The sequence below is a fragment of the Oryctolagus cuniculus genome, chromosome 16 (assembly GCF_051225735.1).
Source record: "Oryctolagus cuniculus isolate XC-2025 breed Fujian yellow rabbit chromosome 16, ASM5122573v1, whole genome shotgun sequence".
NCBI classification, from domain to species: Eukaryota; Metazoa; Chordata; class Mammalia; order Lagomorpha; family Leporidae; genus Oryctolagus; species Oryctolagus cuniculus.
This window is the reverse complement of record NC_142882.1, coordinates 12,926,110-12,998,198: the sequence shown is the minus strand read 5'-3', so window position 1 is coordinate 12,998,198 and position 72,089 is coordinate 12,926,110. Positions and strand designations below refer to the sequence as shown.

At 40.0% G+C, this 72,089-nt stretch overlaps 2 protein-coding genes and 1 pseudogene across 2 annotated transcripts; all 3 read left to right on the top strand.

The window, feature by feature from the left end:
• The first annotated feature begins 15,607 nt into the window (after positions 1–15,607).
• LOC149121495 (vomeronasal type-2 receptor 116-like) lies at positions 15,608–19,551 on the top strand. The gene is made up of 2 exons (XM_089315542.1): positions 15,608–15,716; positions 18,638–19,551. Exons 1-2 carry the CDS (start codon positions 15,641–15,643, stop codon positions 19,549–19,551), a joined length of 990 nt encoding a protein of 329 aa, XP_089171668.1. The 5' UTR covers positions 15,608–15,640.
• A 6,180-nt stretch (positions 19,552–25,731) lies between these two features.
• Positions 25,732–26,317, top strand: LOC149121494 (protein LSM12 pseudogene; annotated as a pseudogene).
• Positions 26,318–46,207: 19,890 nt separating this feature from the next.
• LOC149121493 (vomeronasal type-2 receptor 116-like) lies at positions 46,208–62,668 on the top strand. The gene is made up of 3 exons (XM_089315541.1): positions 46,208–46,264; positions 59,430–59,553; positions 61,755–62,668. The coding sequence occupies exons 1-3, from the start codon at positions 46,208–46,210 to the stop codon at positions 62,666–62,668; spliced, it is 1,095 nt and encodes a 364-aa protein (XP_089171667.1).
• Positions 62,669–72,089: the final 9,421 nt, after the last annotated feature.

Here is a 72,089-nt window from a genome sequence, read left to right as displayed (position 1 = left end):
AATTCACAGTGTGCCTGAGATGTGAGTACTCTCAGTGGGAGAAGCCAAAAACTCAGTAACCTCGGCAACCCGGTGGGAGACATTGCAGGGGAATCTGATTACACAGAGGACTGCACAGATCCTTTGTGAGGTTTTTGGGACAGAGCAGATGAATATTATACCCGTTGGAGCTAGCGCTCAAGTATTGATTGTCATCAAGGAGAAGAGCTAAGCTGAGCAGAATTATTTCCCTTCTGAAAAGAGAGAGAGAGAGAGAGAGAGAGAGAGAGAGAGAGAGAGAGAGAGAGAGAGGTTTTACCATGCCAAACATGGGTGTGTCACATTTGGCACACATTTAACCCTGAAAAACTGAACAGAGCTCTCTGGCCACACCTACCACAAGCCTCTAGAGATTCACCAAAAGCAGACAGTCCACTTAATCTAGAGTCATAGTATAACCAGAAAAGCCACCACGGCGAGGGAAAAAAAGAAGAAACCAAAGAATATTTATACAATGCCAAAAAACAAATGCAGAAACAGAGGAAACAAGAACAAGGAAGACATTATGATGCTCCCAAATGGACATGAAACTCCAATACAAGATTATGAAGACGATGAGATAGAAGAAATGCAAGATACGAATTTCAAAAAATTTATGATAAGAACATATAGAAGTTATCAAAAACAAATGCATGAACTACCGAAATCCATACTGGAAGTACAGAAAAATCTCTCTCCTGAAAATGAAATCTTAAGGACGAATCAAAATGAAATGAGGAATTTAATAGAACATGAAATTGAGATATTGAAGAGACATCAAAATGAAATGAAGAATTCAATAGAACAAATGACAAACACATTGGAGAGCATTAAAACAGAATCAGTGAGATAGAAGACAGAATATCAGACTTAGAAGACAGAGCACAGGAAAGTATATAGCCAAACCAAAGACAAGAAGAGTAATTAGAAATCTAAAAAATATTGTTGGGAATCTACAGGATACTATTAAAAAACCCAACATTCGGATTCTAGGAGTTCCTGAAGCATGGAGAGAGAAACTATTAGAAGGCCATTTTAGTGAAATACTGTACTTACAGTATGGACTTCTGTAGTTCATGCATTTGTTTTTGATAACTTCAAGATGTTCTATTATAAATTTTTTAAAATTCATATCTTGCATTTCTTCTATCTCATCGTCTTCATAATCTTGTTCATTTAGGAATGTCATGATGTTTTCCTTGTTCTTGTTTCCTTGATTTCAGAATTTGTTTTTTGGCATTGTGGAGATATCTTTGGTTTCTTCTTCTTTTTTTCCTCACTCTTGTGGCTTTTGTGGTCATACAATGACTCGATTAAGTGTACTGTCTGTTTTTGGTGAGTCTCTAGAGGCTTGTGTTGGGTGTGGCCAGAGAGCTCTGTTCAGTTCTGCAGGGTTAAGGGTGTATCAAAGGTGACACACCCAGGTTTGGCGTGGTAAATCTTCTCTCCCTTTTTTTACTCAAAAGGGAAATAATTCCACTCAGCTGAGTTCTTCTCCTTGATGGCAATCAGTGCCTGGGCGCTAGCCCCAGTGGGTATAATATTTGTCTGCTCTGTCCCAAGGACCACACACAGGATCTGTGCAGTCCTCAGTGTAAGCTCAGATTCCCCTGCAATGTCTCTCACCACATAGCCAAAGTTGCCCAAGTTTGTGGCATCTCCCAATGAGACTACTCAAGTCTCAGCCACACCATGATTTCTCCCACAAACACTGTTTATTTCTTTCACAGTTGCAATTAATAAGCTCCATATAGTCACTAGGTCTTAGTCTCCTGTTATTACTCCCAACCAGAGTCAAGTTTTTCTATTTGGCTGAGAGGGGCGTGGCCCTGAGCTGTCACAGCTGTTACGTATGTCCAAAATGGCACCTGCTCTATTCTCTCACACGGCTCTGTAAGGTGAGTGGAGAGAAAGAATAGTGTCTGTACCAGTCCCTTTTATTTTTTTCTCTCCTCTAGTTGGGCAGTGCACTTTCTTCCATGGGGCTTCAAGCCTCAGTCCCTCTAGGCTCTCCCTGCCACTTTTCCACCAGTGTCTCAGGCTACTGTGGTTTTGCCTCACCTCCCTTTCCAGTGCTGGTGCATAGATGAGGTGGCTGGGGTCCCAAGCCCTGGGCGCCTGTGCCCTCCATGTAGGTCCACCATGTCCCACTAATTCCAGAAGAGTTTCCTCTCAGTTTATTCCCTAACTCTTCCCTGAGACTACAGTATCTCCACTTTGATTAAACTATCTTTTCCCAAACTGTCTGTGAGCTCCTTCCCTATTCACCATTTGGAGCCTTCCATCTGCAATGCATCATCTACTACTCAAATATACAAAATGCTTAGATATAAATATGTTCAGTGTTGAAATTCTAGGCAAATATAACTTATACAGGTAAAGCCAGTATAGTAGTATTTCACGTGATATGACTTCATGACGACATTTCTTAATGGTTTGCTTTTTAATGAATATTTTCTTAAATATCCATTTCATAATTCATTTATTTTATATTAATTTTTAAAAAAGAAATATTTTTAAGAATAGGTAATTATGTTCTTTAATAATACTGAATGATGATAAAATACTCAAGTGTTCTAAGGGCTTTGCTAATGAGTACACCCATCCCAGATTCTTTCACACATATCACTGCCAAACATAGAACACAGTAGCTTTGGAGGATTCTGGGCTGGAAATTGATTGTATTTCCAAGGTAACTCAGGTTATGCTATGGTAAAATATGAACCCCAAAATTGTGAGAGATCAAAGCAGTAAAGATTTACATTAGTTTCAGAGTGAACATATAACAGTGGTTTCTTAAGAGAGGGGGTTGTGTCCAGCGCCGTGGCTCAATAGGCTAATCCTCTGCCTGTGGCACTGGCACACTGGGTTCTAGTCCTGATTGGGGTGCCGGATTCTGGATTCTGTCCTGGTTGGCCCTCTTCCAGGCCAGCTCTCTGCTGTGGCCAGGGAGTGCAGTGGAGGATGGCCCAAGTCCTTGGGCCCTGCACCTGCATGGGAGACCAGGAGAAGCACCTGGCTCCTGGCTTCAGATCAGCATGATGCACCGGCTGTGGTGGCCATTGGAGGGTGAACCAACAGCAAAGGAAGACCTTTCTCTCTGTCTCTCTCTCTCTCCTTTACTGTCCACTCTTCCTGTCAAAAAAAAATAGGGGGGGTTGTGCTCCCAGAGACATGGAGAAAAGATGAGGGAAAGACCACTGTCCTGATGATGCTATGTGCAAAGTTCATGCCTTCTCAGTTGGAATCGCAAAACTTATACAGCCTGTGGGAATCTTGCATGTTTTCTTCCATGCTCTTAGCAAGGAGTAACTCTCCTTAAAGCAAGGGGCATGTGAAATGTGATCTTATCTGTACTCAGAACAATGGAATGCAGCATGGGGATGGCCTCATCCACAACAATGTTCCATGTTGTTGCCATGATCCACACCGTACCCCTGTGAAGAAGTATTTTTCCACAATCTGTACATTGACAAGACTCTACATCATCATGTAATAAGCGCACATTTGCAGAGGAAACTGATGCTCCTCTTGAAAACAATAACACTAGTTACTGGGGAAGCCTTTTCTTCACACATTATAGATGTATTTGTCTGGATTTTATCCCTTTATTATCTGAATACATCACTAACATGTACAATATATTTAGGACTCGTATATGCATGTACATAGCACAAACTCATTAATTGAGCTAGTTGGAAAAATTAAAGTCTAGGAAAAGGCAAATGACCATATGTAAAAATTAACCTCAGAAATTTATTTCACCCTCTAATTTCTAGTTTTATTTATAGTAATAGGACTTGAAAATGTCTGTGTCCCTACTTATAGACAGTCCTTAGAAAACAAGTGAATTTTTCAAAGGATTCCAAAGATATATTCCTCATATATCCTAAATTAGAAATCATATGACCCAGAAAGCAAGAGTTAGATCAAACTATAAATAATTTAAATATAGTCAGAAGATTTGGAAGTTTTATTTTTGGTCATACCCAGATTCTCATAATATCAAAGAAAATCACACTCTCATTAAATAGTCCAAGGGTAGAAATGTAAAATAATATAAGTAAATATACATACAATTGCATTTATAAACTGTATACATTTTTGTAAGTTTTGACCTACCAGATAACACAAGGTGTCTTTAAACAGAAATTGTGAACTCTGATGATCTGTGGATCGACTTGTATTTGTTGAATCAAAAATTGACCTTGATTTTCATTTATTCAACTTAAAAACAATTTTTAAAAAACCTACACAAAAATCACAGTAACCTATCCATCCATGTTTTGCTTATGTTATTGAAGAACTACAATTAGCTTCCATAAAGATGCATCCAACCATTGCCACTCTTGCAACTACATTTATTGATCGAGTTAAATCAATCACCAATTTGTTGTAAGGGTGCATGGACAAATGTTTTTCATCATTTGAGCTCATGTCACAGTGGCTACCATACTACAAACACAAAAACTCAGCTTCTACCAAAAAGAAACCTTGACGATAGGGAGATTGAGGGAAAATAAGGACTGCTGAGTACACTTGCATCCCCCACATCTCATTGAGTGCTCTCTCTCTTTCCAGTTATGACTGTCCTACAGCTTCAGCACTTCCAAGGAAAATCCAATTTACAAATAGTGTTTGGGATGATATATCCTTCCATGATCAAGACACCTTGTGGCAAACCATGATATCCAGAGTGTGTGGATTTTCCTCTGGGTCTTGGGTAGTTGGCTAAAACTGGAGTTTCTCTGCAAGAGTGCACATGACCAAAGCTTGTTCATCAGTGCAGAGATGATAGAATGGCCTACTGCATTTAAGGGGGTGTCGTTCCGTAAGAAGAACCAGAAATAGAGGGGGGTGAGAAGAGATGAAGTATGAACCTTTACTGTATTTTGATGCACTATGAACACAATTAGTTTACACAAGATGATGTATAATGGTAAGTTCAGGGATGACCTACTGCCCTTCTCTGGGTGTGTTGACTTATTAGCAATTCATGAAGCCCGTTTCTCTGTTAAAGTACTATGGGCTGAGAGATATTAGGCAGAGCCATGAAGAGGCTTTTGGGGTGTACATATGGTCATCAGTGGCAAATGTGACCTTTCACCTTCTTGATGAATGGTCATGTGGAATGATGAAACTGAGTGTGTTTTTTTAATTCCAATGTTAATTCTTTCTACAGTTGCCAAATGCCTCAAAACAGTTGAGTGGCCTAACAACTCTTGGCCCCTGTGCACACAGGTTTGCAGAGCTCTGTTCCAGCAATGCCCTAGGGAGCAATGAGAGTCCAAAGCATGTTTTCCAAAGCTGTTTTTCCCCATAATGGAGAGTGGCAGGTGCATAGCCTCAGGGCAGGGTGATGCCATGAGTTCCTGGATGGGACAGAAATGAAGCAATAAAATATATAAAAGCCAGAGTTCTTCTTATCAAAGGGACATTATGGCAAGGCCTCAGCCCTGAGACTCTTTTGATATTTCTTCCTTGAGATTCTGGTTGTGTCCCTGTGTGACTCAGTAGTTAGCACATATTGTCTACAGCTTGAGGGCATACAGAAATACTAGCATCAGTTGTGCCCTACATAAAAATCTGGTCTCCCTACGGGGGTTGAGGCAACAGACATAATCAAAACAATTTTCTCTTAATATCAGCAAAGACTTCAGCCTTTAACTTTATGTTTGGTTCACTTGACATGTTGTTTTCTGTGATTTTTCTCAACATACTCCTGAATTCCTCATACAGTTCACAGGACATATCTCCCAGGAACTGTTATAATTCCATGAGACCAAGTGTCTACAGAGATGGAGTCCTGGTACTGGGTGGGTTTTTCCCCCTTTACTTCCTGGAACCAGAATCAGACATGGTCCGGTTATCTTTTTTATCCAGGCCAATGGATAAAATGGAGACATACAGGTAAGTCCAACATTGATTTATGTGTCAACTGTGGTTCAGACTGTGAGAGAGTGTTTCCTTCTATCTGTGAGTTGTTGATTGCACTTAAGAATTTAAAAAAAAATCATATACAGAAGCGGCAGGAATGCAAATCAATGAATCAATGAAAGCTGAGTTCCTTCCCTTCTTTTGCTTTTTGCAACCTTCCCTTTCCATTTTCTGCTTGCTCTCCACTACTGCAGAGAGTGAGAAACAGACATTTTGTATTCACTCTATTGATCTCACCTCCTGATCAGCCTCCAAGAGTCTTGAAATTAATGTGCAGGGACTTAAGACCCGGCAGCCTTCTATATGGGGAAAGAAGAAGTAAACTCATCAGCTTGCAGCTGACAGCAAGTGCTATGAGTGAATAAAAATCACCTTATAGGGGAATTAATTGCAATTAAGCAAAATGATAAAAGTAAGAAACACTTCAAAATGTTTCAAAATGTAATGCTCTTATTTTTCATTCAGATAAGTTAAAGTAAGTATGGAACAGTTTTCAGTAGCATATTTTTTGATGGTTATACTTAGTGTATTATAAGTAAACACTGTTTCTGATATAAAAAGCTTTTGAAATCAACCGTTTACTCATTGGAGCAAAATTTGACTATTTTTAGGTAAAAAAGCAAAGTTTCAAATTCTGTAAGAATAATACAAAATTGTGTGAAACTTGAGAAAAATGCACTTGCCCTAAAATCAAACACTGCCATTTGCAAAATATGTAGACATAGTGCATGAATGTAAATCATCTTGAAATGACAATCTAACAACTACAACATTCAAACACATGAATCAATGCACCTAAACAGCAGATAATCGCATAAATTTATTTAATCCCACATAATCTATTGACAAATATGTATTTTATTGACACTCAAATTACATTTAAAATATAGAAGTAAGGAAAAATTTCAAAGAAGAGGCAAAAAGCTATCCACTGTGTGAAAACAAAACATCTAAACTCTTGTTCAGGTAACATTTGTGAGCCATTACTAATACCAACAAATTATAATTCTGCATAAGTCATGCAGAAAATGTTAAAGAATAAAAAAATGAAATGATAAAATAGAATTCAGTGATGTGGAAAACAGTGTATAAAAGTAAGGTGAACATTGTAAATATTCTGAAATTTCACATTCTGAAAAAAATGCTCTTTTTCAAGGCAAATATATTTGAACAAAATTGCTTCTGTGAATGATGATACAGGAAAATTACAGAAAGGGCTCATGAAAATGGCTTTGGTGAATAGATTAGAGATGTTCCCAAATGATAAAATGACTGATAAGTCAGATGGTATTCAACTATTTCAGAAGGTACTGAAAATAGAGATGTTTGCCTCTTGGGTTCCACCCCTAAGTAGAAGTGAAATCCCATGTTGGGACACATCAAGGCTTTTTTTTTTAAGGGATCGAGTAGGTGAATGTGATCATTACAAAATTTTCTTCAGAGGAGTCCAAAGGGGAATCCCACAATTTCCTAGAGCCCTTGGAACCTCACTCACATCTCCTCCAGTTGCCAGAGCTGAGACACCACTCAGTGTGACCATTTCTGCTTCACGGCATGGCTGTGGTGTTGTTCTGAATTCCTTGGTCTCACCCATCTCCCTGATGTTGCTCCTCTCTTTAGGTGGCTGTGGAAGAACTACCAATACGTGCTGGCCTTCTGCTTTGCTATCCAGGAGATCAATAAGGACCCCCAGCTACTCCCCAACCTGACCCTGGGTTTCCAACTCTACAATTCTGTTACCAGTGGCCAGTTCACCCTGAGGAGCACTCTGCACTGGCTGACTGGAAAGCACCATCTCATCCCTAACTACACCTGCCAGACACAAGGCAAGACGGTTGCCATAATTGCTGGAACCACATCAGCATTTTCAGCTGAAATTGGGACAATGTTGGAGCTATACAAAACCCCACAGGTAAACGGGTTGTGAATTCTTGTGAGAAATGCTTCCATCTCCCACCAGACCTGTGACATCTAAGGCAAGGTCCTGTGGAAGCCAAGTGACATAATCCAATATTAGTTGAAACAGACTTTGGGGAATTCCTTGGATTGTGAGAAAGGGAAAGAGCAGTGGAAGGTGAGAGCCTCAGCCCAGATCCACATCTAGGGCCAATGTATGATTGTTGACTTTCAGAGAAAATACACACAGCAAAGAGATATCCTAGGATGACTGCATGTTAGATATGCATATATAAAGACCTAGGACAGTACTGTCCATTTGGAACCCACTTAGGACAATGGCAGTTCCAAAGATCATCAAAGAGTGTTTGGGGCTGAGCTAGATTTAGATATTTCACTCTCTCCCTACGCTCAGTCCTTCCTTCCTCACATTCAGCAGATTCCTTCACAGGGCCTCCAGTTCACTTTCCATGTTCTACTCAGAGATTTCAATCTTAGTGTGTGTTTCATGGACGGAGAAACAAAGACGTAGGTAGACAGTGTACATCCATTCACTAGTTTAAATTTTTTTTTAAATTTTTTTTTTTTTTTTTGACAGGCAGAGTGGACAGTGAGAGAGAGAGACAGAGAGAGAAAGGTCTTCCTTTGCCGCTGGTTCACCCTCCAATGGCCGCCGCTGCAGCCGGCGCACCGCGCTGATCCTGGCAGGAGCCAGGAGCCAGGTGCTTTTCCTGGTCTCCCATGGGGTGCAGGGCCCAAGCACCTGGGCCATCCTCCACTGCACTCCCTGGCCATAGCAGAGAGCTGGCCTGGAAGAGGGGCAACCGGGACAGAATCCGGCGCCCCAACCGGGACTAGAACCCGGTGTGCCGGCGCCGCAAGGTGGAGGATTAGCCTATTGAGCCACGGCGCCGGCAAGACGTAGGTAGACAGTGTACACCCGTTCACTAGTTTAACAACCAAATCCTGACTATGGTGCTGGTGCTGATTGTCCTTCGAAAACCGAGGGGCCTGGGACTCAATTCAAATCTCCCAAGTAGGTGTCAGGAACCCAGTTACATAAGCCAATTAATCATCTGCCAAGGGTCTGCATTCACATTCCCAGGACTTTTAAAGGAGACCCACTTCAAACAAGTAGCAATCTACACACATCACCAGCAAGCTCAGACAGGAACGGTATAGAAAAATTCTTTGTGAAAAGCAATTTTAACAAAACTCTGAGATCAAAGGTGAGTGTATTCTTCAAGGCAATTTAGGTTATGCTAGCAAAATTAACGAAAATTAAAACTATCAAGAATTCAACACAGTAAAAATTGTCTCAGAGGTAACATATAACACCAGTTTCAGGGGGAAATTTTCCACATACGACATAGGGTGAGAAGTGCGAAGGACCAATGTCCTGGTCCAAAATCCATGCACTCTTATTCCCTCAAATGAATATGAAGATTTACAGGTATCTTACACATTTTTGCATGCTGTGAATGAGGATATCCATTCTCATCCTGAAAGCAATAAGCATTGAAGCATGGATTTCTCTGAACCCAGATGATAGAACATGGTCTTCTCTACCCACAAACCTCAGATCATCATGGTTTTCTTTCCATTCAGATCACATACGGTCCTTTTGATCCCATGCTAAGTGAGAGAGACAAGTTTCCATCACTCTATCAGATGGCCACTAGTGACAGCTCTCTGGCCTATGGAATGCTCTCCTTGCTGCTACATGTTGGCTGGATTTGGGTGGCGATCTTTGTATCTAATGACATGAAAGGAGAGCAGTTCCTCCAGGATATTGAAGCTGAGATGGTAAAGAAAGGTGTCTGCTTGGCCTATTCAGTAAAGCTCCCTGACACTAAGTCAAGGTATGAAGAAACTGAAATCTCTTTCCTAGAGGGGATCCGAATTTCATCAGCAAATGTGCATATTCTATATGGTGATGTGATGGGCCTCTATACCATGGAATTTCTAAGCAAATACTGTTTAACCCTGGGGAAGGTGTGGATCATGGATACAAAGTGGGAGATAGTTGTGAAGGAGACAGACCACATGCTGCACTCTTTTCATGGAGGCTTCTCATTTTCACACCACAAGGGGGAAATCCCTGGCCTCAACCACTTTGTCAAGACAGTGGACCCTTCCCACTACCCAGAAGATTTCTTCCTCAGTCAACTATGGCTTCATGCTTTTCACTGCTTACCTCCTGGGCCACTTTGTGGAACAATTGGAGTCTGCCCACCAAATGCTTCCTTTGAGTTTTTCCCAGGACGCATTGACATGCTGACCATATCTGACTCCAGCTATTTCATCTACAATGCTGTGTATGCAGTGGCCCATGCCCTCCATAAGATGCTTTCAGAGCAAATGGAAAAGAGATCTCCAGGAGACGCATCTCAACCTAGGATTCTTCCATGGCAGGTAAACGTCTCTCAAAACAGGATATGCATTGCACTTCTGATGGCATTCTCGGGTATTTCTATTGTAGTACCACATGACCATGTTTTCATGCTGAGATTGGCATGATGATTAGTGGGCTCTTTCACACCACACCAGGCATAGATACACCTTTAATTGTTATCTGTGTGTGGAGGATTTTTTTATCTGCTATCGAACACTTAAAAAACATTTCCTGCTATGGAACTTGTTGAAAATATTTAAAAACAGTATACATACTTAGAAATGCACTTAAGTCTACAGATAAATAGTTTTGGTCATCTGATCACACTGATGACCAACACCCAAATATACAACATAGTATTTCTAGTACCCAAATGAGCTCCGTATCCCCCCCACTCAATTTCTTTTTTCACATGTGAAAGAGGAGCATATTGTCATTAACAAGATATGATCCAGTGAAGCAATATTAAAATTACATAGCCAATGATCTGACACCACAGAATTTTATACTCTATATATTAACTAGGACAAATAAGAGAAACATGATATTTTTGTAGTTCAGGCTTATATAATTTACTGTAATGACCTCCAGTTTTAAATGTCATGATTTCATTCTGAATCATGTCTGAGTAATATGCAAATATATATCACAATTCCTTCACCCAGTCATCAGTTGATGGACATCTAGATGGTTGCACTTCTAAGGTATTGCACATTGAGCTGCTATAGAATTCTGAGTGCAGGTGACTCTTTCATGTGTTGATGTCATTTCCTTTGAATACATTCTCAGGTGTGAGACTACTGGGCCATGTGGTAGAACTAGTATTGGTTTTCTGAAAAATTCCTCTCCTGTCTTCCATTATGGTTGTACCAGCTTACAATCATTCCCATAAAATGTATTGGGGTATTTTTTTCCAGACCCTCAGCAGAATTTATTTTTCAAATTTTGGATAATATTCATTCAAAGTGGGGCAAGTGAAATCTCACTTCAGTTTTTATTGGCACTTCCCTGATGGTTACTGGTCCTGAGCATCTTTTCATGTTTCTCTTGACCATTTGTATTTCATCCTTTGAAAAATGCCTGTTCATATCTTTAGTTCACTTCTTAACTAGATTGTTGGTTATGTCGTTGTTAAGTTTTTTGAACTCCTTATACAATCTGGAGATTAATACTTTATTGGATCCATGTTTTGCAAATATTTTCCCCCATTCTGTAAGTAGTGTCTTCACTTGGATGAGTGTGTCTTTTGCTGAGCAGAAGTTACTTAGCTTAATGTATATTGTTGCCTTTATTGCCTTTATTTCTTGGATTTTATCCAAGAAATTGTTGCCTAGGTAAATATCTTGCAGTGTTTCCCCAATGTTTTCCTCTTGTAGTTTGATGGTTTTGGTTCAAAGCTTAAATCCTTGATAAATTTTAAATTGATATTTGTATAGGGTGTAAGGTAGCAGTCTGATTTCATATCTCTAGATGTGGAAATCCAAATTTCCCAACACCACTTGTTGAAGAACTGTCTTTTTCTTGGGAATCAATTTAGCTCCATGTAAAATTTTCAATTCATACTCAATAATGACAGATTATAGAAGAATAATGTTATTCACTGTAGGATGAAATGCTATAAAATACCTTAATAAAGGTCATTACAAAGACTTGGAAGAAGGAAATGATTAAAACTACTCTTTTGTTTGGAAGGATTGCAAAGCTAGGAAATATGGACTATCATGTATCCCACAGCAGCTAAAAATCTATTTGGTTATAAATATTCCCTATAATCTCAAAAGGTAGCTGTATTCTCAACAAAAAATAGTCAAAGTGCAAAGAGAGAAATAAAAGCCATGGAACAATAAACTCTACTGAGGTAAAAAATGTTATACAAATAAACTACACATACACAGCATACACATTTTTGTAAGTTAAGAGCTACCAGCGGCAGCCAGAGATGTACAAGCAGATTTGGTAAAATGTTTATTTAGAAAAATTATGCTTGGATTTCTAATTCATTGAATTTAATTCAACTGATATTATTTTCAGTTTTCTTAAACTTTTAAAAAATTATTTCAAAATCAGAATTACTATGAGAAAGAGAGAGGCAGAGAAAAGAGGAGACAGATCTAGCATCTGCTGATTCACTCCACAATGGCTGCATGTACCAGGATTAGGCCAGGTCAAGCCAGGATGCAGGAGCATCAGTTGCTCTCCTACATGAGTGCAGGGGCCCAAGCACTTGGAACCTCAAGTGCTGCCTTCCCAGGCACATTAGCAGAAAGCTGAATCAGGAGTAGAGCAGTTGGGGTTTCCATCGGCACTCATAGGGGTGCTGGGAATTGTGGAAAGTGGCTTGACCTGCTGCACCACAAGATCAGCCCAAATGTTGTTAAATTAAAACAAAATTTACTGATATAAAAGAACAGATTTCATGTATTTCATTGATACAATTTTAAGAAGATAACCATCCTTTCTTCCTTTCCCTTCTCAGTCCCCCCTTCTTCCATTCCTTTTTTCCTTTTAATTTTTGCAACAACGTAATTTCAATTTACTTTAAATCACAGAGTTAATGCCTCACTAATCATGATGTTCCTCAAATGAAAAGTAGAAAGATAACTGCTCCAAGGAATTTACACAAGGGCGATAAACACAAATCAAAGGCTGAGATGTCAGTTTCATTTTTATATATTGTGGTTTTTTTTCTTCTATTCTATATTATATAGTACCCATCACCAAAACACACTTATATATTCTATTTAAGGAACTGGTATATTTCACTATGCATAATGGTATCCATGTGAATCTATTTTTTTGCTAAAGAGAGAATTTCACTTTTTGGTGGGGAGACAGGGTCAAAATTTTAAAAGTGCACACAAGTGCACTCACAATAATCAAGATATTTTGCATATAAAGTCATGCTATAAAAAAAAAAGTCATGCTATTCTCATGTGGAAGAACTAAGATGAGCTTTCCTAAACCAATAACCAATCTTTCATGGTCAGCAACCCTGTGGGACTCATCCTGTGATTTCTCTGTTTAGAATCAGATGCTCCCCGGCCGGCGCCGTGGCTCACTAGGCTAATCCTCTGCCTAGCGGCGCCGGCACACCAGGTTATAGTCCCAGTCAGGGTGCCGGATTCTGTCCCGGTTACCCCTCTTCCAGGCCAGCTCTCTGCTGTGGCCAGGGAGTGCAGTGGAGGATGGCCCAGGTGCTTGGGCCCTGCACCCCATGGGAGACCAGGAAAAGCACCTGGCTCCTGGCTCCTGGCTCCTGCCATTGGATCAGCGTGGTGCGCCGGCTGCAGCATGCCGGTTGCGGCGGCCATTGGAGGGTGAACCAATGGCAAAGGAAGACCTTTCTCTCTGTCTCTCTCTCTCACTGTCCACTCTGCCTGTCAAAAAAAAAATAATCAGATGCTCCCCATCACTTTAATAGGGGGGAGGCAGAATTCCCCACTCTTGAACCCATGATTTTTTTAATGTATTTCACAGGTAGAATTATAGACAGTGAGGAGACAGACAGAGAGAAAGCTCTTCCTTCCATTGGTTCACTCTCCAAATGGCCGCTATGGCCAGCACTGCATAGATCCAAAGCCAAGAGCCAGGTGATTCTTCCCGGTCTCCCATGAGGATGCAGAAGCCCAAGCACTTGGGCCTCCTCCACTGCTTTCCCGGGCCACAGCAGAGAGCTGGACTGGAAGAGGAGCAACTGGCACTAGAACCCAGTGCCTGTATTGGATGCTGACACTACAGGCAGAGGATTAACCAAGTGAGCCATGGCGCCAGCCCCAAACCCATGATATTTTGATCAGTCAGAAAAAACAGCCTCTGCCCAATAGAAACCCTGAGGATAGACAGGAGGGAAAAGAAGAATTTCTAAGTCGTGTGCACCTCCACCTCTAATCTGAATGTTCTCTCTCTTTCCAATTGTGCCTCCCCTCCAGCTTCATCCACTTCTGAGGAAAATCCAATTTACCAACAGTGCTGGGGAGGATGTTTCCTTCCATGAAACGAGACACCATATGCCACACTACGATATCCACAACATTGTGAATTTTCCTGCTGGATTTCGTTTGCTGATTAAAATCGGGGAGTTTTCCCCTGAGTGTGCACGTGGAGAATCCTTGGTCCTCAATGAAGAGATGATAGAATGGCCAGTTGCATTCAAGGAGGTGTGGATCCATGGGAATATTGGATACATACAGAGGGTTTGATGAAAGTATGGGAGGATATTATGTGTGAGAATTTACATAAGCATTCAATTCTCAATTCACATATTGGCTTCAAAAGATATGGTGTTCCTTACACATATATGAGCCAGTGTGTATTAGAAGTGCATGTTTGGATTAGATATTGTTGTTTTTCTCTGGGCACGTTAATGCATTCCTAGGTTGAGTGACTAGAAAGAATGTTAAGAAATAGAGATAGAGATCAATACTTAGACATAAAATTACTAAATGTATGTCACTACAAATTCTAAAATTTTATTTCAACTTTGTATTCATATAATGTGAAAAACTTCATGTATTACATGTATATTTATAAAGATAGTGATATTTTCATCATTTAGTGAGTCATTATTATGTTTTGATGCAGTACAAACACAGTAAATTATGAATTGAACATTTGTAGAAAAATTTCTGATTTTCCTTTGTCATTGTGGGTGCTAATCAGTTCAGTTTTTTTTTTTTCTGAATACCACCTCACAGCTGTGATCAAAAATTTTATCATCATTGTGCTGTTGAAATACCCCAGACAGTTTTGCGGGTATTTTTTATAACTATTGTGTGTTATATAACAAATGCATTGGCAGTATCAGGAATTGATGCCCTCCCTGGGTATAGAAGTCCAGAAGTAGATAGATGCACAATCAATGGATTATTACATTTGTTCACCTTTTCTTTGTGGGCTTGTCTTTTTCTTAGTAGTTACTATCAGAAGTGTATCTAGTCATCAGGCTTTTTGAATATTTTTCTGGCATGTAAAATCTTCTACTCAATCAAAGAAAGAGGAGTGTAAAATAGTCTCAGACATACACATTCTAGAAGAATTACCACATAAAAAGCTAAACTGAAAAGATTTCAGAGGAAGCAATTCAATAAAGAGACAAATGCCCAGAAGCATAGATCCAGTGATGAGCAAAATTAAACCCATCAGGTGGCCTCATAATATTTGGTAGGCAGTTGACAAACCTGGAATGAGCATCTTAGAAACTCCAATTGGATGTCTAAATAAAATCAATAAGATACAGCCTGAGGAAGACATAGTGATGACCTTGGGGTGAAAAGGCAATTAGAGACATCCTATCACAGTGCCTAATGTCATGCAAAGCAATGACCATCACTTCTCTTTCCCCATCAGACTCCTCAGTCTTTGTGTAGCCAAAGGTGTGGTCCAGGATTCAGGAAAATGCCACAGGAAGGAAAACATGTCTGCTGCTATACTTGCGTTGTTTGTCCAGAGAGAGACATTTCCAATCATACAGGTAGAATACATATAACTTACCTTGAGAACTCTACCATCTTAACTATTTCTTGATAAAAAGGAAACCAAGAATATTTACGATGAGATAATAGTTTTCACTCACTATTTCCATACCCTTGTTGTATGCTCACTATTGCCATCTCATTATGTGTAAGCTGTTTTCTGGAGGTGCTAATCATCTCAAGCTCAACTGTGACACTGATTCGATCTGGTATCATTCTTTTCGATCCAACACTGAATGAGATTCTCTCAATCTGAAATCTAAACAAGAAATATAATATTTGTATTTGTTAAGGCTCTGTATGGTTATCTAGAAGTCTTGAATTCAAAACTTTTTCATAGACAACTGAAAAACAGGGAGCTAATCCACATGAATTGTGATGGGAATATTGTATTACTTTCTGTGCTACATCTTTGACATGTTGCATGCTGTTCAGTACACAGAATGAATGACACCACTTGTCCTTTTATGGATATACAAGAAGAAGAGAAAAAATAAGCTGAAATATAGACACAAATATCAAATTATATATCAAAGCCAAATGTTTGAGAAATGTAAAAGTGTACTAAGACTCATTGGTAAATAGTTCCACTGTTCAATGTATAATAAATATGTTTATAATAATTTGAATTCTTCCAAAATAATGTTTCAATTCACATCATCTTAGCTCTAGAGATATTTTGATTTCAGTATCTTCAAACATTCTATACAGAGTTTCCAGTATGAAGAAAACAGAAAAATGACTTCAAGTGTCAGTGAAAATATTCAACATGCAGTAATTTAGTGAAAGAAAGAAAACTAAAGTATCATGCACTGACCCATTGTACAATATACACTTGCCTATATATTCCTGGTGTATCTCCAAGATAGGTGCCAGATGTACCTACAGATTCCATGAAAAGTAAAGGGAACACATTGAAAAGAATTTGAGGAGAAAATTCCTCTAAATTTTTGCAAATATTTATATTCTATTTTTTTACAAAATAATTTATTTATATGTTTGAAAGTCAGAGTTGAAGAGGGGGGGAGAGCATAATAGAGAGGGAGAGAGGATACAGTGAGGATCTTCCATCAGGTAGATTCACTCTCCAGATAGCTCCAATGGCCTAGACTGGGCCAGGCCAAAGTCAGAAACCAGGAGCTTCTTCCAGGTCTTGCAGAGGCCCAAGCATTTGGGCCTTCCTCTGCTGGTTTCCTAGGCACATTGGCATGGAGATCGTTTGGAAGTGCAGCAGTCAAGACATGAGCAGGCACCTGTTCAGATGCCATCATTGCAGGCAGTGGCTTTAACCACTACATCACAACTCCACTCCCTGAAGCTTGTACTCTTGCAAGAGTACCAAGGATAAAAACAGAGTAGGACTCTTACTGCAAGTATAGCTCAACTAACACCATTTTCTTTCTTTCTTTCTTTCTTTCTTTCTTTCTTTCTTTCTTTCTTTCTTTCTTTCTTTTACAGACAGAGTGGACAGTGAGAGAGAGACAGAGAGAAAGGTCTCCCTTTGCTGTTGGTTCACCCTCCAATGGCCGCCGAGGCTGACACGCAGCGGCCTACGCACCGCGCTGATCCGATGGCAGGAGCCAGGTACTTCTCCTGGTCTCCCATGGGGTGCAGGGCCCAAGCACCTGGGCCATCCTCCACTGCACTCCCGGGCCATAGCAGAGAGCTGGCCTGGAAGAGGGGCAACCAGGACAGAATCCGGCGCCCTGACCGGGACTAGAATCCGGTGTGCCAGCGCCATTCGGTGGAGGGTTAGCCTAGTGAGCCACAGCGCCGGCCCACCATTTTCTTTCTTTTTAAAAAAGATTATTTTATTTGAAAATCAGAGAATCAGTGAACGAGAGAGAGAGAGAGAGAGAATCTAATTGTTCACTCCTCAGATGGAACAATGGCCTGGGATGGGCCAGCAGGTACTGGGAGCCAGGAGCTTCCTTTTGGGTCTCCCACATGGGTGTTGGGGTCACAAGTGCTTGTGGAATTTTCTGCTGCTCTTTCTAGGTGATTAGCAGGGAGCTGGATTGGAAATTCATCAACTTAAACACAAAAAAATGTCCATAAGGGATCTGGCATTGCAGTTGGTGGCTTTACCTACCATGCCACAACACCAACCCTATTTTGGTTTGTACAATTGAAATTTGATTGAAAGAAAGACATATTTTCCAACTGGCCTGTTCTTAATGACTTCTTTCATGCTGTAGCAGTAGAAGTGCATTATTTCAAGTGAGACAATGTGGTGTCCAACATGCTGTTCACATGAGCTATAATGGTGAACAAGCCATAATTTCAAGTTAAGAAGAATGCCTAGTTGTCTTTGAGTAACATGATGAAAATACCACTTATTTCCATAGAACCACAGAATGACAAGCAGCTACAATTCCCATCTATTCAACCTCAGTATCACAACATTTATATGGAAATATGGACAAGATGAATCCATGTAGGAAATTAGGAATGGAGGTCCCAGGAATGAAAGATCATTTATATAGGTCATTTCCATTTGAGGATAAGGAGGAAAATCCTTAAACCTGATGATCCCAGACAAATATTCTAACCCATGTGAACAAAGGATTTCTCTAGAGATGACACTGAGGACTGTAGAGAGAAGGGCTGGGAAGAATCCAAGCCCATATGAAATATAGAAAATTCCTCATTGTTTAGAAATTAAACACTGAAAAAAATCTCTGACAGATAGGATGAGAACGCAGATCCCCATGTGCTAAGGAGCTAGTTTGAATGAGTTTCCTTCACCTGCAGATGAACATTCTGCCTTGGTTAGGTGCACAGAAATACTTTAGTGTTTCTTGGTATACATCACCCCAGGCTGAATTCACCATGAAATTGCAAAGGTGAGCTTTTTCCTTAACAGGGAAAAAGGAGCAAATTGTGAAATGGAAACACAGAGTCTTCCTTTTCCCCACAGATGCAGAGCAGTGCATCCCATGTGCAGATCACGAGTACCCAAACATGGAGAGAAACCGCTGCCTCCCCAAGCTGGTGACCTTCTTAGCCTTTGAGGAATTCCTGGGGATGGCCCTGGCCTGCATGGCTCTGTGTTTCTCTGTCCTAACAGCTGCCATCCTCTGGGTCTTTGTGAAGCACCGAGACACTCCCATCGTCAAGGCCAATAACAGGACCCTCAGCTACATCCTGCTCATCGCCCTCCTCCTGTGCTTCCTCTGCTCCTTACTCTTCCTTGGCCGTCCCAACACAGCCACTTGCCTCCTCCAGCAAATAGCATTTGGCCTTGTGTTCACAATAGCTGTTTCCGCTGTGCTGGCCAAGACCATCACTGTGATTCTGGCCTTCAAAGCTCTGAAACCTGGAAGAACGATAAGGTGGTTATTGGTATCAGGCACTTCTAACTTCATCATTCCCATCTGCTCCATGATCCAATTGGTTCTCTGTGGCATCTGGTTGGGAACCTCTCCTCCCTTTATTGAGGTAGATAAACATTCTGAGCACGACTACATCATCCTGGTGTGCAATAAGGGCTCAGTCACTGCCTTCTACTGTGTCCTGGGCTACCTGGGTTCCTTGGCCCTGGCCAGCTTCATTGTGGCTTTCCTAGCCAGGAATCTGCCTGACACATTCAATGAAGCCAAGTTTCTGACGTTCAGCATGCTGGTGTTCTGCAGTGTCTGGGTGACCTTCCTGCCTGTCTACCACAGCACCAAGGGGAAGGTCATGGTGGCCGTGGAAGTCTTCTCCATTTTGGCCTCCAGTGCAGGGCTCCTCGGCTGCATCTTTGCCCCCAAGTGCTATGTTATTCTCATAAAACCTGATAAAAATTCTTTGAAAGCTTTAAGGAACCAATGCACTTGTAGGAGACCCTAAAATATTTTTCTCAGTGGTTTCTCTACATTTTCAAATTTTGTAAACAAAAACCAAATTGGTAGTAGATTTCCAACATTGTAAAATAAGCAAAACTAAAAAAACATTTCTGTTTAGGTATTTGGCCTAGCAATTAATTAATCTTGTCCCACATGACAGTAGCTAGGTTTGTGATTTGGTTCTGACCCCTGATATCAGATTGCTACGATATTAAACACTTTGTGTCCCTGTCAATTTTTTTCCTGGCTCCTGGCTTCTGGACTCAATTCAAGATAAACCACTATGGGAAATGAGACGTGAAGTAGTGAAAGGTTGGACTCTCAACCATCTCTCTCTTTCTCTCTGCTTCTCTCTCTCCCTCTCAAAAATGCAAAGCAGGCTAGAAATATTTTCATATAAACTAAAAGGAATCACTGTTTAAAACTGAAACAAAGCTGAGCATCAACATATAAATAGCAATTACATTTCATATGATAGGGCTATCCCTGAAAATATGCAGAGTAATTAATTTCATCTTTGTTTATTACTTTAGATACCATATATGTTCTTATTTGTTGTTTTAACTTTTCTTTAATTAATAGAAATTTCCAAAGTACAGCTTTTGGATTACAGTGGCTTTTCCCCCCATAACTTCCCTCACATCCACAACCCTCCAATCCCCAGCACCTCTCCCATTCCTTTCACATCAAGATGCATTTTCAGTTATCTTTATATACAGAAGATCAATTTAGTATATAATAAGTAAAGATTGCAACAGTTTGCACCCACACAGAAACACAAAGTATAAAGTACAGTTTGAGTACTAGTTATAACATTAATTCACAGTGTACAACACATTAAGGACAGAGATTCTACATGAGGAGTAAGTGCAGAGTGACTTATTGTTGTCTTAACAATTCACACTCTTATTTATGGAGTCAGTATTCACCCTAGGCACTTGTCATGAGCTGCCAAGGATATGGAAGCCTTTTGAGTTCACCAATTCAATCTTATTTAGACAAGATCATAGTCAAAGTGGAAGTTCTCTCCTCCATTCAGAGAAAGGTACCTCCTTCTTTGATGGCCCATTCTTTCCACTGGGATCTCATTCACAGAGATCTTTCATTTAGGTCTTTTTTTTGCCAGAGTGTCTTGGCTTTCATGCCTAAAATACTCTCATGGTCTCTTCAGCCAGAACCAAATGTCTTAAGGGCTGATTCTGAGGCCAGAGTGCTGTTTAGGACATCTGCCATTCTATGAGTCTGCTGTGTATCCTGGTTCCCATGTTGGATCAATCTCTCACTTTTTGATGATATCAGTTAGTATTAGCAGACACTAGTCTTGTTTATGTGATCCCTTTGACTCTTAATCCTTTCAATTTGATCCATTGTGAACGGAAACTGACCACTTGGACTAGTGAGATGGCATTGGTACATGCCACCTTGATGGGATTGAATTGGAATTCCCTGGCACGTTTCTAACTCTACCATTTGGGGCAAGTCAGCTTGAGCATGTCCCAGTTGTACATCTCCTGCCTCTCTTAGTCCCACTCTTATATTTAACAGGGATCACTTTTCAGTTAAATTTAAACACCTAAGAATAATTTTGTGTTAATTAAAGAGTTCAACCTATAGCATTAAGTTGAACAAAAAACACTAAAAGGGATAAAGTATTAAGTTTTTTATGTTCATATTTGAAAACATGTCTCAGTTATAACTGCTTTATGTTGTTTCTCTAAATGTCATGGAGAATTTGTCATTTTGTGGTTATAAAGTGGAGTTTGTTTCCAAATACAGGAGTCAACTAGACCATGAGCATTCTTCTCTTTGAACACTGTATTGTTCACAAACATCTTAGTTACTAAGTATTTTCTAGCTATTTGGAAATGGCATTTTTATTTTTACCACATCTGGAGGTGTTTTTCATGAATACATAGGAGTGATTCTATAACTGTCTCATCTACCATTGGACTGCTATCATTTTGGCCTTTGCTTAGAGTTCTTATTCCAGGAGACAATGATGCTATTATTGAGGTGAAATTCACATACCCAGTAAGAACCACTGTAGTATTTGACAAGGATGTGGTATTACAGTACTTTCACATTCAAATTCTACATTGATTTTCTATAAAGTATGTTCAAAAGTTTGAGCAATAATCATGTCTGTAGATTGAGCCTTTTGCATCACCCTGTAATCAAAGCCTTTCTGCATTAAGCAGCCACTTTCAAGTTTCCATGAACGTTGTTTATGCAACCATTCATCTCCTTTAGTTGCTATGTGTTTACCTACTCTGGACAGTTGCTGGCAATGGAGTGAGATAATATGAGACCTCTTAGATCTAGCTTCTTTCCCATGGCATTACATTTTTGATTCACCCAATTATAGCAGGTACCCTTCATTATTTTTATAGCTGTATAAGATTCAATCTTATGGCTTTTCCACATTCAACGTATTCAATCATTCAAAGATGATGATTTGGGTTGTCTGCAAACTTTCATGTTATGAACAGATTCTTCTGAGCATTCTTGTAAAAATATATATTTGGTATGCACCTTCAGCTCTTCTGAGTGCACAGGATATTTCCAATGGTTCTGAGAAAAATGCAGTGAATATATATGTTTATTTCAGTAAAAAATTTTAGTTTTTATTTATTCATGTTTTAGACAAGTATCTAAAGCTGTAAGCAATTAAAAACACACACCCCAAAATAATTGACTTACAAGTGAAAAGTTTTAGAGTGTAATGAAGATACTGAAGAAACAAAACTTTCTATTATCCAAATATATGAAATACTTAGATATAAATATGTTGAGTGTTAAAATTTTAGACTAATATAACTTATAAAAGTATAGTCAGTATAGTAGTATTTTCTATCATATGACTTCTTCATGACATTTCTTAATGGCTTGCTTTTTAATGAATATTTCTTAAATATCCATTTCATAATTCATTTATTTATTTTATATTAATTTTTTAAAAAGGAAATATTTTCTAAAACTAGCTAATCATGTTCTTTTTTGTAGGCTCTTTGAAGATTTTATACTCGAATATATCAACTCTTGTCAAATTAGGATTCTTAAGTTAGATTTTCTTTTTTCTAAGATCTATTTATTAATTTGAAAGAGTTACACAGAGAATGAAGGACAGAAAAGGAGAGAGAGAGAGAGAGAGAGAGAGGTCTTCAATCCACTGGTCCACTCCTCTATGAGCCACAACAGCCAGAGCTACACCTATCAGAAGCCAGTAGTCAGGAGCTTCTTCCAGATCTCCCATGCAGGTGCAGGGGCCCAAGGACTTGGACCTTCTTCCACTGCTTTGCCAGGCCATAGCAGAGAGCTGGATCAGAAGTGGAGCAACTGGGACTTGAAACAGCAATCTTTTGGGATGCCAGCACTGCAGGCATTGGCTTTACCCGCTATGCCACAGTGCCAGCCCCAAATTTAGATTTTCAGTGAAATAAATGCATCCAATTCAGGGCTTCAAGCAGTCAGATAATTCACAATGTTCACTTCATCTTCACTTATTGATTTCCTGGGTACTGAATTTATCTATGTCTTTTCACATTTTACAATGGAACCTTCACTATAGATTGCCATATTTCTTAGGCAAAAATATGAATTTTTGCAATTTAAAATGTGTTTATGTTATTGTGAAGAAGAGAACAGATGTTCTGTTTTCTCTCTATGAATTTCTTTGTTCCCCTTTCCTTGGAAATCTGGACTTTTCTAATTTCCTACATTTCATCCATAATTTGAATGTCAAGTAAACTGTTACTTGTTCACTATGCAGGGAGAAATACATTTATCCAATCATTTTTCAGTTGGAGTACATTGATTCTTAGTTTTCAGTGTTGAATGAAATAATAAAGTGCCATAGCACTTTTGCTCCATCATATGAAAATTTTTACAGTATCAAGATGACAGTGTTTCCTTTTTAGCATAAAGATACTTTCCTATTTTGTCATATTATGTTGCACATAGTATCATTACATATCTATTAAAAATTTTTTTCTGTGTTCTAAACAAATATTGCTTTCCCATACACACCTGAACCAAAATTGGTGTTCTGTTCACAAGCAGCAATTACTTGTTGGACACTAAATAAATGTGGTACCAAAATTATGCTATGGGCTGGTGCCACGGCTCACTAGGCTAATCCTCTGCCTGCAGTGCCAGCACCCCAGGTTCTAGTCCCGGTTGGGGTGCTGGATTCTGTCCCAGTTGCTCTTCTTCCAGTCCAGCTCTCTGCTGTGGCACAGGAGTGGAGTGGGGGATGGACCATGTCCTTGGGCTCTGCAACCACATGGGAAACCAGGGTGAAGCACCTGGCTCCTGGTTTCGGATTGGTGCAGCACACTGGCCACAACGTGCTGACCATTGCGGCCGCTTGGGGGGTGAACCAATGGAAAAAGGAAGACCTTTCTCTCTGTCTCTCTCTCTCTCACTGTCTAACTCTGCCTGTCAAAAAAAAATAATTATGCAATGGAGTCTTCCAATGTGTCATTATATTTATTTTAATGATAGGAGTGATGAATTAAATTTTTCTTTAATCATTTTACCTTAGTGATACACTTTTTTATTATGGAGGATATATTTGTTCACCCCAGGGTTACTTTTAGCTCTTGCTATCAGCTGAATATTGAATAACTTAATCTGCTTTCCCCAAATGGGAAGTTGTCAGCTATTCTATACCATGCATAAAGTTAGTAGAAAACCTGAAGACTGAAGAATATACACTCATTAAATTCCTGTCTTATTAAGAGCAAACAGAAATATACTAATACAAAAAGTAGGCCTAAGTGTTATGAGAAAAACATCAACACAATGATACAAGCTACAACCTTGGTAAACAGGGAAATAGTGGGCAGTGAAAGAAGCTCATTCCAAAGTGTAACAAAGTGAAATAGAGGTTCTAGATTGTCAGGCATTAGATGGAACAATGATGAGAAAGGCAACAACATTTAATGAGGTAGTGCATATATCAGAATAGATAGGCACCTCTCCAGGCAGATCTGGACAGTGGTAGTAGTGGTTCTGGGTCCCAACAGTCTCACCAATGCCAAGACCCCAAGAGTTGGATCAAAGGGATGTGCTCATGGGGTGGACACAAAAATCTTGATACCTGCCCTCTGCTTCTAAAAGGCTGGAGAGCAATTGGGAAATTCTATGGAAGCACAACAAGGGTGAGGACCTCTGATTTCATTGGTATGCCTTCCTCCAATACATTTTTTTCAGAATTACCAATAGGGACAGAACACACAGGCACAAAAATACACTCACATGCAGTCACAATGATACCTAACACATACACACGATCTTCAATTTGCCAAAATGCTGACACTGTATTTTCTGGCTTGAATATAAGCATCGAGTTGTGCCACTTTCTACAGACCATCTTTGTAGACATTTATCTTCAGAGAATTTTGGCAGCTGCTGACCTTCAGATCCACTGAAGTGTGCAAGTGGTAAAGCTGTAGGTAGAGAAAAATCAGAGATGATGACATGTCAAGATATCTCCAGCATTGAGTCAGAGACCAGAGTGTCAGCTGAAATAGGGAGAACATGGGGTAGATACTGTCTGCAGGGTCAGCCCTCTGCAGGGAGAACTGGTCTCTGTGTAGGGCACAACCAAGTCCCAGAATAGCTGTGTCCTCAGCCTATTTAATGTGTGTGACAGTCTAGTGATTCAAAGACACAGCTAGTAGCCAAATTGAGACATTTCTAAGTCAGTCACTTTGCCAAGAACTCGCCTTTGTGTCTCTGTTGTCAGGAAAGGTCAGACCTCTGGTCATTTTATTGCTTTATCCCTCTCCATCCCAGGAAATCAGGAAAGCACCCTGCCCTGATGCTCTGTGCCTGTGACTGGGAAAAAGATTATAAAGGATGCGTGGAGATGGACATCTGTGAATTATCTCTCCTGATGCCAGGATTTGAATCATCCTTGTGCATGATTCTGAGTTTCTTCCCCAGGATGTGTGAGGACCTGACTGCATCCCAGGTCCAAGGGTATTCTTTCTCTCCAATTAAACTTACCTGAGTATTGCAGTCCCTCTTTCTATAAATTGACATTTAAAATTTATTTAGATAAGCAGGTTTTCTTAATAGATTTTAAACAAATCCAAAGTTTCTATGATTCAACAGGGGAAATACATTTCCTTAATGTTTAGAATGCTTACTTCAGGCTGGCTGCAGCTGCTCTCCCAAGATGGCAGCTCCTTGGGGCGAGTACTTCAGCGATGGGAGCCAGGTGTCATGCCAGACATGCCAGGAGCAGCGGTTGCAGGGCGAGGTGGTAGCCTTCGACTACCAGTCCAAAATGCTGGCTTTAAAATGTCCCCCTTCCAGCGGAAAGCCCAACCACACAGACATCTTGCTCATAAACTTACAGTATGTTTCAGAAGTGGAAATTATGAACGACTGCACAGAAACCCCTCCTCCCTTAGCTTCACTCAATATCAGTAAGCTTGCCAGCAAAGCGCGGACGGAGAAGGACAAGAAGCTGAGCCAGGCCTATGCAATCAGTGCTGGCGTCTGCCTAGAGGGCCAGCAGCTCTTCCAGACCATCCACAAGACCAATAAAGACTGTAAGTGGCAAGAAAAAAAACATTGTAGTTATGGAAGAAGTTGTTATTACAGCCCCATATCAAGTGGAAAACTGTAAAGGTAAAGAGGGGAGTGCACTGAGCCATGTACGCAAAATAGTTGAAAAGCATTTTAGAGATGTGGAAAGCCAAAAGATCCTGCAGTGTTCACAAGCCCAGCAACCACAGAAGGAGGCTGCCCTGTCCTGAGTCCACACACACTCAGGACTCTTCCAGCATCCAGCCCCGCAGGACGGTGGCAGGCTGGGAGGGAAGGGATCCTGTATTTCCTGTTGGCTCTTGTTAACAGAGGGTCTGTTAGAGTTTAAAAAAATGTCTGCCACCCCCAAGAATGACTCCAAGAGACTCTCTCATGCAATCAGCAAAGGGTTAAGGGTTTATTGATCCAGCATGCTGGGGCTCTCTGAACGTGCAAGAACAGAGGAGCCCCGAGGAACTAAAGCACAGGGTTTATAAAGGCAAAAACCACAGAATCGGGAGGGGGGATACACGGTTGCTAAAATCAAAAGAGAGTACATAGTTACTGGGGTCAACATAAAAAAAGTGCTAAGTGAAATTAATATCCATTATAATCTTGACAATACCAGTTACAATCGTACAATTATCAATTATGATCTTGACATTAATCCAAATTATAGGTAAGACATAGACAAATCACATATTTATCATTAACCCAGGTGCAACCTTTCTACTTTCAAGCTTGAGCAATCATGCTAGGGGGTTTTTGTGCTCTGCCAAGGGTGATGTAGTGTACTGCTATTGTCCGAATATTTGAGATCATAGTTTCAGACCAGAGTCTCACAGTGGGGGGGAGGGGTGCTTTCCCAGAATGGAGTCTCAAGTGCTACAAAATGGAGTGCCTACTGTGAAGGTGCTACTACAGGTCACTTGAGAGATGGGCCAAGGACCTCAATAGACATTTTTCAACAGAGGAAATCCAAATGGCTAACAGGCACATGGAAAAATGTTCAGGATCACTAGCAAACAGGGAAAAGCAAAGCAAAACCACAATGAGATTTCACAACACTCCGGTGAGATTGGATCACATACAGAAATCTTCCAACAACACATGCAGGCGAGGATGTGGGGAAAAAGGAACACTAACCCCCACTGTTGGTGGGAATGCAAACTGGTAAAGTCACTATGCAAGTCAGACAGGGGATTGCTCAGAAACATGAGTAAAACCCTAGCATACAACCCAGCTTTCCAAACCTTGGAATTTAACCAAAGGAAATTAAATTGGCAAACAAAAAAGCCGTCTGCACCTTAATGTTTATTGCGGTTCAATTCACAATAGCTAAGACCTGGAATCAGCCTAAATGCCCATCAACAGTAAAATGGATAAAGAAATAATGGGACACGTACTCCATAGAATACTACACAGCAGTCAAAAACAATGAAATCCGGTCATTTGCAACAAAATGAAGGAATATGGAAAACATTATGCTCAGTGAATTAAGCCAGAAGCAGAGGGACAAATATCATATGTTCTCCCTGATCGGTGACAACTAACTGAGCACCAAACAGGAAACATGTTGAAGTGAAATGGACTCTATGAGAAATGGTGACTTGATCAGCCATATTCCCTACTGTTGATGTACAATGTAATACATTATCCATTTTAGCATTTTTTGGTTCAAGTACTATTGGTGAACTCTGTAATTAACACACAATTATTCTTCGGTGTTATAATTTTAACTGAAAAGTGATCCCTGTTAGGAATTTGTAAAACATTATGCTGAGTGAAATAAGCCAGTCCCAAAGGGACAAATACCATATGTTCTCCCTGATCGGTGACAACTAACTGAGCACGAAAAAGGAAACCTGTTAAAGTGAAATGAACGCTATGAGAAACGGTGACTTGATCAGTCTTTGCCCTGACTGTTAATGAACAATGTAATACGTTATCCCTCTTAGTATATTTTTGGTTTGTTCTACTTAATACTTTTGGTTGAATAATGTAATCAATACACAGTTATTCTTAAGTGTTTAAACTTAATGAAAAGTGATCACTGTTAAATATAAGAGCAGGAATATGAGAGGGAAGAGATGTGCAATTTGGGACATGCTCAAGCTGACTTTCCCCAACCGGTAGAGTTAGAAACATACCAGGGGATTCTAATTCAATCCCATCAAGGTGGCATGTACCATTGCCACCTCACTAGACCCAGAGATGAATTTCTGTTCACAATTGACCATAATGATAGGACTAAGAGCCAAAGGGATCACATAAACAAGACTAGTGTCTGTGAATACTAACTGATAGAATAAAAAAGGGAGAGGACGATCCAACATGGGAAGCGAGATACACAGCAGACTCATAGAATGGCAGAAGTAGAAACAGCACTCTGGCCTCACTCCGCGAGTGAGATCCCAGTAGAAAGAACAGGTTGGCCAGTGATGAGGCTCAACAGGCTAATCCTCAACCTAGCAGCACCAGCATCCAGGTGCTAGTCCCAGTTGGGATGCCAGATTCTGTCCCCGTTGCCCCTTTTCCAGGCCAGCTCTCTGCTATGGCCAGGGAGTGCAGTGGAGGATGGCCCAAGCGCTTGGGCCCTGCACCCCTTGGGAGACCAGAAGAAGCACCTGGCTCCTGCCTTCGGATTAGCATGGTGCACCTGCCACAGCATGCCAGCCACGGCGGCCATTGGAGGGTGAACCAACAGCAAAGGAAGACCTTTCTTTCTGTCTCTCTCTCTCCCTGTCCACTCTGTCAAAAAAAAAAAAAAAGAACAGGTCATCAAAGAAGGAGGTACCTTTCTCTGAAGGGAGGAGAGAACTTCCATTTTGACTATGACCTTGTCTAAATATGATAAGAGTCGGTGACTCAAAAGGCTTCCATAGCCTTGGCAGCTCATGACAAGAGCCTAGGGTGATTACTGATGCCATAAACAAGAGTGTCAACTTGTTTAGTTAACAACAGGAGTCACTGTGCACTTACTCCTCATGTAGGATCTCTGTCCTTAATGTGCTGTAATTGCAATTCAATGCTATAACTATTACTCAAAGAGTATTTTTCACTTTGTGTTTCTATGTGGGTACAAACTGTTGAAATCTTTACTTAATATATGCTAAAGTGATCTTCTGTATATAAAGAGAATTGAAAATGAATCTTGATATGAATGGAAGAGGAGAGGGAGCGGGAAAGGGAAGGGTTGTGGGTGGGAGGGGAGTTATGGGGGAGAAGCCATTGTAATCCATAAGCTGTACTTTGAAATTTATATTCATTAAATAAAAGTTAAAAAAAAATTAAGTAGAATTTCTTTCCCAAATAGAAGAGTCAACTTGTCCTTGAGCAGTCTTCTCTTTGGACACTGTATTGTTCATAAACCTCTTATTAAATAATTACATCCTAACTATTTTGAAACGGTATCTTTATCACATATGTAGGTAGTTTTCATGGTTACATAGGAATGATTCTATAATTGTGTCCCCTATCGTTTGACTACTTTCTCTTTGGCCATTGCTTAGAGTTCTTATTCCAGTTTCACACAGGAAAGAATGATGTTTCTATCTATAGATTCAATGCAATCCCAATCAAGATACTAAAAACATTCTTCTCAGATCTAGAAAAAATGATGCTGAAATTCATATGGAGGCACTAGAGACCTCGAATAGCTAAAGCAATCTTGTACAACTAAAAGGAAGCTGGAGGCATCACAATACCAGATTTCAGGACATACTATAGGGCAGTTGTAATCAAAACAGCATGGTACTGGTACAGAAACAGATGGATAGACCAATGGAACAGAATTGAAACACCAGAAATCAACCCAAACATCTACAGCCAACTCATATTTGATCAAGGATCTAAAACCAGTTCCTGGAGCAAGGACAGTCTATTCAATAAATGGTGCTGGGAAAACTGTATTTCCACGTGCAGAAGCATGAAGCAAGACTCCTACCTTACACCTTACACAAAAAGCCTCTCAACATGGATTAAGACCTAAATCTATGACCTGACACCATCAAGTTATTAGAGAACATTGGAGAAACCCTTCAAGATATTGGCACAGGCAAAGAGTTTCTGGAAAAGACCCGGGAGGGACAGGCAGTCAAAGCCGAAATCAACTATTGGGATTGCATCAAATTGAGAAGTTTCTGTACTGCAAAAGAAACAGTCAGGAGAGTGAAGAGACAACTGACAGAATGGGAAAAACTATTTGCAAACTATGCAACAGATAAAGGGTTAATAACCAGAATCTACAAAGAAATCAAGAAACTCCACAACATCAAAACAAACAACCCACTTAAGAGATGGGCCAAGGACCTCAATAGACATTTTTCAAAAGAGGAAATCCAAATGGCCAACAGGCACATGAAAAAATGTTCAAGATAACTAGCAATCAGGGAAATGCAAATCAAAACCACAATGAGGTTTCACCTCACCCCGGTGAGAATGGCTCACATACAGAAATCTACCAACAACAGATGCTGGCGAGGATGTGGGGAAAAAGGGACACTAACCCACTGTTGGTGGGAATGCAAACTGGTCAAGCCACTATGCAAGTCAGACAGGGGATTCCTCAAAAACCTGAAGATTACCCTACCATTCGACCCAGACATCCCACTCCTTGGAATTTACCCAAAGGTATTTAAATTGACAAACAAAAAAGCGGTCTGCACCCTAATGTTTATTGCAGCACAATTCACAATAGCCAAGACCTGGAACCAACCTAAATGCCCATCAATGGTAGACTGGATAAAGAAATTATGGGATATGTACTTTTTAGAATACTATTCCGCAGTAAAAAAAAACCAACGAAATGCAGTCATTTGCAACAAAATGGAGGAATCTGGAACACATCATGCTGTGTGAAGTAAGCCAGTCCCAAAGGGACAAATACCATATGTTCTCCCTCATCGGTGACAACTGACTGAACACCAAAATGGAAACCTGTTGAAGTGAAATGGACACTATGAGAAACGGTGACTTAATCAGCATAGCCCTGACTGTTAATGAACAACTTAATAAGTTATCCTTCTTAGTATTTTTTGTCTGTTCTACTTAATATGAGTGGTTTAATTCTGTAATTAATACACAGTTATTCTTAAGTGTTGAAATTTAACTGAAATGTGATCCCTGTGAAATATAAGAGTGGGAATAAGAGAGGGAAGAGATAGATGTACAATTTGGGACATGCTCAAGCTGAATTACCTCAAACGGTAGAGTTAGAAACATACCAGGGGACTCCAATCCAATCCCATCAAGGTGGCATGTACCAATGCCATCTCACTAGTCCAAGTGATCAATTTCAGTTCGCAATTGATCATAATGAAAGGACTAAGAGTCAAAGGGATCACATAAACAAGTCTGGTGCCTGCTAATACAAACTGATAGAACAAAAAAGGGAGAGAACAATCCAACATGGGAAGCGAGTTACACAGCAGACTCATAGAATGGCAGATGTCCTAAACAGCACTCTGGCCTCAGAATCAGCCCTAAAGGCGTGCGGATCCAGCTGAAAAGCCCATGAGAGTATTTCAGGCATGGAAAGCCAAGACACTCTGGAAAAAAAGGACCTAAATGAAAGATCTCTGTGAGTGAGATCCCAGTGGAAAGAACAGGTCATCAAAGAAGGAGGTACCTTTCTCTGAAGGGAGGAGAGAACTTCCACTTTGACCATGGCCTTGTCTAAATGTGATCAGAGTAAGTGAACTCAGGGGGCTTCCATAGCCTTGGCAGGTCATGACAAGAGGCTATTGTGATTACTGAGGCCATAATCAAGAGTGTCAATTTGTGAAGTCAACAACAGGAGTCACTGTGCACTTACTCCTCATGTAGGATCTCTGTCCTTAATGTGCTGTACATTGAGATTTAATGCTATAATGAGTACTCAAACAGTATTTTTCATTTTATGTTTCTGTGTGGGTGCAAACTGTTGAAATCTTTACTTAATGTATACTGAAGTGATCTTCTGTATATATAGAAAATTGAAAATGAATTTTGATATGAATGGAAGGGGAGAGAGAGCGGGAAAGGGGAGGATTGTGGGTGGGAGGGAAGTCATTGGCGGGGGAAGCCAATGTAATCCATAAGCTGTACTTTTAAATCTATATGCATTGAGTAAAAGTTAAAAAAGAAAACCCAATAATCACCAAAAAAAGAAAAAGAAAATGATACTTGGTTAGAACTGAGGAAATATCAATAAAGTATGAAGTTTATTAACAAAAAAAGAATGATGTTTCTATTTTGCTGAAATTCATATACCCAATATGAATCAATGAAGTATTGTACAAGAAAGTGGTATTATAATACTTCCACAATCACATTGTACAATGATTTTGCATAAAATATTTTCACAAGTTTTTGCAATTTTCATGTCTGTGTAGATTGAAGCCCTTTACATCACCCATTTTCAAAGCATTTCTCCACCAAGCAGCTGCTTGCAAGCTTCCATGAATGTGGTTCATGCAACCATTCATCTCTTTTAGTTGCTATGGGTTTACCTATTCTGGAAAGTTCCTAGCAATGGAATGAGATAACATATGACCTCTTAGATCTAAATTCTTTTAGATGGCATTGCATTTTCAATTCATCCAATTTATAGCAGGTATCCTTCGTTATTTTTATAGCTGCATAACATTCATTCTTACGGATTTCCCACACTCAATTTATTCATTCACAAATGTCTATTTCTGTTGTCTCCACACTTTCAGTGTTATGAACAGATTGTTCTGAGCATTCTTGTAAAAATATATGTTTGGGTAGGTACCTTCAGCTCTTCTGAGTGCAGAGTGGTTCTTAGGAAACTGTAGTGAATATATATGTTTATTTTAGTAAAAATTTTTAGCCTTTATTTACTCATGTTTAGTCAACTTTCTGAAACTTAGGGAAAAAAGACACTCCCCAAAATAAGTGACATGCAAAGGAAAAGTTTTTGAAAATAGTGGAGATACTGAAGAAGCAAGACCCTACTATACAAATAACAAAATACTTAAATATAAATATGTGGAGTTAAATTTCTGGGCACATATAACTTACAAAGCTATAGCCAGTAAAGTATGTTTAACATATGACTTTTTCCTTATGTTGCTTTTTAATGACTATTTTCTTAAACATCTATTTCATATTCATTTAATTATTTATATCAATTTTTAAAAATACATGTTTTCTGAAACTTGGTTATGATGTTGTTTAATAGTAGTAAATGGTGAAAAAATACTCTAGCAGTTTAAGTGCTTTGCCGATGAGTATACTCATCCCAAACTCTTCACATTTACACAGCTACTACAATAATCAGAAAAACTACAGCTATTCTTTAAAAGGACACTCAAGTGAGCATTCAAAACATTAAGGAGATGCATTTTCTCCCAGTTAAAACATTAGAAATGTCTAGTTTGCTTAAAATTTAAGATAACCTGCTAAATTTTGCAGTGAAGAATACTGACCATCAATAAAGAATCAGGATAATGAGTGAGTGGATTAATTCTGTGCAGGGGCAGGTGAGAAAGATGAAAGTGTACCTTTATCTGGAATGTGCTCTGCCATTTATAAATCCAGCAGGGTAGTGTAATCCTGGAAGTGATAGGAGACAATAGTGGATAGAGTTCCTGGGGTGCACCTTGATGTTCTCACTTCATCTTCTTTTTTTTTTTTTTTTTTTTTTTTTTTTTTTTTTTTTGACAGGCAGAGTGGACAGTGAGAGAGAGAGACAGAGAGAGAGGTCTTCCTTTGCCGTTGGTTCACCCTCCAATGGCCGCCGCTGCAGCCGGCGCACCGCGCTGATCCGATGGCAGGAGCCAGGATCCAGGTGCTTTTCCTGGTCTCCCATGGGGTTCAGGGCCCAAGAACCTGGGCCATCCTCCACTGCACTCCCTGGCCATAGCAGAGAGCTGGCCTGGAAGAGGGGCAACCGGGACAGAATCCGGCGCCCCGACCGGGACTAGAACCCGGTGTGCCGGCACCGCAAGGTGGAGGATTAGCCTATTGAGCCACGGCGCCGGCCTCTTCATCTTCTTGATAAGGCTTCATATGGAATGCTATAATTGGGTATTTGTTGATTACATTATCAATTCTTTCAAACTATGCAAATACCATGAACATTCTACTGAAACAACAGCCTTAGGAGCTCTGTGCACACAGTTTGCAGAGCTGCTTGCTTCTTTCTGAGGGTTCTGTGGTCCCTAAACACTTATTGAATCATGATGAAATTATAGAGGGCAGGGAGGAGAGCCAGTCAAAATATATATTTTTCTAAACAGTTTTTTCAACAAAATGTAGGTGATAGGTGCAGAGCATCAGGGCAGGGTGCTTCCATGAGTTCCTGGGACAGAGAGGGAGAAAGCAATAAAATGACCAAGAGGTCAGACCTGTTCTGACCACAGTGACAAAAAGGCAAGGTCTCAGTACTGTGACTTAGAAATGTCTCTCTTTGTCTTTTAGCTGTGTTTTTGGCTGGTTCACTAGACTGTCATGCATATTCTATAGGCTGAGGACACAGAAATCCTGGGATTTGGCTGTGCCCTACACAGAGATCAGTTCTCCCTGTAGAGGGTGGACTGCAGGTAGCATCTACCCCATGTTATCCCCATTTCAGCTGAGACTCTGGTCTCTGACTCTATGTTGGGGAGATTGTGACATGCCATCATCTCTGATTTTTCTCTGCCTACTTCTGCTTCCCTTGCACACTTCACTGGAAAATATGTCAGTAGCTGCCAAACTAAATGCCCACAGAGAAAGTCTACAGAAAAAGACACAGCCAGACTCTTATGTTCAAGCCAGAAATCTTGTAAGCTCAAGGTTGTGTGTATGTGTTAGGTACGACTGTGACTGCATGTCAGTGTATGTTTGTGCCTGCGCATGTTCTGTCCTATTGGCAATTCTGAAATGTATAGGAGGAAAGAAGATCATGAAATCTGAAGTCCTCACCCTTGTTTTGCTTTCCATAGACTTTTCCATTTGCTCCCAGGCCTTTCAAAGGCAGAGGACAAGCACCAAGATTTTTGTGCCTACCCCATAAGCACATCCCCTGATACAGTTCTGGGGGCCTTGGCCTGGAAGAGACTGTTGGAACACAGGACCATGACTTCCAGTGTCCAGATCTGTCTAGAGAGGTGCCTATCTATTCTGATGCGTGCACTACCTCATTCAATGTTGCTGCCTTGCTTATCACAGTTCCATCTTATGTTTGACATTCAGTTCTTATGGGAAGACAAGAATCTCTATTTCACTTTGTCACCCTTTGTGATGAGCTTCATTCCCTGCCCAATATTTTCATGTTTTACACAGGTTATACCCTGTATCAGTGTGAAATACACTTTTCTCATAACATTCACTCAGACTTTTTGCATTAGTATATTTCCAGTTGCTTATAATAAGATGGGAATTTTACAAGTATATATTCATCAGTCTTCAAGTTTTCTACTAACTTTGTCATAGTACAGAACTTAATAGATATGATCCAACATGGGAAACAGGATACACAGCAAACTCATATAATGGCAAATGCTCTAAACAGCACTCTGGCCTCAGAATCAGCCCTTAACTCATTCAGATCTGGCTAAAAAGCCCAGGAGAGTTTCTCAGGCATGGAAAGCCAAGACACCTTGGCAAAAAATGACCCAAATGAAAGATTTCTGTGAGTGAGATTCCAGTGAAAAGAACGAGCCATCAAAGAAGAAGGTACCTTTCTCTGAAGGGAGGAGAGAACTTCCACTTTGATTATGGCCTTGTCTAAATAAGGTCAGGGTTTTTGAACTCAAGAGGCTTCCATTGCCTTGGCAGCTCACGACAAGAGCCTTGGGTGATCACTCACGTCATAAATAAGAGTGCCAATTGCTAAATCAACAACAGGAGTCACTGTGCACTTGCTCCCCATGTAGAATTTCTGTCCTTAATGTGTTGTACTACGAGAATTAATGGTAAAACTAGTACTAAAATAGTACTTTGTATTTTGTGTGCCTGTGTGGGTGCAAACTGTTGAACTCTTTATGTAGTATATACTAAGCTGATCTTCTGTATATAAAAATAATTTAAAATGAATCTGGGCCAGTGCTGTGACTCACTAGGCTAATCCTCCACCTGTGGCACTGGCACCCCAGGGTCTAGTCCTGGTTGGGGCAGCGGTTCTGTCCCGATTCCTTCTTTCCCAGTCCAGCTCTCTGCTGTGGCCCACGAAGGCAGTGGAGGATGGCCCAAGTGCTTGGGCCTTGCACCCACATGGGAGACCAGCAGGAAGCACCTGGCTCCTGGCTTCAGATTGGCACAGCATGCCAGCCATTTGGGGGGTGAACCAACGGAAAACGAAGACCTCTCTCTCTCTCTCTCTCATTAACTCTCCCTGTCAATAAAATAAAATAAAATGAATCTTAATGAAGAATGTGATGGGAGAGGGAGTAGGAGATGGGATGGTTTGTGAGTGGGAGGGTGGTTATGGTGGAAAAACCACTATAATCCAAAAGTTGTACTTTGGAAATTTATATTTATTAAATAAAACTTGTCTAAAAAATACATAAAATGACTCAATAGAAGACATCCGCAAAGTAATTTTTATACCAGATCTATTAGTGTCCCACAGGTGAGTACTCTCTGTGATCAGAAATCCAATTTTAGTCAGGGGTGTATGGGAAAGCAACACCTTTTAGACCACAGGAGAAAATTTTAAATTCATGTGTAAAGATAATACATACAACACAGTATGACAAAATAGAAAAGTACCTTTATACTAAAGATGAAACACTGAAAACTTGAAACTGAAAATACTTCATATGAAGGAACAAAACTGAAATGGCACTTTATTAGTTAATTCAATATTGAAAACTAAAAAATAATGTATTCCAACTGAAGAAATGATTGGATAAATATATTTCTTCCCATATAATTAACAAGTAACAATTTTCCTGACATTCAAATTGTGGATAAAATGTAGGAAATAAGGTAAAGTCCAGAATTCCAAGGAAAGCTGAGCAAAACAACTCATAGTGAGAAAACAGAACAACTGTTTTCTTATTCACAATAACATAAACCTATCTTAAATTCCAAGAACTCATATTTTCAGGCAGGGAATATGGGAAAATACAGAGAACGTTCAATTGCCAAATGTGAAAAGACAAAGGTAAATTCAGTATCCAGGAAATCAATCAATAGAAGCAAAGTAAACACTGTAAATTCTCTGATACCAGAAGTCCTGAATTGGATGCATTTGTTTCACTGAAAATCTAACTTAATAAACCTATTTGACAAGAGTTGATATACAAGAGTAGAAAATTATCAAAAAGGCTGGGAAAATCACACTGGTGAATATGGTCAGAGATGATAATACTCTCACATATATGAACAAGTGGCAAACAAAGTTCTATTCAAACTATTCCAGAACTTACAGGAAACAGAGATGAACCTTGGTTTCTGTTCTTATGCAAAAATGACCTATCACATGGGAGTCTACCAAAGCTTTCCCAAAGGGCTCATGAAGATGAAGCGGTGCACGGACACAGTTTGCCTCCGAGAAGTCAGAGGGACATTCCACGATCCTCCAGGGACCCTGAAGCATCACTAACACCCTGAATCCAGACTTGGCTACCTCAGGGTTTGGCTGTGAAACTGCACTGAAAGACAGGCTATCACCCTTCTCTCTAAATCTGCTACTTCATTTAGGTGGTTAGGGAAGAACTGCCCAAACATGTTGGCCTTTTATTTTGCCATCCAGGAGATCAATAAGGACCGCCAATACCGCCCCAATCTATCCATGTGATTCCAAATCTCAATACCTTTGTCATGGACCAATTCATCCTTAGGAATGTTTTGCATTTTCTTTACAAAGAGCATTTACTCCCCCTAACTATAACTGCCATACACAATACAAAGCACTTGCTGTCGTTGCTGGAACCCTGTCAGCAGTTTCTGCCTAGACCAAAACACGTTGGAACTCTAAAAACCCCAACGGCAAATGGATTCCTAATTCTAAAGAGCCATATGTGAATCTCCACCCACACCATTCTCTTGCATCTGATGAAAGGGAAATGTAGAAGCCAAGGATGGGTATCCTACCATGGCATAAAACATATCCCAGAGAGTTGGCTGGATTCTGAGAATATTGACAAGTGGAAGAAGTAATACAGGTAGGAAGCAGTGCAACCTGAGAGACCCCATTCTTATTCCTATCTGGGGTTAATATACCTATTTGCACCTTCTGTGAATATTGGCTATTGACTAATCACAGAACTGTGGTTCATAAGCAATATTTACAGCACACAAAAATGTCTTGTCCTAAGACAAGACTCTCTTAGAAGGCATCCAGGGACCAAGGGTTGTTCGATGTGTAGAGGTAAAGACCTGGACATCTGGTTTCCACTTCAGATGAAGCTGAGGGCCGTGCTAGTCCTGAAGATTCCCCAAAGAGCATTTAAGGCTCAGTTACAGTTACACTGGAATTCACACACTCATCTGCCCAAGCCCAAGCCTGCCACAATCTCTTCCACAAAAGCAGATTTCATCAAAGCACACCCAGTGAACATTCCCATTACAACCTCTTACTCTTTTGTTTGAGAGGCAGAGAAACAGGGAGAGAAAGACAGAGAGCTCCTATCTGCTGTTTTCTCACTAAAAGCACACATCAATGGCAGAAGTCCATCTGGCTCTGGTAAGAAACCAAGAGCCAGGCACTCAATAGAAGTCTCCAATATAGGTGTTAGGAATCCAACTACATGGGCCATTTCTGCTGACTCCAATGGTCTGCATTAGCATCTCAGAGATTCTTAATGGAAGAACCATTTCAAACATGCCACAGTCAGGACATATAACTGCCAAACACAGAATACAGTAGCTTTGGAGGGTTCTGGGCTAGAAATTGATTGTTTTTCAAAAGGTAACTCAGGTTATGCTGTGGTGACACATGAACCCCAAAGTTGTAAGACATTAATGCAGTAAAGATTTACATTAGTCACGGAGTGAACATGTAACAGTAGTTGCTGAGAGAGGGGGTTGTGCTCCCCAAAAACAAGAGGAGAAAATAAGGGAAAGACCACTGTCCTGATGATGCTACATGCAATGTTCATGTCTTCCTCAGTCGGAATTCTAAAGCATACACAGCCTCGGTGATGGTGCATTTTTTCTTTCATGCTATGAGTGGGGAGTCACTCTTCCTAAAGCACTGGGCATGTGAAATGTGATCTTATCTGTGCTCACAATGATGTAGAACAGCATGGGGACTGCCTCACCCACAACAATGCCCCACGGTGCTGCCACGATCTACATCTTCCCAATGTGCAAAAGCACTTTTCCACAATGTGTACAATGACAAGATTATTCACATCACCATGTAGTATGTGCATATTTGTAGAAGACATGCTCATGCTCATCTTGAAAGCAATATCACTACAATATCTGGATGCCTTTTTTCCAGGAGTTATAGATGGATTTTTATGAAATTTATACCTTTATTATTTGAATCCATCGCTTATGTGTAGAATATATTTAAGAAATATATTTAATTTTCTTTATATATAATTAATTTATTATTATATGTATATATTTATATAATTATTTACATATTTATATAATTATATGATAATATATATTATATAGTTATTATATATTATATTAATATTACATTAATTATATAATGCATTAACTAATACATTGATATTAATATAATATATAATAATTATATAATAATATTTATATATTTATATATTGTATAAATAATAAATAATAAATATATTTATATAATAATATCTTAAAGAAAATTCTATAGAAGATCAATGCTTCTATAGATTATATATGCTTCTATTGAATTAATATAATATATATTATATATATTATATAATTAATATAATATATATTATGTATACTATATAATATATACATTATAATATAATATATAATATACATATTATTATATAATTATTATATAATTAATTAAATGAATTAAAGTCTAGAGAAAACGCAAATACCCAGATGTAAAATTTAACCTCAGAAAGTTTATTTCACCATCTAATGTCTATTTGCACTTATAATAATATTATTTCAAATACTCTGTGTTCTTATTTAGTCCTTAGAAAAGAAGTGAATTTGTCAAAGGATTCCAATGATATATTCCTAATATATCCTACATCAGGCATCATGTGATCCAGAAGAAAAGGGTTAATTCACAGTATAGATAATTTCAATATAGTCAGAAGATTTGGAAGTTTTCTTTTTGGTCATACCCAGATTCCCATAATATCAAAGAAAATCACACTCAATAAATAGTCCAATGATAGAGACAGAAAATAATCTTTATAATATGATATGTGTACATAAAATTGCATTTTTACATTTTTGTAAGTTTGAGCCTACCAGGTAATACAAGGTGTCTATAAACAGGATTTGTGAAATCTGAAAAAAAATCCCTGGATTTATTTGTAATTGTTGAACAAAAAACATCTTGAATTTCAATTCTGAACTAAAATGAAATTATTTTAAAAAACCTAATCCTGTATGTTCACACTTGTGTGAGCTACACAAATTAATATTAATATCTCCATCCATGTTTTGCTTATGTTATTGAAGTACTAAATTAGCTTCCTTAAAGTTGCAACCAAAGCTTTGTGGAATGGACTCTACAACAACTCATACCCTAACCACCCTTGCAATTACTTCATACACTTTTTTCTTTGGACAGGAAGAGTAGACAGTGAGAGAGAAAGAGAGACAGAGAGAAAGGTCTTCCTTTTCCGTTGGTTCACCCCACAATGGCTGCTGAGGCCTGCGCACTGCACTGATCCGAAGCCAGGAGCCAGGTGCTTTCCCTGGTCTCCCATGCAGGTGCAGGGCCCAAGGACCTGGGCCATCCTCCACTTCCCTCCCAGGCCACAACAGAGAGCTGGACTGGAAGAGGAGCAACCAGCACAGAATCCCACACCCTGACTGGGACTAGAACCTGGGGTGCTGGCACCTCAGGCAGAGGATTAGCCTACTGAGTCGCAGTGCTGGCCCATACACTTTTCTTGATTGAGTTAAAACAATTCCCAGTTTGTTGCAAGGGTGCATGAACAATCAATTTCTCACAATTTAAACTCATGAAATGGTGGCCTCAAATATACAAAAAAAAAAAAAAACTACACTTCAACCAAAAAGAAACCTTGAGAATAGGGAGGTTGAGGAAAAATAAGGACTTTTGAGTACACATGCACCTCTCACCACTCATTGCACTGCTCTCTCTTTCCAATTATGCCTGTCCTACAGCTTCAGTGACTTCCAATGGAAATCCAATTTGCAAACAGTGCTTGGGATGACATATCATTCCATGACCAAGGCACCATTTGGAACACGATGATATCCACAGTGTGTGGATTTTCCTCTGGGTCTTGGGTTGTTGGCTAAAATTGGAGAGTTTCCCTGAAAGAGTGCACATGACCAAGCCTTGGTCACCAGTGAAGAGATGATAGAACGGCCTACTGCATTCAAGAAAGTGTGGCTTCATGAGATGAATTAGAAACAGAGGAAGGTGAGAGGAGTTGAAGTGTGAAACTTTGAAATATGCATTTAATTCTCACTTCACATGTATGCATAAAATATGAAGTTTCTCACACATGTCCTCAGCCAGTGTCTATTAGACGTGGAAGGTGGTATCAGCAGTGGAGAGAATGATAGGAACATGAAGAAAAAAGCAAATTAAGTAGACAGAGGCACACACACAAACACATAGATGCTACATATTTTCCTGTACACATTCTGAAATGCTTAATCATATATGGTGAGAATCATTACTGTATTTTGATGCACTATGGACTCAAGCAGATTACACAAGAAGATGTGTAAGTGGATTAACTTTGTGGAGGGGTCGGTTTGGGGATGAACTTCTGCCCTTCTCTGGATATGCATACTCATTGGCAAATCATGAAGCCCATTTCTCCATTTGAATACTGCAGGCCTGGGAGAGACATTAGGCACAGCCATGAAGAGACTTTCTATTATACACATAGGGTCATCAGTGGTGAATGTGACCTTTGGTCTTCTCTATGAAGAATCATGTGAAATAGTGAAACTGATTTTTTTTTAATTCCAACACTAATTTTTCTACAATTACCAAATCCCAAAAACAGGCGACTGACCTAACAATGCTTGGCCCCTATGCACACAGGTTTACAGAGCTATATCCCACAATGCTGCAGGGACAAAATAGAGTCCAAAGCATGTTTTTCCAAAGCTGTTTTTCCCACAGTGGAGAGTGGCAGGTGCATAGCCTCAGGTGATGCCATGAGTTCTGGGATGGGACAGAAGTTTAGCAATGAAAATATATAGAAGTCAGAGCTCATCTGATCTTAGGAACATTAAGGCAAGGCCTCAGCCCTGTGACTCCCTTTGAAATGTCTTCCTTGTGATTCTAGCGGTGTCCCTGTGTGACTCAGTAGACTAGCACACACTCTTTATAGGTAGAGGGCATACATGTAGGTGTGCCTACATAGAGATCTATTCTCCCTGCAGGGGGATGAGACAGAAGATATAATCCAAAAGAATTTTTTTCCTAATATCAGAGACTTTCCTAATAACAGAGACTTTAACTTTATGTTGGGTTGAGTTGACATGTTCTTTACTGTGATTTTTCTCAACATACTCCTGAATCCTTTATACAGTTCACAGGACATACCTCCCTGGAACTGTGATAATTCCATGAGGTCAAGTGTCTACAGAGATGGAGACCTGGTACTGGGTGGGTTTTTCCCCCTTTACTTCCTGGAACCAGAATCAGACATGGTCCGGTTATCTTTTTTTATCCAGGCCAAAGGATAAAATGACAGTAAACTGGTAAGTCCAACATTGAGTTATGTGTTAACTGTGGTTCAGACTGCAGTGAGTGTGTGCTTGTATTGGTTAATCTGCTTAAGAATTCTAAAACATGTACACAGAAGTTTCAGGAATGCAGATCAATGAAGGCTGGTGTTCCTTCCCTTTCAATTTTACTTTTTTCTCTACTCCTTCATGGGAGGAGAGAGAGATGGATATATTTTGTATTCATCTGATATCCTGAACAGACTCCTAGAATCTTGAAATTAATGAGACAAATGGAACTCCAGCCCATATCCCCATCCCCACCCCTGCCTGCCCCATCCAAAACCCATGGAACAGAGAATGGCCTGAGGACAGTGTTATATCTAAGGCACTCACTCTAGGTGTCATTACTAACAAATGTGCCTGGTAGAGAAGCTGTTTTTGTCTGAGATCCACCACCTGACATACACACTGCCTCCCATACATCAACACTTGCAATCTACTCAATGGAAGTCTTTTGGGAACCTGCCCCTGAAAATAAATCTTTACTCTTTAATCTATGGTATTCTGTATGGGAACTTTGAGAATTTCTTTTGCTCAGGAGGAGCCCATGCCACAAGCATAGATGCCTGTTGTGGAGACTGCATAGAAATTGATTTGTTATCATCCATTGACTGGCACCTTTCACTGCACAATGTTTCCATGTTTTATCCATTTTGTGGCTTTTATCAACCTGTAGCATACTTTTCTCATACTATTTTTTAAAGATTTATTTATTTATTTGAAAGTCAGAGTTACACAGAGAGAGGAGAGGCAGAGAGAGGTCTTCCATCTATTGGTTCATTCCCCAGTTGGCTGCAATGGCCAGAGCTGTGCCAATCTGAAGCCAGGAGCCAGCAGCCTCCTTGGAGTCTCCTACATTTGTGCAGAGGCCCAAGCACTTGGGCTATCTACTGCTTTCCCAGCCCATAACAGAGACCTGGATTGGAAGTGGAGCAGCCAGGACCTGAACTGGCAATCATATGGGATGCCAACATTGCAGGCGGCAGCTTTATGGGGTATGCCACACTGCCGGCCCCCTTCTCATAATATCGTAACAGCTAGGTCTACATTTGGTATCAAGATACTTGTGCTTACTTATTATTGATGTAAAATATTGATGTAAATTATTGATGTAACTATTAAGAATACATGTTTTTCTTTATTATCAAAATTCTATTCAGTCTTTTTTATACAACTTATTTCATATGATTTATATCTCACAACTTGGAAAACCTAAACCTTATGAATGTTAGGATATACTGAACAAAATATTGGTTATTCATCAAATAATTTACCAAGCACCTCTCATGTGACAAACTAAACACGCTATGCATGGTTACAGTATGCATCATGAAATTAGTGGATGTCTACATGTGAGACAGACTTATTTTATCTAGAATGATCACACATCCTGGTTTGCTTCCTACAGCCTATTTATGCCAATAATCCTTGTGTATTCATTAATATCATCCTATATTATTGTTAAAAGTGTACCAGTTTGGAAGGTCAATTACATGGTCACTGTAGATACTGGAAGGAGTATGAGAACTGTTTACAGAAAGGAGATAAAGTTCTGACTGTGCCTTCTCTCTGTTGATGACATCAAGCCTTATGTTCTTCATCTGCTAATTAAGGATATTACTACTACAAAACAAAATTCTTATTATGATAAAGTTAAAGGTTTATAAAATGCTTGTTCCCCCACCAGCAAGTGTCCAGCATCTTTGTAGATGAAATGTAATTACTTCATATGTATTTACTAAGAATATATGTTTTTCAATGTTCTGAATATAAACTTTACCATTGGTGTTACCTATAAACTAAATATTTGGCAAAATTGATCAATGAAGCAATCATAGACTTGTTCTGCCTCTAGACATCATATTCTAAAATCAATCTTGCTTTATCATCAAATTTTTAAACATCTTCCAAGTTTAAAAAATATTTCATACACAAGTACTTTTGCACATTTTTATGAAACAAGGCCATATTTCAAAACATGGATCCTGTGTCAAATCACCATTCTAAACTGCTTTAAGTTCCATGTTTTGTGAAATAATAGCATCGAGATCACTAAGTGGAATCTAATTAAAAACATTTCTTATATTTTAAATTTGTTTCAAGGTTATAGGAATCACAGTAATAGTTTGGAGAGATCTCTATTTTATTATCACTGCAGCTTATTGCATACACTTGAAAGATGAGTTAAGAACACTGAAAAAATTTGGGTTTTGAGTGAGATGTCAGTCATGAATACACATATCTAGCACTAATGCTTATGATCTCTATAGGATTTTTATCAACTTTGTACATGGTCCAGAACTTAATACTGGGCAGGCATGTATTTGGGGGAAAAAGAAGCAAACTTCTCAGCTTTCAACTGACAGCAAGAGCTACAAGTAACCAAGCACTGAAAAATAAAGCCCTTCATGAAATAATTAATTGCATTTAAGCAGAATGATTAAAAGCAAGAAACATTTCAATTAATGCTATTAATTTGCCATTCAAATAAGTAAATCTAAGAACTAAACAGACTTCAGTAGCATATAGATAGAGAAATAGATAAAATGGAATTTCGTGCATGAGGAAAAGAGTGAATTAAAATAAACATTGTAAGTATTCTGACAATTTGAAATTCTGAATGAAATGCTCATTTTCAAGACAAACATAACTGAATGAAAATACTTCTGTTGGTATTTGTATATTATAACAGAAAATTACAGAAAGGGCTCATGAAAATCCCTATGGTGAATAGATTAGAGATGCTTCCAAACGCTAAAATGACTGACAAGTCAGAGATGCTTGCCTCTTGGGTTCCATCCCTAAGTAAAAGTGAAATCCCATGTTGGGACACATCAAGGCTTTCCTGAAGGACTAGGGAAGGTGAGTGTGATCATGGACACAGTTTGCTTCAGAGGAATCTGAGGGTCATTCCAAAATCTTCTACTAAGAGCCCTTGGAACCTCACTCACACCTCCTCCATGTGCCAGAGCTGAGGCACCACAGTGTGGAAGCCTGAGTCTGACCATTGCTGCCTCAGGGTGTGGCTGTGTTGTTGCTCTAAATTCCATAGTCTCACCCTTCTCCCTGATGCTGCCCCTCTCTTTAGGTGGCTGTGGAAGAACTACCAATATGTGCTGGCCTTCCACTTTGCTATCCAGGAGATCAATAAGGACCCCCAGCTCCTCCCCAACCTGACCCTGGGTTTCCAGCTCTACAATTCTGTTACCAGTGATCAGTTCACCCTGAGGAGCACTCTGCACTGGCTGACTGGAAACATTCATTTCATCCCTAACTACACCTGCCAGACACAAGGCAAGACGGTTGCCATAATTGCTGGAACCATGTCAGCATTTTCAGCTGAAATTGGAACAATGTTGGAGCTGTACAAAACCCCACAGGTAAATATGTTGTGAATTCTGGTGAGGAATTCTGCCATCTCCCACCACACATGTCCAATTTGAAGCAAGGGTCATGTGGAACACAACTGCACATATAGCACCACGATTTGAAACAGATTCTGGGGAATTCCTTAGATTGTGAGAGAGATCACTGTCTAGGCCCAATGTATCCATCCCCACCTGCTGAGAAAGTTGACTGCTGACTATTGACAGGAAATACCCACAGCGCAGAGATATCCTAGGAAGACTGAATGTTAGACATGGGTATATCAAGACCTGGGCCCAGACTTTCCATTTGGAACCCACTGAGGTCCATGACAGTCCCGAAGATCATCAAGGAGTGTTTGGGGCTGAGTTACACTTAGATGAGATTTTACCCTCTCCTATACCTAATCCTGACTTCCTCACATTCAGCAGATTCCTTCACAGGACTCCCAGTTCACTTCCATGTGCAACTAAGATATTTAGATCTTAGTGTTTGACAGAATAAAAAACAAATACAGGCAGACAGTGTGCACCCATTCACAGTATAATCACAAAATAGCCACCATAGTGCTGGTGCTCACTGGCCATGGTGAAAGTACTCAATCCAAATCTTACAAGTAGGTGTTAGGAAACCAATCACATAACCAATCAAGCTGCTTCCCAGGGCCTGTATTCACATTTCCAGGATTCTGAATGGAGACCCACTACAAAGAGGTAGCAATCTGCACACATTACCATCAAGCTCAGACTGCAATAGCTGTGGTCTGAAAAGAAATTTTATGTATACTCAGAGATGATAGGTGAATAAATTTTTCAAGACAATTTAGGATATGCTGTGAAAACAAATGAAATTCAAAGTATCAGGAGATCAACCCACACAAAATATTTGTCCCCGAGGAAACACACAACACCAGTTGCAGTGGGAGCTGTTCTCCACATGTCTCATGAGGTGAGAGGTGGGAAAGACCAATGTCCTGGTGATTCTGAATCCAAAATACATGCCTTCTTCTTCCTAAATATACATGAAGAACGTGGGTATCTTACACATTATCTTTCATGCTATGCATGAAGATGTACATTTCTTCTGCTAAAAGCAACAGGCATTGAAGCACAGTTACTCTGATCCCAAGTGATAGAATTTTCTTATGCCTACACATGATATTTCTTCATAGGACTTTTTTTAAATCACTTCCCAAGACAGAAAACTCAAAACCCACAAAAGTCAAATCACAGCGGTTTTCTTTCCATTCAGATCACATATGGCCCTTTTGATCCCATGCTAAGTGAGAGAGACAAGTTTCCATCGCTCTATCAGATGGCCACAAGTGACAGCTCTCTGGCCCGTGGAATGCTCTCCTTGTTACTACATTTTGGCTGGATTTGGGTGGTGATCTTTGTATCTAATGATATTAAAGGAGAGAAGTTCCTTTGGGATATTCAAACTGAGATGGTAAAGGAAGGTGTCTGCTGGGCCAATATAATAAAGCTCCCAGACACTAAGTCAAGATATGAAAAAACTGAAATGTCCTTCCTAGCAAGGCTTCGAATTTCATCAGCAAATGTGCATATTCTATATGGTGATGTGAGGAGTCTCTATACCATGGAATTTCTAAGCAAATACTATTTAACCCTGGGGAAGGTGTGGATCATGGCTACAAAGTGGGAGATAGTTGTGAAGGAGACAGACCACGTGCTGCACTCTTTTCATGGAGGCTTCTCATTTTCACACCACAAGGGGGAAATCCCTGGCCTCAACCACTTTGTCAAGACAGTGGACCCTTCCCACTACCCAGAAGATTTCTTCCTCAGTCAACTATGGCTTCATGCTTTTCACTGCTTACCTCCTGGGCCACTTTGTGGAACAATTGGAGTCTGCCCACCAAATGCTTCCTTTGAGTTTTTCCCAGGACGCATTGACATGCTGACCATATCTGACTCCAGCTATTTCATCTACAATGCTGTGTATGCAGTGACCCATGCCCTCCATAAGATGCTTTCAGAGCAAATGGAAAAGGGATCTCCAGGAGATGCAACTCAACCAAGGATTTTTCCATGGCAGGTAAACATCTCCCAGAACAGGACATTTATTGAACATCTGTTTGCATCCTCAGGTATTTTTATTGCAGTACCACATGACCATGTTTTCATGTTGAGATTGCCATGATCAGGTATAATGGAGAGTGGGTTCTTTCACAACAGACTGGGCATAGATACATCTGTAATTGCTATCTGTGTGTGGAGAATTTGTTATCTGCTATGGAACATTTTAAATATATTTTCTGCTATGCAACATGTTAAAAATAATTTTAAAATGGTCTATATGCTAAGAAATGCACATAAGTCTACAGATAAAAGAGTTTTTTATCATCTGATCATACTACAACCAACACCCATATTAATAACATAGCATTACTGGTACTGCAAGAGTCCTCAGTAGCAACCACTTAATTTTTTTTTAATGTGTGAAAGAGGAACATATTGTCAATAATATGATTTGATTTATTTTTTTATTTTTTTTTTACAGGTAGAGTGGACAGTTAGAGAGAGAGAGAGACAGAGAGAAAGGTCTTCCTTTGCCATTGGTGCACCCTCCAATGGCTGCCATGGGTGGTGCACAACACTGATCCGAAGGCAGGAGCCAGGTGCTTATCCTGGTCTCCAATGGGGTGCAGGGCCCAAGCACTTGGGCCATCCTCCACTGCACTCCCGGGCCACAGCAGAGAGCTGGCCTGGAAGGGGGGCAACCGGGACAGAATCTGGTGCCCTGACTGGGACTAGAACCCTGTGTGCTGGCGCCGCTAGGTGCAGGATTAGCCTATTGAGCCATGGCGCCGGCCTATGATTTGATTTAGCAAAGCACTGCTTATAATTACATAGGAAATTATCTAAAGTCCACACAATTTTATACTCATATATTAACTAACACAAATGAGAGGAAACATAATATTTTTGTACCTCTGGCTTATGTAATTTACTGTGATGACCTCCAGTTTTAAATGTCAAGATTTCATTCTTAATTATGGCTGTGTAGTATTCATATATGTGAGATGATATAATATGATATTTTATATATATATAAGTATCTCACCAATTCCTTCTCCCAGCCATCAGTTGATGGACCTCTAGATGATTCTACATCTTATGTGTTGTGCATTGAGCTTCTATAAAGTTGGGAGTGTAGGAGACTCTTTCTTGTGCTGATTTCAATTCATTTGGATACATTCCCAGGTCTGAGACAACTAGGCCATGTTGTAGAACCAATATTGGTTTTCTGAGGAGTTCCTCTATTGTCTTCCATTATGTTTGTACTGGCTTATAATCCTTCCAATCAACATTGTATTGGGGTACCTTTTTTTCCTGATCCTCAGCAGAATTTGCTATTTTTCAAATTTTGGATAATATTCATTCAAAGTGGGGTGAAGTGAAATCCCACGTTAGTTTTTATTGGTGCTTCCCTGATGGTTAGTGATCATGAACCTCTTTTCATGTTTCTCTTGGGCATTTGTATTTCATCCTGTGAAAAAATCCCTGTTCATATCCTTAGTTCATTTCTTAACTAGATTGTTGGTTATGTTGTTGTTAAGTTTCTTGAATTCCTTATACATCTGGAGATTAATACTTTATTGGAACCATGTTTTGCAAATATTTTTTCCCATTTTGTAAGTAGTGTCTTCGCTTAGATGAGTGTGTCTTTTGCTGATGAGAAGTTACTTAGCTTAATGTATATTCTTGCCTTTATTGCCTTTACTTCTTGGATTTTATCCAAGAAATTCTTGCCAGGGAAATGACTTGTAGTGTTTCCCCAATGTTTGCCTCTTGTAATTTGATGGTTTCAGGTTTTAGGTTTAGATCCTTGATAAATTATGAGTTGATATTTGTATAGGGTATGAGGTAGCAGTCTGATTTAAAATCTCTGCATGTGGAAATCCAAATGTCTGCATTTGTTGATGAGACTTAATCTAGGGAGTGAGTTTAGCTCCATGTAACATTTTCAATACAGATTCTATAATGACATATCATAGAATAATGTTTCTCAGAGTATAGTGCAATGTTTAGAATATCCTAACACAGCTCATTACAAAGACTGGGAAGAAAAAATGATCAAAAGTACTCTTTTTGTTGGAATGTATGTAAGGTTAGGAAATGTGGACTCTGGACATATCCCACAACAACTATATACCCTATAATAATATCCCCTACAGGTGTGCTGTAGTCCACGCCCTCTGTGAGACATTACTGGGGCAAATAGCAGTGGGGTGCACATTTTATCATAAAATGACTCTGAAACAGGAAAATATCCTGATCAAATTATTTGAGTAAATCAAATAAATTGAATGTCTCACAGAAGATAAATATATATTCTATATTATACATATATGTAAATTAAATTGACTTCAGCATGTTTACTTCACTATGTAATTTCTGGGATTACATCCAATATTAATTAACATCCTATTTGTGATTTGATAGACTCACATTTTAAAAGTAAATGTACTGGCCGAGAAGGCTTACAAATATAAGATTAGAGAATATTTATGAAGTTCTTGGTTCAAATTAGTGAAGACATAATGATAGTCCTTTAAAGAATTGGCTGTCCCACAACAGGTGTCAGGAGACTCTGAAAGTCAAGAGTTAATACACACTGTTCAGATACTAACTGCCATCAGGGTATTTTTTTTTATATAGTAAATAAAAATTTACAAAGTACAACTTTTGCATTGTTGTAGCTTTTTCCCCCATAACCTCTCTCCCACCCATAACCGCCCTATCTCCCACTCCCTCTCCCATCCCACTCTTCATCAAGATTCATTTTCAATTATCTTTATATACAGGTGATCAACTTAGTATATACTAAGTAAAGATTTCAAAAAGACTGCACCCACCCAACCGCACAAGATATAGAGTACTGTTTGACTAGTTGTTTTACTGTTAATTCTTACAGTACAACACTTTAAGGACAGAAATCCTACATGGAGAGCAGGTGCACAGTGACTCCCATTGTTGAGTTAACAATTGACACTCTTATCTATAAGTCAGTAATCACCCGAGGCTCTTGCCATGAGCTGTCAAGGCTTTGGAAGCCTCCTGAGTTCACCAACTCTGATCTTATTTAGTCAAGGCCATATCACAGTGAGGGTCCATTCCTCCCTTCAGAGAAAGGTGCCTCCTTCTTTGATGGCACATTCTTTCTGCTGGGATCTCATTCACCGAGATGTTTCATTCAGGTCATTTTTGCCACAGTGCCTTGGCTTTCCATGCCTGTGAGACTCTCATGGGCCTTTTAGCCAGATCCGAATGCCCCAAGGGTTGATTCTGAGTCTGGAGTGCTGTTCAGGGCATTTGCCATTCTATGAGGCTGCTGTGCATCCTGCTTCCCCCGTAGGATCATTGTCTCCCTTTTAATTCTATCCTTCATTATTTACAGACACTGGTCTTATTTGTGAAATCTCTTTGACAATTATGTACTTAAAATGATCACTTTAACAAGTGAGATGGAATGGGTACATGCCACCTTGATGGGATTGAATTGGAATCCCCTGGCATATTTCTAACTCTACCATTGGAGGTAAGTTGGGTGTGCATGTGCCAAACTGTATATCTCCTCAATCTCTTACTCCCACTCTTATATTTAACAGAGATCACTTTTCTGTTAATTTTAAATGCCTAAGAATAATTGTGTATTAACTAAGGAGTTCAACCAATGGTATTAAGCAGAACAAAAAAATACTAAAAGGAATAAAATAGTAAGTTCTTCCTCAACAGTCAAGACAAGGGCTTATCTGGTCATTGTTTCTCATAGTGTCCATTTCACTTCAACAAGTTTCCCCTTTGGTGCTCAGTTAGTTGTCATCAATAAGTGAGAACATACGATATTTGTCCCTTTGGGACTGGCTTAATTCACTCAGCATGATGATTTCCAGATACCTTCATTTTGTTGCAAATGTCCAGATTTCATTTATTAAACAGCTGTACAGTATTCTGTAGAGTACATATCCCATAATTTCTTTATCCAGTCATCTGTTGATGGGCATTTAGGTTGATTCCATGTCTTAGCTATTGTGAATTGAGCTGCAATAAACATTGAAGTGCACACAGCTCTTTTTTTCCAGTTTAATTTCCTTTGGGTAAATTCCAAGGAGTGCGATGGCTGGGTCATGTGGTAAGGCTATATTCTGGTTACTGAGGACTCTCCAAACTGTCTTCCATAGTGGCTTTATCAGTTTGCCTTCTCACCAACAGTGGATTAGTGTCCCTTTTTCCCCACATCCTCGCCAGCATCTGTTGTTAGTTGATTTCTGTATGTGAGCCATTCTAACTGGGGTGAGGTGAAACCTCATTGTGGTTTTGATTTGCATTTCCCTGATGGCTAGAGATCCTGAGCATTTTTTCATGAGTCTGTTGGCGATTTGGATTTCCTCTTTTGAAAAATGTCTGTTAAGGTCCTTGGCCCATCTTTATATTGGGTTGGTTGTTGTGGAGTTTCTTGATCATTTTATAGAGTCTAGTTGTTAATTCTTTACCAGTCATATAGTTTGCAAATAATTTCTCCCATTGTGTTGGTTGCCTCTTCACTTTCCTGACTATTTCTTTTGCTGTAAAGAAACTTCTCAATTTGAGGTAATCCCATTTGACTATTTTAGCTTTGACTACCTGTGCCTCTGGTGTTTTCTCAAGAATTCTTTGCCTGTTCCAATGTCTTGAAGGGTTTCCCCTATGCTCTCAATTAATTTCATTGTGTTATGGCATATATCTAGATCTTTGATCCATGGTGAGTGGATTTTTGTATATGGTGTATGATGATAGGGGTCTTGTTTCATACTTCAACATGTTGACATCCAGTTTTCACTGCACCATTTGTTGAAGAGGCTGTCCCTGTTCCAGGGGGTTGGTTTTAGCTCCTTTGTTGAATATGAGTTGGTTATAGATGTTTGGATTGATTTCCAGTGTTTCCATTGATCTGTCCATCTGTTTTTGAACCAGTACCAGGCTGTTTTGATAATAACTGCCCTGTAGTATGTCTTGAATTCTGGAATTGTGAATACTCCGGATTTGTTTTTATTGTAAAGGATTGCTTTAGCTATTCACGGTCTCCTGATTCTCCATATGAATTTCAGCATCATTTTTTCTGGGTCTGTGAAGAATGACTTTGGTATTTTGATTGGTATTGCATTGAACCTGTAAATTGCTTTTGGGATAATGGACATTTTGATGATATTGATTCTTCCAATCCATGAACATGGCAGATTTTTCCATTTTTTTGTTTCTTCTTCTATTTCTTTCTTTAGTGTTTTGCAATTTTCCTCATAGAGGTCTTTGATATCCTTGGTTAAATTTATCCCAACGTACTTCAATATTTTGTGGCTATTGTGATTGGGATTTATCTTAGAAGTTCTTGCTCGGCCACAGCATTGTCAGTGTATACAAAGCCTGTTGATTTCTGAGCATTAACTTTGTATCCTGCTACATTACCAAACTCTTCTATGAGATTCAATATTCTCTTACAAAAATTTTTGGGATCCCCTATACATAGGATCATGTCATCTGCTAACGGGGATAGTTTGACTTCCTCTTTTCCCATTTGTATTCCTTTAATTTCTTTTTCTTGCCTAATGTCTCTGGCTAAAGCTTCTAGGACTATATTGAATAGCAATAGTGAGAGTGGGCATCCCTGTCTGATGTCAGTTTCAATGGAAATGCCTCTAACTGTTCCCCATTCAATATGATGCTGGCCATGAGTTTATCATAAATTGCCTTAGTTGTGTTGAGGAATGTTCCTTCTAACCCCAATTTGCTTAAAGTTTCATCATGAAAAGGTATTGTATTTTGTCAAATGCTTTATCTGCTGCTATTGAGATAATCATATGATTTCAGTTTCTCAACTTGTTAATGTGATTGATTCTCGAACACTGAACCATCCCTGCATACCAGGGATAAATCCCACTTGGTTCATGTGAATGATCTTTCTGATGTGTAGTTAGATTCGGTTTGCCAGGATTTTGTTTAGTATTTTTGCATCTATGTTCATCAGGGAGATAGGTCTATAGTTTTCTTTCTCTGCTGTGTCTTTCCAGGGCTTAGGGATTAAGGAAATATTGGTGGCCAGCGTCATGGCTTACTAGGCTAATCTTCTGCCTGCAGCACTGGAACCCCAGGTTCTAGTCCTGGTTGGGGTGCCGGTTCTGCCTGGTTGCTACTCTTCCAGTCCAGCTCTCTGCTGTGGATTGAAAAAGCAGTGGAGGATGGCCAAGTGCTTGGGCCCTGCACCCACACAGGAGACCAGGAGGAAGCACCAGGCTCCTATCTTCAGATCCGTGCAGCACGCCGGCTGCAGTGGCCATCTGGGGGGTGAACCAACGGAAGGAAGACCTTTCTCTCTGTCTCTCTCTCCCACTGTCTAACTCCCCTGTCAAAAAGAAAAGATGATATTGGCTTCATAGAAAGAATTTGGGAGGATTCCCCCCTTTCAATTGTTTTGAATAACTTGAGAAAAACTGGGGTTAGTTGTTCTTCAAAAGTCTGGTAGAATTCAGTGGTGAAGCCATCCAGTCCTGGGCTCTTCTTTTTTGGTAGTGTGTTTATTGCTGATTCAATTTCTTTCATGGTTATGGGTCTGTTTATGTTTTGTATATCTTCATGGCTCAGTTTAGGAAGGTTGTAAGGGTCCAGGAATCTATCCATTTCTTCCAGGTTCCTCAATTTGTTAGCTTACATCTCTTTGTAATGGTTTCTGATGATTCTTTTTATTTCTGTTGTGTCTGTTGTTACATTTCCATTACCATCATTACTTTTATGGATTTGGGTCTTCTCTCTCCTTTTGTCAGTTCGTTGGTCCAATGGTGTGTCTATTTTGTTTATTTTTTCAAAGAACCAGCTCCTGGTTTTGTTGATCTTTTGTATTGTTTTTTTGTTTGTTTGTTTCAATTCTGTTTATTTCTTCTCTAATCTATAGTAGTTCTTTTCTTCTGCCTGGTTTGGGTTGGATTTGCTGCTGTTTCTCTATATCCTTGAGGTGCATTGAGAGGTCATTTATTTGGTTCCTTTCCAGTTTCTTGATGTAGGCACCAATTGCTATAAGCTTTCCTCCTAGCACTGCTTTTACTGTATCCCACAAGTTTTGATAGGTTGTGCTGTCATTTTCATTTGTTTCTAGAAATCCTTTGATTTCTCTTGATTTCTTCTATGACCCACTGTTCATTCAGAATCATGTTGTTCATTCTCCATGTATTTGCATATGGTGTAGAGATTCTTGGGTTGTTGATTTTGAGTTTCACTGTGCTATGGTCTGAGAAGTTGCATGGTATAGTTTCAATTTTTTTGAATTTGTTGAGGCTCCCTTTATGGCCTAGCATATGGTCAATCCTAGAGAACGTTCCATGTACTGGGGAGAAATACGTGAACTCTGTGGCTGTGGGGTGAAAGGTTCTAAAGATATCTATTAGGTCTATTTGGTCTATAGCATCAATTAACTCTGTTGTTTCCTTGTTGAATTTCTGTCTGGTTGATCTGTCCATTGGTGAGAGTGGCATGCTGAATGCCCCTGTAACCATTGTATTTGAATCTATATCTCCCTTTAAGTTCTTTAGTAATTCTTTCAAGTAGTCAGGTGCCCTGTAATTAGGTGCATATACATTTATAATAGTAATGTCTTCATGTTGGATTGATCCTTTAATCATTATATAATGCCCTTCTTTCTCTCTTTTAATAGTTTTTGTGTTAAAGTCTATTTTGTCTGATATTAGGATGGCCACCCCAGCTCTTTTTTGATTTCTGTTAGCTTGAAATATCTTTTTCCACCCTTTCACTTTCAGTCTGCATGCATCTTTGCTGATAAGGTGTGTTTCCTGAAGGCAGCATATAGATAGATTCTCTTTTTTAATTCAATCTGCTAGTCTGTCTCTCTTGGTTGTCGAGTTGAGGCCATTTATATTCACTGTGACTATTATTAAATACTGTCTTTTCCCAGTCATGGTTCCTTAAACAAGCTGTTTATGTATTTTGAGATTTGTTTGTAGTTTAGTTGGCTCATTTTCTACATTCACCTTTTTTTGTAATGAAGTTCTTGTTTCTGTATTTCTGTGTGCAGCACGTCTTTGAGCCAGTGTTGTAGGGTTGGATGTGAGGATACAAATTCCTTCAGTTTCTGTTTGTCGTGGAAAATCTTTATTTTCCCTACATTCATATATGATAGCTTTTCAAGGTATATTATTCTAGGTTGTCATTGTTTGTCTTTTAAAACTTGGAATATATCATGCCATTATCTCCTTGCCTGTAGTGTTTGCGATAAATCTGGGGTGAGTCTGATTAAATTATCCTTGAATGTGATTCATCGTTTCTCTCTGGCACAATTTAGGATTTCTTCTTTGTGTTTCACTGAGCTGAGTGTTGCCACAATGTGTTGCAGTGAATTTCTCTTCTGGTCTAATTTGTTGGGGCTCCTGAGTATTTGTTGAATTTGGTTGTTTCTATTAATTTGCCTCTGTTGGAATTTTTCTGATATTATTTCATTGAAAATGTTATACAAATAGAATTACACATAAACTGTATACACATGTTTATCAGTTTGGACTTGCCAGCAACAGCCAGGGATGTCAGGTTCCAGAAACTTTATTATGAAAAATTATGCTTGGATTTCTAATTTATTTAACAGAATTCATCTGATATTTTATTCAATATTGTTAAACTCTAAAAAAAAATTATTTGAAAATCAAAGTTACTGTAAGAGAGTGAGAGACAGAAAGAGAAAAGGAGACAGATCTTGCATCTGCTGATTCACTCCACAATGGCTGCAAGGACCAGGACTGGGAACACTCTAAGCCAGGATGCAGGAGCTTCAACTGGGTCTCTCATGTGAGTGTAGGAGCCCAGGCAGTTGGACCATCATCTAATGATTTCCCATGTACATTGGCAGAGACCTGAACCAGCAGTAGAACAACAGTAATTTAACCAGCACTCACAGGGATGCTGGGCACTGTGGACAGCAGCTTCACCTGCTGCACCACAAGGCCAGCCCAAATTTGCTAAAGTAAAAAAATATTGATATGAACATAATAGATTTCATGTATTTCATAGATACATTTCTAAGAAGATATCCATTCTTCCTTCCCTCCCTCTCTCATTCTCCCCTCCTTCCTTTCTTTTTAATTTTTGCAAAAATAGCATTTCAATTTGCTTTATAATCACAGGTGTAATGCCACAGTAATCATAATGATTCATAAATGAAAAGTAGAAAGACCATGTTCCACAGGAACTTACACAAGATGATAAGCAAAAATGAAATCCAAGATATCAGTTTCATTTTGATACATGGTGGGGTTTTTCTTTGCATCTATAGTAACTACTACACATCACAGAAAACAAATTGTATTTTCTGATTGGAACTGGTTTATTTCAGTAAGCATAAGCATAAAGGTCTCCAGTTGCATCCATTTTTTGTCAAAGAGAGGATTTCATTCTATTTGGTAGGGGGTATATTTTGAAAAGTGCACATGTTTGCACTCACCTATGGAACCATCACAATAATCAAGATATCACATATATAAAGCCATGTTGTTTACATTTGGAAAACTAAGATGAGCTTTCCTAAACCTCTAACAATCTTTCATGGTCAGCCACCCTGTGGGACACATCCTGTGATTTCTCTGGATTCAAATGGTCCCCATCATTTTAATGGGTGTTGGGGGGTAGAATTCCCTGCATTTGAACAATGATATGATGATCATTCAGACAAAAGTCAGCCTCCACCAAATAGAAAACCTGAGGATACACAGGAGGCAAAAGAAGGATTTCTCAGTCATATGCAGCTCCCACCTCTCATCTGAATGTTCTCCCTCTTTCCAATTGTGCCTCCCCTCCAGCTTCATCCACTCCTGAAGAAAATCCAATTTACCAACAGTGCTGGGGAGGATATTTCCTTCCATGAAACAAGACACCATATGGCACATTATGATATCCACAACATTGTGAATTTTCCTGCTGGATTTCGGTTGCTGATTAAAATCGGGGAGTTCTCCTCTGAGAGTGCACATGACCAAGGCTTGGTCCTCAATGAAGAGATGATAGAATAGCCTATAGCATTCAAGAAGGTGTGGATCCATGGAAATATTCGATACATACAGAGGGTCTGAGAGGAGATTAAGTGCGAGATTTTAAATAAGCATTCAATTCTCAATTATCATCTTGGCTTCAAAAGATATGGTGTCCCTTACACATATATGAGTCAATGTGTATTAGAAGTTTATGTTTGTATTAGTTATTGCTGTTTTTACTTTGGAAATAATTATGCATTCAGATGTTGAGTGACTAAAATGAGCAATGTTAATGAATAGAGATAGATATCAGTATATAGACATAAAATTACAAAATACATGTGTACAGAAATTCTAAATTTTTTCAATTTTTTATTTATATAAGGTGAAAAATTTTCACTTCATGTATATATATAGATATATAGATTTAGAAGAACAGTGATATCTTAAATATGGTGAGAGTCATATATTTTAATGCAGCATGAACACAAGTAAATTATAAGTTGATCTATCCATCGCCTATTTGTAGCAAGCATTCTCATTTTCATTGTCATTGTGGTTGCCAATAAGTGCAGTTTCTTTTCTGCATAGCATCTCACAGCTGTGGTCAAATGTTTTATCATCATTCTACTGTTGAAATCCCCCAGGGAATTTTGTGGGTGATTTGTGTAACTATCATGCTTTATGCCCAAAATGCATTCTTAGTTTCTTGAAATTGATACTCTTCCTGAATCTAGAAGTCCAGAAGAGGATTAGATACACAATCCATATCTTTATAACATTTGCTCATCATTTCTCTGTGGCCTTGTCTTTTTCTGAATACTCAGTCTCAAATATACACATTACAGAATAATGATATGAATGTTAAAGATTTCAGAGGAAGAAATGTAGTAGAAAGAAACAAAGGCCTAGAAGAATAGATCTGGTGATGAACAAAATTACAGCAATCAGGTACCCTCATAATGTTTGGTAGACAATTGACAAACCTGGAATGAGCATCATAGAAACTACAAATTGGATGTATGAAAAAATCAACAAGACAGAGAATGGTGAAGACAGTGATGACCTTCAGAGTGATGGGGCAAATAGAGACATCTTATCACAGTGCCTAATGATGTGCAAAACAATGACCATCGCTTCTCTTTCCCCATCAGACTCCTCAGTCTTTATGTGGCCAGTGGTGTGGTCCAGGATTCAGGAAAATGCCACAGGAAGGAAGAGCTGTCTGCTGCTATATTTGTGTTATTTGTCCAGAGAGAGACATTTCCAATCATACAGGTAGAAAACATGTAACTCACTATGAAAACTCCACCATCTTAACTATTTCTAGATAAAAAGGAAACCAAGAATCTTTATAATGGGATAAGAGTGCCCCATTGTTCTCTATGCACACTTTCACTCACTCTTTCCATATACTTGTTGTATGCTCACTCTCGCCATCTCAGTAGTCTGGTGGTGCTCATCCTCTCTAGCTCAACACTGACACTGATTCTCTCTGATATCCTTCTTTTCCATCCAGTGCTAGATGAGGCTGTCTCAATCTGAGATCTTCTAGTAGGCCTACTAATGTCTGAACAAAAAATATCAGATGAGCATTTGTTAAGGCTCTCTAAGGATTTCTAGAAATCTTGAAATCAAAACTTTTCCATACACACCTGAGAAACAGGGAGCTACTTCACAGGAATTGTGATGGGAATACTGTATTACTTTCTGTGCTGGGTCTTTTACATAGTGCGTGCTGTGTAGTACACATAATGAATGCCTCCCTTTGTCCTTTTGTTTTCTATACTAGAATAAGAGAAAATAAGTGTGAAATATACAGACAAAACATCCTAATAACTATGCAACTACATAACACCTCCAGTCCTCCAGTCCATGAAGCTTGTATGATTACCAACTTAAAACCTGAGAAGCACTTTACTACAAGTGTGGACCAACTAATATCATTTCCTTTCTTTTAAAAAATATTTTTTTAATTTCAAAGAGTTACAGAGGAGAGAGAGAGAGAGAGAGAGAGAGAGAGAGAGAGAGAGAGATTCCATCTACTTATTCAAGCCCCAGACATGCACAATTGACCAGGTTTGGCAAGGCAGATGCCAGCAGCCAGGTTCATTTGGGTCTCCCACATGGGTTCAGGGGACCCAAGTACTTGGGCCATCTTCTGCGGCTTTTTCCAGGCCATTAGCAGGGAGCTGGATTGGAAATGGATTACTGGAACACAAAACAATGTCCATAAGGGATGCTGGCATTGCAGCTGGTGGCTTTACATATCATGCCACAACACTGAATCTACTTTTGTTTCTTAAATTGACATATGATTGAGAGAGAGACATGGTCACCAACTGGCCTGTTCTTAATGACTTCCTTCATGCTGCTGCTGCAGAAGTGTATTACTTCAACAGAGACAATGTGGTGTCCATGTGGTGTTCACATGACTAAAATGATGAACAAGCCATGCTTTCAGTGAAAAGGAGTGGAAAGTTCTCTTTCAATACTGTGATGAAAATATCACTTACTCCCATACAACCATTAAAAAACTAGTAGTGGTGGCGCCGCGGCTCACTAGGCTAATCCTCCGCCTCGTGGCGCCGGCACACTGGGTTCTAGTCCCAGGTGGGGGCGCTGGATTCTGTCCCGGTTGCCCCTCTTCCAGGCCAGCTCTCTGCTGTGGCCAGGGAGTACAGTGGAGGATGGCCTGAGTCCTTGGGCCCTGCACCCCATGGGAGACCAGGATAAGTACCTGGCTCCTGCCATCGGATCAGCGCAGTGTGCCGGCCACAGTGCGCTGGCCGCAGCAGCCATTGGAGGGTGAACCAACGGCAAAGGAAGACCTTAATCTCTGTCTCTCTCTCTCACTGTCCACTCTGCCTGTCAAAAAATTAAAAAAAAATAAAAAAACTTTAAAAAAAACTAGTAGCAATAATTCTTTTCTATGCAATCACAGCATATCAACATTTATATGGAAAGAGTGATGAGTCCATGCAGGAAATTAGAGTATTGACTGATGTATGGAAGTCCTAGGAGTGATAGATATTTTAAATAGGTCATCTACATTTGAGTATTAAAAAAAAAAAAACCTTAAACCTGGTGACTGCAGACAAATATTTTAACCCATGTGAACAAAAGCTTCTCCAGAGAAAAACACTAGGGACAGTAGAGAAGAGGGTTTGGAAGAATCTATGCCCATATGAAATACAGGAAATACATCACTTTGAGAAAATAAAACACTGAAAGAAATATCTCTGAGTGACAAAATGAGTCCCCAGAGCCCCATGTGCTAAGGAGCTTGTTTCAGTGAGCTTCCTACACCTAGAGACGAGCATTCTCTCTGGGTCAGGAGTACAGAAATATACCTTAGTGTGTCCTGGTACACATTAGAGCAGGCTGGACTCACCATGACATTGCAAAGGGGACCATTTTCCTTAACAGGGAAAAAGGAGCAAATTGTGAAGTGGAGACAGTCTTCCTTTTCTCCGCAGATGCAGAGCAGTGCATCCCATGTGCAGATCACGAGTACCCAAACATGGAGAGAAACCGCTGCCTCCCCAAGCTGGTGACATTCTTAGCCTTTGAGGATGACCTGGGGACGGCTCTGGCCTCCGTGGCTCTGTCCTTCTCTGTCCTCACAGCTGCAGTCCTCTGGGTCTTTGTGAAGCACCGAGACACTCCCATCGTCAAGGCCAATAACAGGACCCTCAGCTACATCCTGCTCATCACCCTCCTCCTGTGCTTCCTCTGCTCCTTACTCTTCCTTGGCCGTCCAAACACAGCCACCTGCCTTCTCCAGCAAATAGCATTTGGCCTTGTGTTCACAGTGGCTGTTTCCACCGTGCTGGCCAAGACCATCACTGTGATTCTTGCTTTCAAAGTTACAAAACCTGGAAGAACTATCAGGCGATTGCTGGTATCAGGAGCTTCTAACTTCATCATTCCCATCTGCTCCTTGATCCAAGTGGCTCTCTGTGTCATCTGGTTGGGAATTTCTCCTCCATTTATTGAGTTAGATGCACATTCTGAGCCTGACCACATCATCCTGGTGTGCAATAAGGGTTCAGTCACTGCCTTCTACTGTGTCCTGGGCTACCTGGGCTCCTTGGCCCTGGCAAGCTTCACTGTGGCTTTCCTAGCCAGGAATCTGCCTGACACATTCAATGAAGCCAAGTTCCTGACCTTCAGCATGCTGGTGTTCTGCAGTGTCTGGGTGACCTTCCTTCCTGTCTACCACAGCACCAAGGGGAAGGTCATGGTGGCTGTGGAGATCTTCTCCATCTTGGCCTCCAGTGCAGGGCTCCTGGGCTGCATCTTCCTCCCCAAGTGCTACATTATTCTCATAAAACCTGATAAAAATTCTTTGAAAGCTTTAAAGAACCAACGCAGTTCTAGGGGATCCTGAAATTTTTCTCATGCATTTCTTCACATTTTCAACTTTGTAATCAAAAGGAAGTTGCATTCCAACACTGTAAAATAAGCAAAACTAAAAACCGTTGTTGTTTAGGCAATGAGTCCAGCAATTAAGATCACCTTGTTCCATGATTGTACAGTTTCCATATATGCATGGATATGTCCTCAGTTTGTCCTTTTCCACTGATCAAACCAATTCTGAGCCAATGCCACACTCTTACTTACTGTGGTGTAATAAAAAGTTTTGATATGTAGAAGGGTGTGTACCTTTGTTCATTTTCAGAATTGTACTATCTGTTTTTGGACTTCTATACTAACTTTAGTTTCAGTTTGTCGAGTTCCACTAAAAATCTTTTTTTGGTATTTTGCTGAGTTAAATTTATAGGTTCAAATGGGGAGCTATGACATCTTTATAAAATTCTGTCATCCAATATATTAATATTATGTTGCTTTTTAAATATCCTTCAAAAACATTTCCTAATTTGGTGATAAAACTCTTGTATGTCTTTGTCAGCTTTTTTTCTATGTACAACTTCTGTTTCTAGTATCAAGTCAGATCTTTTTTCTATTAAATTTTTAAGTTTCTTGCTGCTTCTGCTATAGATTCTGCAATAAAGTGGATTTATTTACCAAAAAAATCACCTTGTTCCACATGACAGTATTTGGGTTTGTAATTTGGTTCTGACCCCTGACCCCAGATTCCCAGGAAATAAACCCTTTCAGTGAGTGGTGATGACTCAGAGATATTGGGTCCCTTTCAATCAATATTTTTCCTGGCTCCTGGCCCTGGCCTAAGTTCAGGCTCAGCTACTGTGGGCACTGAGATGTGAAGCAGTGAAAGGTTGGTTTTTCAGCCATCTCTCTCTCCATTTCTCTCTACCTCTCAAAAAACACAATGCCATCTAGAAATAGTTTAATAAAAAATAAGAGTGATATTTAAAATGGAAACAGAGCTGACCAGCAAGTTATAAATACCAATGCCATTTTATATGATAGGGCTATCCCTGAAAATATACACACTGTTTGCTGCTTAGGACTCCTGTCATTCTATAATCTTTTGTGTGGACTGCTTCCCATGTTGTAACATTCTCTCCATTTTAATTCTCTCTATTGTTATTACCAAACACTTGATCATATTTATATAATCCCTCTGACAGTTAATCCTATCTATATGATCAATTAAACATAATATGATCACTTTAACATGTAAGATGGCATTATTACCACCCAGTTTCATGGGATTTGGAGTATCAGAGTGAGATTTTAGGTTTACCCTTAGAAGTAAGTCCATGGGGATGTATGCAAAACTATACAGTTCCTCTCTCTCTTATTCCCACCTTTATTTTTATAGGGATCTACTTTCAATTGACTTTATACACATATGATTAATTCTATGTTAAAGAAAGAGTTCAACCAATGTTATTAAGTAGGCAAAAATAAAAATAATTAAAAACTGTTCCTCAACAGATAAGACAAAGGTTGTTTAAGTCATTGCTTCTCATAGTGACAGTTTGATTTATATAGCTTTCATTTTAGGTGCTCTGTTAGTTATCACAGATCATGGAGAACATATGGTTTTGACCCTTTGAGACTGGCTTATTTCTCTCTAAGTATGACGTTTTCCAGATTCATCCATTTTGTTGCAAATGATCAGATTTCACCTTTTTTTACCACTGTGTAGTATTCCATAGAGTACATATCCCAAAATTGCTTTACCCAGTCTTAGTTGATGGACATTCATGTTGATTCCATGTCTTAGCTATTATAAATTGAGCTGCAATAAACATGGGAATGCAGATAACTCTTGCATATGCTGATTTCATTTCCCTTGGGTAAATTCCCAGGAGTGGGATGGCTAGCTCATATGGTAGGACTACATTCAGATTTCTGACATGTCTCCAAACTGCCTTCTATAATGGTTTTCCAAGTCTACATTCCACCAACAGTGGATTAGGTTTCCTTTTTCCCCACAATCGCACCAGCATTTGTTGTTTGTTAATTTCTGTATGAGAGCCATTCTAACTGGGGTGAGGCGAAATCTCATTGTGGTTTAGATTTGCATTTCACTGATGGCTACTGATCTCGAACATTTTTTCATGTGTCTGTTGGCTATTTGGATTATATCAAAAGTACTGTCAATATGTGAAGTGGTGCTAAATTTTAAGTTTTGATAATATAAAATGCTGCTGATATAAATAACTGACACTCACCTGCCAGTGGCCATTTTGCCATGGCTTTCTCATTCCACCACACATAGGTGGCAGGCCTATTAAAGGCAGCTCTCTACAGGGATCTGCCCTCAAAGAGACCCAACAGGCCTGTTCACTGCAGTGGCTTTCAATGTGGAAATCCAGGGCTTCAGCATAAGTCAGCTTATGAAGAGCCCTGGCAGCTGCCAGCCAAGAGTTGGATCACTGGAAATGAAACTGTCCTGGAGTCAAAGAACACCCAGGTCAGAACCACAGATCTTTCTGGCTCTAAGCTGAAAGCCCTTCACTCAGTCCAGCTTCCAGAGTAACCACCACTGCTGAGGGAATGGCCAAGTAAGGTCAGTAATATTGCAGGCAGAACTGTAAATTTCCTGTTAGAGATGCCACCTGCCTTTACCTGGCCAGCTCTCCTCACAGGCCAAGTAGGTAATGGAAGTCAACAGGATGCCTTCCCAAGGAGGTTCGCACCTCCCTTAGGATGTACCCCATGGGAAGAGATGAGGTCTGGACCTCATAACTGACAAGGCCTTAAAACCCACCAGATTATTATCAGGCCCTTTCTGTCAGTTTCTATTTGCCTCCAAATTGGAGAACTCATGTGTGACTTTGAAAGCACCTTTCTTAGGTTCTCCAATAATGAGAACTTTTGTCTTTTGTTCTTTTGTTCTAGATCATATCTAGCTCATCTGGGGCCTCATTCCTTTGTAATCATAACCTCTACTCTAATATCAATGGCTCTACTCCTGGCCTGTGTGTATTGATGGTTCTCTAACCCACTTAATGTTGCATGATTTTTCAGAATTTCTCTGCAGAAAAACCCCTCTACCCAAAAAAGATGAGTGGCTTTTCTCCAAGTCTTGGCTGGAATCAGCTTTAAACCATATCCATCAAAGTCCTCCCAAGGGTCCAGAGACACACCCCCTCATTTCCTCTCCTCTATGAGATCCTCGCATTACTTGGTTAATGCCACTCTTAGGATCATTAGTTGCTATTATCACCCTGTCTTTTATTCTACCATGTCTGTGTCTGGTGGTTGGGCCATGTGGTCACCTGGGTTCCAGCAATGTCAGCAGGGGCTAGAGCCTAGGAAGGTGTCCAGGTGTAGATCAATCCATAGATAAGATTGTGGCATTTTACTAACTTCCTGCTATTTACTGGAAATGATAATGTTTACAGTGTTTACAGGAAGTGATAATGGAACAAATCAAGGCCTTCACCATCCAGGTGGTCAACCAAATGCTGCTACAGGGATATACTCAGCTCCCCACCCAGGAGACAGTGGCTTGAGACATCACTCCATGTAGCAAAGAGAACCTCATTGCTCAATGTTAGCAGAAAGTAGCTTTAAACACTGAACATCACCCCTCTACCCTTCCTGGTCTTTTGGGGTGAATATAATCCCATGCAACCCTTACTTTATAAAAAACACAAGGGGGGAATGTCAGTAAAATGCCACATTCTTATCTATGGCTTGATCTACACCTGGACACCATCCTAGGCTCTAGCCCCCACTGACATTGCTGGAAGCCAGGTGACCACATGGCCAAACCACCAGTGTCAGCTCCACCCCTTTCCTAATGGGAATCACTGCTCCTACTTCCCTGCCCATCCCCCAGGAAAATTTTTGGAGGGCCTGTTCCTGAACATGTGGCTCTCTTTCTCTCCATCTCCTGATCTCTCTCTCTCTCTCTCTCTCTCTCTATATATATATATATATATATATCCTCTCTCTCTCTGTCTCAATATCTTCTCTCTCTCTCTCTCTCTCTCTCTCTCTCTCTCTCTCTCTTACATTCTCCTCCCTCTTTTCCTTCTTTGCCCTTCCCTCCAGTCTGTCAGGCTTCCTCGAATTCACTCTTTCCTTTAAAAATAAGTAAACAAATAAATGAATGAAAACAAACTCATTGGAAGATCTTCATAGAATAAGCCCAATTGGCCTTAACCAGACAGCAAGAGCCAGGAACTCAATCGAGGTTCCCCATCTACATACAGAAATCCAACTACTTGAGCCATTTCTGCTGCCTCCAATGGTCTGCATTAGCATCTCAGAGATTCATAATGGAAGGACCATTTCAAACAAACCTCTATCAGGAAATATCACTGCCAAAACCAGAACACAGTAGCTTTAGAGGATTCTGGGCTGGAAATTTATTTTATTTCCATGGTAATACAGAGCACATGAAACCCAAAGTTGTAAGATATCAATGCAGTAAAGATTTACATTAGTCTCAGAGTAAACATATAACATTGGGTTCTGAGAGAAGGGATTGTGCTCCTCAGAGACATGGGGAGAAAATGAGGAAAATACCACTGTCCTGATGATGCTCATCCAAAGTTCATGCCTCATCAGTTGAAATTGCAAAGCGTACAGAGCCCATGGAGATCATGCATGTTTTCTTGCATGCTAAGAGCAGTAAGTCACTCTCCTTAAACACTGGGCATATGAAATGTGAGCATATCTGTGCACAGAACAACATAGAGCAGCATGGGGACTGCCTCATCCACAGCAATGCCTCATGTGGCTTCCACGAACCACACCTTCCTCATGTAAAGAAGCACTTTTCCACAATGTGTACAGTGACAAGACTCTTTAAATCACCACATAGTATGTGCACATTTGCAGAGGAAATTATTGTGCTCATCTTGAAAGCAATATAACTATATTCTGAGCATGCCTTTTCTTCCTCAGTTATAGATGGATTTGTCTGGATTTTATCCCTTTATTATCAGAATACATCACTAACATGTACAATATATTTAGAACTCATATATGCCTGTACATGGGACAAACACATTAAATAAATTAGCTGGAGAAATTAAAGTATAAGAAAAATGCAAATAACCATCCGTAACAATTAATCACAGAAAATTCATATCACCATCTAATTTCTATTTGTACGTATAGCAATAGGATTAGAAATACCCTGTGTTCTTATTTAGTCAGTTTTTAGAAAAGAAATGAATTTGTCAATGGATTACAAAGAGATATTTCTAATATACACTACATTTGGTAACATGTGACCCAGAAGACAAGGGTTAGCTCACAATATAGATAATTTAAATATAGTCAGAAGATTTGGAAGTTTTCTTTTTGGTCATACCCTGATTCTTATAATATGAAAGAAATGCCATTCTCATAAAATAGTCCAATGGTAGAGACAGAAAATAACTTAAGTAATATGTATACAAAGAATTGCACTTATATAATGTATACATTTTTGTAAGCTTGGGCCTACCAGATGATACAAGGTGCATAAAAACAGAAATTGTGAATTCTGAAAAATCTATGCGTGCATTTGTAATTGTTGAACAAAAAAAGTAGCTTGAATTTCATTTTTTGAACTTGAATAGAATTTTAAAAAAAACCTCTCCCTGTATGTACATACTTGTCATTTGTCCAACCTACACAAAAATCATAATAACATTTCCATCCAGGTAGAGTTATAGACAGAGAGAGAGAGACAGAGAGAAAGGTCTTCCTTCTGTTGGTTCACCCCCCCAAATGGCCACCATGGCCAGCACTGCACTGATCCAAAGCCAGGATCCAGGTGCTTCTTCCTGGTCTCCCGTGGGGGTACAGGGCCAAAGCACTTCAGCCATCCTCCACTGCAATCCTGGGCTACAGCAGAGAGCTGGACTGGAAGAAGTGCAACCGGGACTAGAATTGGCACCCATATGGGATACCAGTGCCACAGGCAGAGGATTAACCAAGTGAGCCACAGCGCTGGCCTCTCTGTTATGTTATTGAAGTACTATGATTAGCTTCCATAAACTTGCAACCAAACCTTTGTGAGATAGGTTAAACAAGAAGTCACATCCTAGGCACCCTTGAACTATATCATACGCCTACACTGAATAAAATACTCCAAGATTTGCTGGAAGGGTACATGGACAAATAATTTCTCACCATTTGAACTCATGAGATGGTGGCCACCAAAAAAAAAAAAATGTATTTCAACCAAAAGACACCTAGAGGATAGGGAGGGTGAGGAAAAATAAGGACTGCTGAGTACACATGCACCTCCCACCTCTCATTTGAGTGCTCTTTCTTTCCAATTATGCCTTTCTATAGCTTCAGTAACTTCCAAGGAAAAGCCAATTTGCAAACAATGCTGGGGGTGATGTATCCTTCCACGATCAAGGCATCATATGACACACTATGATATCCATAGTGTGTGGATTTTCCTCTGGACCTTGGGTTGCTGGCTAAAATTGGAGAACTTCCCTGCAAGAGTGTACATGACCAAGCCTTGGTCACCAATGCAGATGATAGAATGGCCTACTGCATTCAAGAAATTGTAGGCCCATGAGATGAATTAGAAACAAAGAGAGCTGAGAGGAGATGAAGTATGAAACTTTTAAATATGCATTCAATTCTCATTTCACATATAGGCATAAAATATGATGTTCCTCATACACGTCCTCATCCTCAGCCAATATCTATCAGATGTGCAAGTTTGTACCAGCAGCTGAGTAAATGGTAGGAAAAAAAATTAATACATGGAGAAAGAAGCAAACTAAGAAGACAGAAGTACACACACACATACACAGAAACTTATAGATACCACATATATTTCTGTATACATTCTAAATCACTTAATCATATATGGTGAGAATCTTTCTTGTATTTTTATGCAGTTAATTGGTAAGTTCAACATCAAGTTATGTGTTAACTATTGTTCAGACTGCACGTAAGTGTGTGCTTTCACTGGTTAACCTGCTTAAGAATTCTAAAAACTGTACACAGAAGTAGCAAGAAAGCAGATCAATGAAGGATGGAGGTCCTTCCCTTCTTTTTCCTTTTACCACCTTCTCTTTCCATTTTATTTTGCTCTCCATTCAGAGACAGATAGACATATTCTGTACCACTCTATTGTTCTCATCTCCTGATCAGCTTCTGAAGATCTTAAAATGAGTGAGACTAATGGAACTCCAGCTCCCATACCTGCCCCCACCACCTGCCTGCACCAGCAGACACATGGAAGAGAGAAGGGACTGAAGTCAGTGTTAGGTCTAAGGCACTCACACTGGGTGTCATTGCTAACAAGTGTGTCTGGTAGAGAAGCTGTTCATGCCTGAGATCCACCACTCAAAATACAGCCTGTCCCCCCATATATCAACATTTGAAATCTACTCCATAGAAGTCTTTTGGGCATCAGATCCTGAAAATAAGGGACAATCCTTAATCACTGGTATTCTATATGGGAAAAGTCAGGGCCTGCCTTGTTCAGGAGCCCATGAGACAAGTGTGGAGGCCAAATTCTGCATTCTACTTTCTGTTTTCTGTGGGGAGCAATCCGGACTAGACTAAGTTACTCGAATTAAGACTTATTCTATGCATCTGCTCTCCCACAATGTGGCGTTGGGAGAGAAGTAAACAGCTTCCGCACAGCTGCCTCCAGTTCAACTGATAGACTGTAGGACTTGCTCCTGATTGGAGGAGAGCAGCGTACTCGGCGTGTGGGCAGCCGAGTTGGGATTGGCGGAGAAGGACTATAAAGGAGGAGAGAGACGGCATGCACCAGGAACATCTATGGGGAACATCTAAGGGAACCCGTGCAGCCCCCCAGAGAGCCGGCCGGCGGTGTGCCGCTCCCCTGCGGAAGTGGGGAATGCGGCCAGGGGGAACTGCCCTTCCACGGAGGTGGAAGGGACGGTAGCCAACCCGGGAAGAACCAGCAGCAAACCCGGGAAGGGCCGAGCAGACGAAAGAACAGTGCAGGGTCCTGTGTCGTTCCTCCACGAAGAGTGGGAGCGACATAATGGTGCCGTGACTCGGATAGGAAACCTAGCTCGGATAGGAAACCTGACTCGGATAGGAAACCTAGCTCGGATTAGGAAACCTAGGACGGATAGCAAACTTAGGAGGGAAGAAACGGGAAGAAATGGGAAAATACCGGAGAGAGAAACTAGCAAACAGCCTAGGGAAAAGCCGGACGAAAAAGGAGCCGGAAGAAGCTATTGAAAGCCTAGGCATAGACTCGAAACAGCCTAGGGAAAAACCGGACGAAAAAGGAGCCGGAAGAAGCTATTGAAAGCCTAGGCATAGACTCGGATACGGACTACGGGGGGAAGCTGGGAGAAATCTCTAAGGTCGAAAGCGAAAGTGAAAGCTAGAACAAACAGACTCGGACGCGGACTGTGGGGAGAGGCCAGGAGAAATGAGGGAGGAATATCGTTGGAGGAAAGCTTGGGGAAACATACCGGGTAGAGAAAAATGTTAGGGAAATTGAAGCCGCGGGGGGCAGGCCAAGGCGGAGACGAAAGCCACTTTGGGGTTCTCAAGTTAGCCCGGGAATAGGGGGCGAAAAGTTGAAACCAGAAGCCGAGACGTAAGCCAGATTGGGATCCGTCTGATTAGCCCGGGGAGCAAAGGACGGGAAGCCAAATCGTGGGGCGGAGACGTACGCTGGGTTGAATTCGCCAGGCTAGCCCGGGGAACTTAGATTGAATCCTAGTGGCGGAGACGCAAGCTACGCTGTGTTACTCGCGGAAGCCGCCGCGTGCAGAGAGAGCACGGGGCGTGAATAGATAGGGAACGCTGGCGTAGGCCGTGGTTCAGACGCGAAAGGGTTAAGCGTGGAGACCGCGGAGCGCGCGAACCCGAGCCGCGCAAAGCCGGGAAGCTGCGCAGATGAGAGAGGCGCGCAGGCTGAAGCGGCGCAGAGCCGGGAACCCGCCGGCGGGGCGAGGTGCCGGAAAGCCGCAGGGATAAGAGAAACAGAAGTTTGGAAGTGAAGTAAAAGAGAAATGGGAATGCTGGAAGATAGAAGTGAAATGGGAGAGGTAGGAATGCCCGGAGATAGAGAAATAGAGAAAAATAAGGCCTCCCCTCAACATGCCAATTAGAAGGCTTGGATTCGGTCTGCCCGATTAGTGAGGCGATGAGCACCTGGGCGGCTAGCCGCAGGTCATCGAAGACAAGCACGAATTAACATCAGTAAAGCTTCCCCACAATGCAACAATTAGGAGGCTTGGATTCGGTCTGCCTGATTTAAGGCGGTAAGCGCCAGCAAAGCTCGACCAGAGTATGAGCTGCAGGTCACCGAAGATAGGCACGAACCAACACTAATAAGTCTCCCCCACAATACGGCAATGAGAAGGCTTGGATTCGGTTTGCCTGATAGGTTTTGTAAACACCTGCAGGCAGTTCTAGCAGAGTAGAGCATGCGCTGCAGGGCACCGAACACAGGCACGCATCAG

Coding starts and splice junctions, on each gene's coding strand:
- LOC149121495 (XM_089315542.1), top strand. CDS start 15,641: ATGCCACAGGAAGGAAAACATGTCTGCTGCTATACTTGCGTTGTTTGT. Junction 15,717..18,637: donor AGACATTTCCAATCATACAG/GTAGAATACATA, acceptor TTTTCCCCACAG/ATGCAGAGCAGTGCATCCCA.
- LOC149121493 (XM_089315541.1), top strand. CDS start 46,208: ATGTCAGCATTTTCAGCTGAAATTGGAACAATGTTGGAGCTGTACAAA. Junction 46,265..59,429: donor AGCTGTACAAAACCCCACAG/GTAAATATGTTG, acceptor TTTCCCCATCAG/ACTCCTCAGTCTTTATGTGG. Junction 59,554..61,754: donor AGACATTTCCAATCATACAG/GTAGAAAACATG, acceptor TTTTCTCCGCAG/ATGCAGAGCAGTGCATCCCA.